This window comes from Cupressus sempervirens, chromosome 3 (assembly GCF_028749045.1).
Source record: "Cupressus sempervirens isolate cs-2001-9-10 chromosome 3, ASM2874904v1, whole genome shotgun sequence".
Lineage (NCBI taxonomy): Eukaryota > Viridiplantae > Streptophyta > Pinopsida > Cupressales > Cupressaceae > Cupressus > Cupressus sempervirens.
The window spans coordinates 945,206,823-945,278,911 of NC_143120.1; the positions used below are offsets into that span (position 1 = coordinate 945,206,823).

Genomic DNA, 72,089 nt, shown 5'->3' on the forward strand with positions numbered 1-72,089 from the left:
TCATCATCTTCTTGAACAAGGTTAGTTCTTCTTTCTCCTTGGTCTTTCTGCTTCTCAAGACATTTGTTTTTATAGTGACCCATCTGGTTACAAGTGTAGCACTTGATATGTCAATTGTTTCTTCCATCATTTTTGCCTCTGCCATTTCCTCTCCTTCCTTTGTATCCACCTCTTGAACTATTATCATCCTGGGTATTCTCCTTAAGATTTGTTACCTTGTGTTCCTCTGCCCCCAAAGTTTCCTTTTCCTCTAATATTATTTCCCTTATTTCTACCACTTTGTTAATTTATCCTCTTGAACTTTTCTTCAACATTGAGTGCCAACTAATAGCACTACTTTATAGTGGTATCACTTATCAAACTTAATTCATCTTGAATGGAAAGCCTTAGTCATTTCATATACGTTACAAGTTTCACACTTTCAGGTTCAACAAGTTTGGATTTCATCAAAAACTTCTAAAATTTATCAATGTAGGTAGGGATTTCCATCTCTTTCTACCTCAAACTCATTCTTTTCTTATGAAGTTGAACTTCATAATCCTCAGGGAAATAGGTCTCTTTGAGTAGAGCCACCATCTTCTTCCATGTGGTGACTGGATTCTTTTCATTCTTCACCCTATCATCTTGAGTGAAGTTCCACCATGTGAGTGCAAATCCCTTGAGGCTAGACTTGGAAATATTCAACCTTTGGTTCCAAGGGATGTCTTTACAATCAAAGAAATTGGTTAGGGCATCTACCCAATCCATTGCAGCCTCTGGGTCCATCTTCCCATTCTATGTGGGAAAGTCAAGATTACCATCCATGGTTCTCCTCTCCATAGATTTCAGAGTCCTCGCAAGTAGCCTCTGGTTAGTAGGACATTCTTCTTCCTCCTACTCAAGGGATTCTTCGTCACTCCCTTTTCTGACTTCTTTAGAGTTTTTTGACTTTTGTAGAGTTTTCACTACTTCTATTATGAAGCTCTTCCTTAAGCTTATCCATCTCTTACCTCATCAACTGCATCTCTTTGTCTCTTTTTTCATCTTACCTTAGTTTTTTGTGTCTCAAGTACTTTATAATCTCTATGTTGACCATCCTTGAAGATAACCCTCCTCCATGTCCTCCTTCCATGGTGTTGTCAATTTTCTTATCCTAAGGGATCTTAGGTTTCTTTGATACCACTTGATGAAGAGATCTCCCTTAAGAAAGTAAAAATGTTGTGGTGTAGCCTTGAACTACTTCAAAAACCCCAAAATAGAGTCAAGAGAGGTCTCTAAACCTTTGAAACAAAGTTACCCAAAAGCATAGCCTAGGCACCCAAAAGAGCATAACTAAGTCTTAAGCACAAAATCTCCAAATACTAGGTTTATGCCTTGAATGGGAACCTATGAGTTTATAAGGGAGTGGAAAGGTTACAAAATATGTATCCAAATCAAACTAGTGGGTTTGAGTTGCCTATCTTGTTCCCAAGGTTCACAGACAACAAAATTGCCTTTTAGGCCTAAACCCTACTTAGCCCTATCAACAAGCTAATTAGGTTTTAGTTTGAAATTAATCCAAATGATATAGATAAAAAAATTTAGATATGGATACCCTTTTGGAAGAAGTGTAAGATTCAAAAATTTCAAACTCTAGACTAGTCAAATGACCCCCTTACCAAAAATGCATCAATTTCCCTTATTAGGCCAAGTTGCTTGGGTTTGTGAAGGAAGTACTGAAAAGATGTTTGACCTTGTTAAGAAACCAACTAGGAAACATGTGGGGAAATAAAATACATATTAATCCACCCTCTTATTGGTTTCATCCATCCCTCAAGTTCCTATAGCACTTCAATACCTACTGTCCTGCACAAAACACGTAGAGATATATGGCCTAGGGTTTGCTAGAAAAATTGGTTGCCTTGATTTCCATCTCCCATCCTTTAGTGATCTTATTGTACAACCTCCTAAATTTCATTTTACCAAGTGGCATGGAATTCCCAAGGTGGGAATGCAAGTTAGGGCATCAATCCTAAAACTAGTCACTAAATGGAGGGTTTTGGTGCATCCAAGAAAGAACTTCAAATAACTTCAGTTAAAGAGCACTTAAAATCCTTTTTAAAAAAATTATTCTCCTATGATGTTTAGGATTCCAAAAAAAATGGTCATTCACATGTGCCAATCCATACCACTCTATACACTAAGAAAATGCATCGATTTACAATGAAAAATGGGATCTTTTATTGATTCAAATGGAAAAATTACATTTTCTGTCTACCACCCACTTGAAAAGGATATTTGAAGACTTCCCCTAATTATCCCAACCAATATTCAAATGTTTTGACTGTTTTAGAGTGTTTTAGCAAAATTTGAGAACTTTTTGCAAAATTTGACAACTTTTTGCAGAAGTTGTCTAGAAGCTCTTGTTGCATTATGCAACTTTTGGCAATTTTTGCAAATTGTGCAATCTGACCCATCTAGGACTTTTTCCTTGTGCCCTAGGGGCCTAAAACATATAAGAAAATCTTTTGAACACTTATAACTAATGTTAGGTCTAGAATGTGCCCTTTAACCATAGTCAAAACCCATAGTTTATAAAGCACCAAATGTGGACTAGGTCTTACAAGTAGGCTCAATTTATTAGGAAACTATAACTACCTATTACATTTGTCCCTTAGGCACAAATTCCCTCGAGTAGAACTCATGTAGAGTTAAAATGATAGATGCTATGGAGAATGGAGGGTTAGGTGCTCCTGCACCAAGATCAAAACCATAAAAGGGAAATGATAAGAGGTAAATATCATTTAATAATTACTAATTAATTATTAAATAGAAATGCAAGGTTATAAAGTGAAATCTTATGAAGGGAGAAAAGTTAATTTAATAAATGAAATGAAATTAACCCTTTTCTCTAACATCATACTCATCTCGAATTCATTCTTCATCTCATCAACAAATTTATCACTTGCTTCATCATTACCTCAAAAGATTATATCATCAAAAAATATCAAAAATATCAAAAAACCATTATCAATTTCTTTCAAATACAAATTACTCTCCACCATACCATTAGTAAATTCAAGTTTTGCCAAATACTTATCCAATCTTCCATACAAGGTTCTAGGTGTTGTCTTTAGTCCATACAATGCTTTCTTCAATGTGCATACCATATAATTTTCTTCTATTAAAGGAATTCCTTTAGGTTGCTCAATGTAGACCCCTTCTTCAAGTTCTCCATTCAAAAATATTGTCTTTGCATCCATCTTATACACTTTAAAATTCTTACTTTTTTCATAAGCTAAGAACATTCTTACTACTTCCATTTTGATAAGAGGTGCAAAATTCTCTTCATAGTCTATGCCTTCTTGTTGTGAATATCCTTTCCATACCAGTCTAGCTTTATTCCTCACAACTTCACCTTGTTGATTCATCTTGTTTTTGAATACTCATTTTTTTCCCTATAACATTCTTATCTTAATGTCTAGGAACCAATCCCCATGTTTCATTCTCCACAACCTTATCTAGTTCTTCCTTCATTGCTTGAATCTAATGATCATCCTTGCATGCCTCATCTACGTTCTTTGGTTCAGCTTGAGAAATCAAACATAATTCCTCACGAATATTTTTTTCTTTATCTTTGATTCTAATAATCTCCTTAGTAGGGTGATTCTCTTCCAAATTCCTATTAGATGTTGGAGTTTCTATCTCAACTATTATTTCCTCTCTTGGTTTTTATTAAGCTATCATTTTGGATGATGCTTAATGATAGGAATCCTTTCGAACTCCTCTCCTGAAAAGCCAATATAGGACCAACTCCAAGGTTTTGGGAAATCTAGCGACCTATTGGAATCCACTCAATAGAAGATAAATATGATTTTTCACAAGGAGGCCTTTTCTAGTTTCGACCAATTTAAGATAAGATGTTGAATTTTCTTGCTATCTCGAAAAAAGTAATCACAAAAAATATATATATTTTTACATTTTATGGTTTATGATGAATGCAATTTAACAATGCAACTATATAAATTCTTAAGTTAACCAAGTTTTTGTAGAAGCAAATAACAAAGATAAGTTAATGAGAGGTTTACAGAAAATGACTTGAAAAATAAACACTTGACGGATATAAGCCACAAAAACAACATGTTTGTGAGTTAAGTCTTTGAAAATATTAGTAGGTAACTAATAAAAATAGGAGTAGGGCTTCCTTAATTCCACTGATGTAATCGTCGATGGGAATTTAGTAACCATAAGATGTTTCACTTCTCATCAGATTACAAGGCCATGAAAAGTGCACTAATGTGAGACAAAATGCTATGTATGAGGGTAAAAGCACAAACCTATGTCACCCTTTTGTAAAGGAAATGGCTAACAAAAGTATAACTATTCAACTTCAATGACATAAATTTGGTATTATTATTTCAAATTTTTAAATGAAGTAAACTAATGAAGTGTGTAGAAATGGGTGAAGTTTAGGATTATAATTTTTAATAATTATTATGAATAAAAATTAATATATTTTCCTAATTTTTAAAGATATTTTTTTAGTTGGTAAAAAATGCTAAGAATTAGGGGTCTAGTTCCCACAACAAAACTATATGGAAATAAACTTATTTCCCTTTGATCTTAGACCATGTTATAGATAACATATATATCTAGAACAATCAAAAATAAAAATTACCTTTAGACCTATATTCTCTCTTTTATAATGATTCAAATTTTAACTCACCTAAAAGCGATAGTTTTCTTCTCCCACCACATTTCTCAAAATAAATCTATTCTAACCAAAAGAAAAATTATACATTCTAAAGAAGACTCTCTCCTCTAGAACATCATTTAAATATTAAATTTTTCTTTCTTCTCAAAATCAACATCTTTTCGAGTGTTAAAATGTGTGCTTGTAGAATTTTTTAATTACAATTTACTATATCCAATCAAAACACTATAAGCTCTATATGAGAATATTGTTGACTTTGAGCTCTATAAAATGGTGTTTATATGTTATTAAAAAGGTATCATTAAAAATAGTAAGAGTTATTAAAATGCTAGTTTTCTAAAATAATTTTATTTCTTTAGTAATTGGATACAAACTAGTATAAAATATGCATTTAATAGAAATTTCCAATTGGAAAAGTGTAAGACCATATATAACTTAGCTATAATGAATTTATCTAGATCATATGTTTAGAAAAAAATAATTTTTTGATAGAAATAATCAAATTCAATCGTTCTGATAAGTCAGCCTGAAAGGTGACACAACTTTGTACTTTTACCTATGAACAATAGGTGATCTCTTCTCCAACTAAGTATATCAACAAAATCTTTAAACACATAGCAAACATCAAAAATTAAAAGATCACTCAATCAAAATAACACAATAAAACTATTGGCTCCATTACACTCTATGAACATACATTCATAAAATATAACACACTCCGACAAGAATTACTACACTCAGAATGAAAGCACCAATAGCATTTATTATTGCATCAAAATAACGGTCCAAAATACATATTTAATTCCTCAATTTATAGGCATTTGTCTCCTCAATTTGTGTTTAGAGTGAGAGATTCCTTCATGCAAATATATTCTTAAGACTAATAAAATAAATCTAATTATGTACAAATTGACTCTCTAAATGGTGCTAAGTAGGATTCCACCCTTGTTTATATTAATTAATAGGTGCATGAGCCTTTACATGACTTTAAAAAAAAATTGTTGGTGTAAATAATTATTCACTATTTACACTTACTTAAGTTTACTTAGGTTAATGCATTATTTTAATATTTATTTATTAGTCACCTAGGAGTATGCACACTTTTGTGAGTTGTCATGTTGACAACATAGGAGTTTGCACCTCTTTTATGCACATGGTGTCTACAACACAGGAGTTAGCACACTAATTAAGCACATGGTGTCTACAACATCTCTACTTGAGATACACCTTGTCATTCTTATCCTTTCATCTAGAATGATAGATAAGATGTGTGCTTAGTTGTCATGCTTATCTATCCTGGCTCTTTCTAGAGACATTCTAGGTGCTTCCTAAGAGGCCTTTATATGCAAGTACTCCTAGTGTTTACATTCATTACATACAATACAGAGAAATGTATGAGGACATACTCTGATATATTGATCATACTCCTTTTTGGTCTACAATTGTGCTTGTGTTCAAGTTCTACGATATTGGGTGAATTTTTTCCTAAGAAAAATTCTCACATAGTATCAAAGCTATACCGAATTCTTACATGGTATCAGAGCTATACCAAATTTTTACATGGTGTTAGAGCTCTTGGAGAATTTCTCTTAACATAGCCGTTCAAGACCATCTTCTTGCTTCAACACCTTGACTCAGATCTAGAGTATCATAGTCATTGGGAGTGTCTAGAGCCAAAGTAGACCTCACCATTATGTCTGGTGCATTGATTTGGTGAATTTTGACTATAATTTTGCCTACCCTAGGCATAGTCAAAATTGAGACAATTTTTATTTGCAAACTGGCACCCGAAGGACCGATTTGCAAAATTGGTATGATCATTTCAAATCTCTATATTTAATTTTTAGATCTACATTTTTTTCATCTACATCTCTGCTATTTTTTTCAGATTTGCATTATTTTTCAAAAAAATTTTGGCCATCGGGCCATAAGAGAGATTTTTTGCAAGTGAAGGTTGGTGCTTGCTCGTGCAAATCAGATATTTGCATCACATTCAGAAGGTCAAAAAACCCCCAAATTAGATTTTTTTCCATCCAAATTGGACATCTGAAGCAAAATCTAGAGCCATTTGATTTGTGGAGTCGCAACAGTGATTTGGAAAAAATAAAAGTAACAATGATTTTCAAACAATGATATCTCCCTCATACATAATCCTTTTTGCAAGCAATTTTTTTTTGTTTTGAGGTAGAATTTCATGATCTACACATTGGTGTGGGTGGTTTGAGATCTTTGTTTCTAAATTTTTCTGCAACTCACAAATCTCAATTTTTGCCACTTAAAATGCTTAGTACAGGCTCATCTAGACTCCAAATTAAGTTCCATTTTTTTGAAAGTGTGTATTTTTTGTCTACTTTCTAGATCTATAATCATATTATAGGTTTTGTGGACAAAAATACTACTTTTAGAAATAGGCCCTAAATTGGCAAGTGGTTACCAAGTGCCTAAATCATTCATTAGGGGGGTTCTTTGATTCTTTGGGGGTTCATTGATTGATCTCATGAAATTTTGTTTCACATGTAGGCATGGACTTAGACCCAGGTTGACAAATAGAAATTATCACAAATGGAGTGATACACTCCTTGATCATCTAAGAAGAGAGCATAAGGAAGTATTTCCTTATTTATGTTCCAACTAATTGATCTCTGGCATTGAAGAACAACCACTTGATAACAAATTTTTGGATATCATTTATTATAGTCTCTCTTCTTCTATTTTTTATAAGTTCATTACCAAGTTATGGTATCCATATGACCTTTGGATCTATCTTTGGGAGTTGTATGGAGACCCACACATTCCACAATTCCCAAAAGATCTTTTACCTCCAATTGCAGTTACATCCTCTCCAGATGAGATCACACCTCCAGATGCTCCTATTGCTCCTACTAATCCTATTCTAGCTACAGATGCTTCAGAGTTAGTGCAGTTGGACCCTTTATGTCTTCCTACTTTACCTTCATGTGACGACTTCCTTCCTGCTATTGTAGGCCTACTTATGGAGTCTCAAATTGAAGATGTGGGAGATACTATTGATGATATTCATGTTCTCTTTGAGGTGAATTCTTCATCTATTGCTGTAGTGACAGATTCATGTACTTCAGCACAACAGGGTACACTTTATCTTCCAGTTCCAACCTCAGGTGATGACTTCTTGACTGACATTTCAAGTTTGTTTGTTGAGTCACATACAAAAAATTTGGAATAATTCTTTGATGATATACCACTTCTCTTTGATGAGGATGATCCTTCTCCAATTGTTGTGAGGGCTCACTCTGACCCTCAAATCCGTTCTCTACATGATCAGTCTTTACAGGTTGAAGTGATTGTGGATCCTTATGTACAGTGGTTGTAGGAGGTCTCTTTTTCATTTGAGGAGATTGTTGGTTCTTTGAAATAGGTTCTATAGCAATCCTTGCTAGATATGCACTTCTTAGCAATTTTGGAAGGAGCCACCATCAGTATCAACACAGGGACACTTAAACAGAGTTTAGAGACACCATACATTATTGAGATTCTTTCTATGCAAAGGGGAAGTGTCTCACTAGTACCTCTGCCATTGTTTCTTCCAAAGGGGAGGAACATCATTCAGTGGTCATGGATCAACTTCTACATTGGAGCATTTCTCACTGATCAGCACGCTACCATTAGGCGGGGACTACCTCGTCTCCTTCTCCTTTTTGGGGCAAACTTTTACCTCTTAGGGGGTTTTTTCCTTCTCCCATTTCTCTTTTGTATATACTTGATGTATGTCGTAATGGGGGGTCTTGATTACTCCATGCATCCTATTTTCATCTCTCTTTTTGGTGGAGGGTTTTTCCCATGAGGTTTTCCCTCTTTCTTTGCTTTATGAGAGACTGCATTTTCATTATGTACATGGGTACCTAACATAGCATAGTAGCTAGGACCCATCATGCATTTCATCCTAGTTTTCGTAAGCTTAAGGGCATTCCCCTAAGTTGCACTTAAGGGGGGGGTTGTTGGTGTAAATAATTATTCACTATTTACACTTACTTAAGTTTAGTTAGGTTAATGCATTATTTTAATATTTATTTATTAGTCACCTAGGAGTATGTGCACTCCTAGTGTGTACATTCATCACGTACAATATAGAGCAATGTATGAGGACATACTTTGATATATTGATCATACTCCTTTTTGGTCTACAATTGTGCTTGTGTTCGAGTTCTATGATCTTGGGTGAATTTTACCTTAAGGAAAATTCTCACATGGTATCAGAGCTATACCAAATTCTTACATGGTATCAAAACTATACCAAATTCTTACAAAAACAAATAAAGAAGCAGATAAGACGAAGGAAGATGCAAGAGGGTTTGATGTAGGGAGCTCCCCTTAATACCATAACTCATAACAAAAACATGGAAACAACAAAAAATATGAGAACAAAATATGGACTTCTTATTTGCACCACAAATGCATAATTATAGAATTCATAAGTACAATATGCTAATCCACTTGGGTGCCTTCAGTACATTAATTTGCAAGACAAGCTGCGAACTATCACCCAGAGCTATCCTAGACAATGTTTGAGCCTTTCTTAAATAGGCAATTGTATGCCGCCTAGGAAGGTTCTAGATGCTCAAACTTAATACCTAGGGCTAATAGACCCTAACAATACACATAGAGTCAGCCAGATACATCTTTGACAAATTATTTTAGAAATTTTGGTAGCCCAACTTCCAAAGACCATAACTCACGAACCGTTGCTCTGATTGGCTATTATAACCACTTTCCAGAAATGCTAGCTCCTAATCTACAAACTTGGAACTGCATTAGCATCCTTCCATCAAGTTTTCAAACCTCATTCAGGCACTTTAAGGCCTCTAATGGTGAGCTTGAAAATTTTTCTACAAATTTTCCCACCGAAAATCTGCAACAACTTCTTTGATACTAATGCTCAAGCAATGAGATTTTTATGGTAGGCTTGCAACTCTAAAATGAACCTTCTTGTAGAAAATGAGAACATTTTGAGCTCATATGACAAACTGAAAATAGCAAGTTCCCATAAATAGTAACCACCCTATCTACTAGTCCTTACTAAAATAGAAAAGACTAAAATACAATATGACAAACTTACTAAAAATAGAAAGTTCCCATAAATAGTAACCAACCTATCTACTAGTCCTTATTAAAATAGAAAAGATTGAAATACAAATATTTTTGGGTGATGCAAGATTGCTCTTACACCCAAGATGCTCCTACATCAGACACTCGGGGTAATTTGAGAAGTTACCCCGTCACATCTCAGGTGTTTAGAGGAAAACCAAGATGGTTAACCTCCTCCTTTGCTAGCCATGATGAATCCTTGACTGATCTACCTTTCCATTTGACCAGATATTCCTCATAAGTTATGTTTCTGGTACTTTTTCTAACACAACTATCTAGTATCTCCTCAATCTCCTTTGTAGTCGAACTAGCTGTTGGAATGCTCCACTGCACTTCTACAACTTCATCTCAATCACCTCCTTCATAATACTCTATCAATTTGAAATATTCAATTTAGCATGCAACTCTACTTCATACGCATTTTCAGAATCATGCCTCTTCACTATCTTGCACAGTCCAAACTTCTTTATCTTCAACTTATTATATGTATCCACTAGAAAACACTCCTTTCTCAAACGAACCATGACTTCATCTCCAATCTGAAATTTCTTATATGTCCTTTTCACATCTACCTTTTCCTTATACTATGTATTCATCTTTATGATGTGCTTCCTCACCTCCTCATGGATGTTCTTCACGTGTTTAGCAAATTTGTTTGCTTTAGCACTACTTATCTCTCCTTTATCCAACTGCCTCAATTCAAAAGCATTTTTGGGACTACTCTCAAATACAATCTAGAATGGTGATTTACTAGTACTCTTATTGATAGAATTATTATATGCAAATTCTACCTGTGGTAAAATCATATCTCATCCTTTTGGTTTATCTCCAACCATCCATCTCAACAAGTTTCCCAAACTACAATTCGCAACTTCTGTCTTTCCATTAGTCTGTGGATGATATGATGAACTAAACTTCAAATTTGTCTTCAACTTCTTCCATAATGTACGCTAGAAATACCCAACAAATTTTGGTATCTTGATATGAAACTATACTCTTTGGCAGATGATGTAATCTCGCCACTTCTCTGAAAAACAACTATACTACGTGAACAACATCACTAGTCTTCTTGCAAGGAATAAAATGTGTCATCTTTGAAAACTTTTCAACCACCACAAAAATAGAATCATGCCCACACTCTATCCTTAGTAATCTAAGAACAAAATCCATGCTGATATCCTCCCACGGCTTCTCTGGTATAGGCAATGGCTGGTAGAACCCTGTAGTCTACTTCACTCTATTTTCCATCTGACGTACTCTACAACTTTGTACAAACTTCATCACATCTTGATGCAACTATGGTCAGTACTAATTTTTAGCAACCAAAGCTATAGTTTTATCTCTGCCAAAATGTCCAGCCAATCCTCCACTATGCTTCTCCTTGATAACATTTTCTCTCATTGGACTTCTAGGAATGCACAACTAGCTTCCTTTGAACAATATATTATCCTAGATCATGAAATCCAACCACTTTGTCCTATCAAGTGTAACAAGTTCTGTATAAGCCTACGCTTCAAAAAAATTAGGATCATCTGGATACAATATACTGAGTTCCTTGAACCCAACCACCTCTATCTACATTTCTATCAGCAAAAATTGTCTTCTACTAAGAGCATTTGCAACTTTGTTAGACATCCCACTCCTACGTTTCAAAATAAATATATAACTCTGCAAAAACTCAACCCACTTTAAATGCCTTTGGTTCAATTTTCCTTGACTATTCAAATATTGCAAAGCTTGATGATCAATATACAAAACAAACTCCTTTGGAAGAAAATAGTGTCTCCACTTCTTCAATGCTTGAATTGTAGCATAAAATTTTTGATCATAAACAAAATATTTTCTTTTTGCATCATTGAACTTCTCACTAAAATAAGCAATAGGTCTACCTTCCTAGCTCAAAACAACTCCTATTACAGTACCACTAGCATCATAGTCTACTTGAAATGCCTTGTTAAAATCAGGAAGTGCTAAAATAGGTTGCTCAAAAACTTTCTATTTCAACAAATTAAAACTCTTATATGCTCCTACAGTCCACTTAAACTCTTTCCTATCCCCTCTCATTGTTTCAGTCGAGGGTCCACAAATACTGCTAAAACTTCTTATGAACTTTTTGTAAGATGTAGCCAGTCCATGAAAAGATCTTACCTCTGTCACACTCCAAGGAGTAGGCCATTCAAGGATAGCCTTCACTTTCTCTGGGTCCATTTTTAGACCTTCTCCTAAGACTACAAATCCCACGTACACCAACTCTTTCCTTACAAAACTACACTTCTTCAGGTTTATCAACAAATTTTCTTCCCTCAACTTATCAAACACCTTGCAAATATAAATCAAATGCTCCTCTAATGTCTTACTAAAGATCAATATATCATCTAGGTAAACAATGACAAACTTACCTAGAAACTCCTTCAATACCTCATTCATGAGCCTCATGAAAGTGCTTGTTGCATTGGTTAACCCAAAAGGCATGACTAACCACTCATATAGTCCTTCCCTTGTCTTGAAAGTAGTCTTCCACTCATCACCTTCTCTGATATGAATATGATGGTACCCACTCTTCAGATCTATCTTTGTGCAATACTTAGCTCCACTCAAAAAATGCATAATATCATCCATCCTTGGCAATGGAAATCTATACTTTATTGTGATCTTGTTGATAGCATGAGAATCTATGCAGATCCTCCATTCTCCATTCTTCTTTAGTGCTAATACTGCTGGTACAACACATGGACTTAGACTCTCTCAAATCAACCCCTTCTACAATAACTCATGAACTTGCCTGGTCAACTCTTCACATTTTGCTGGTGTCATTATGTCTATTGCTTTGTTTGGAAAATTGGCTCCTGGAACCAGATCTATCTAGTGACTGATCTTCCTCACTGGGGGCAATACTTTAGGTACATTATCTGATACTATATCAAAAAACTCTCTCAACATATCTGTAACTTCTACAGATACCTCCTCAACTTCTTCTCTACTATCTTTAGGAATTATAACAAAACATGTATGCTTATGCTTCGTACCTTTAAGAAACTCTTTTCCATCAAGAAAACATATTCTGGCAGCAGTACATACCTTTTCTTCTTTATCATTTAATGAATTCAACTTATGTTTCACTCCATCCTTAGAGTGTAGGTATTTGCTCACCCATCATATACAACATGCCTGTCAAACTACCATGGCCTACCCAAAAATATATGACATATGTCCATAAGTATGATATCACATAGTACCTCATCTTGGTAGCTTCTAATATTGAACTTTGTTGAGCACTGCTCATTGACCATGACCTTGTGGTCATCTTGAACCCAAGCAATACGGTATGGACGTGGGTGTTTTTGCCTCTTTAGCTTCAACTTGCTGAGCATCATTTCTAACACTAGATTATCAGTACTTCCACCATTAATGATCACATCACAACACTTATCTTCACATCTGTACCTTTTGTGAAACAAGCTCCTTCTTTGCTCAAGTTCATTCTCACCACTCAACAAGACTCTTCAGTTAACTAAGACTTCTCCTCTTTCAGAATCTTCAGAATGTGAGGATCTAGCATCTTCATCAACATGTGCAACTCTTTCCTGACCTTGTGTTCTTTGATCTATCCTTCCTTGGCACTAGGTACTTTCAAATGCTCTATGCCCTTCTTCTCTGTAGCGAAAACATTTTCCACAAAAGCCTCCTCTTTCAGATCCTTGTCCTCTGCCTCTTCTTCTTTGATCTCTATTGTTTTGATTTCTCCTTCTAGCCTCATCCTTGTTCTTTTGATTATCATTATGACCACCATAAGATCATCCACCAGATCTTCCACCACGACCTCTTCCACTGTCCTTATTATAAAACTTCTTGCTCAGTTTCTCCTCAACTCTTAGGGAAAACTGGTATACCTCCTCAATACTGCTCATTTGAACCAGACTTAGCTCATCCTGAATGCTTGGCCTTAAACCATTAAGATAATGAGTGAATTTCTCCTTATCAGCTTCTACATGACCAATTCTAATGAGAATTTGGTAGAACTCTTTGGTATACTCTTGAATACATTTTCTTGCTTGCTTCAACCCTTGCATTTTCTTCAACATATCAAGCTCATAATCCACGGGAATGAATTTTCGCTTCAATTTATCTTTCATCCGATCCCATCTAGTGATTTTTTCCTTTCCCTTTCTATTTTACTCCAATTGAACCTCCTACCACCAGATCTTTGCATGTCCCTTTAGTTTTGCCTTCACAAACTTGACCCTATCAAGATCATCAGTATCTTCATACTCAAAGTACTCCTCTAGTTCATTGATCCAATCAATCAGCTCCTCTAGGTTAAGATTTCCTAAAATTGTAGGAACCTCAAACTTAGGAATTTTTCCAATCTTGGAGATGGCCCTAGAAAGCCTCTCTTCCTTTGAATTTAGAACTGCCTCTACTTTAGCATTTTCTTTTATTTCATCCTCATCCTCACTTTCATCTCTTATGGTAAGATTCATTCCTCTATGCATTTGTTCTTCCAATACTTGCATTTGTCTTTGGAGGGCTCGAAAACCCTTAGGTGTAACACCTGCAGCTCTTTTGCCATGCTCTCTTCGTGGAGGCATTTTTGCACTTCCACTAAAACCCTAGTACAAACTGCCTCACAATTGGCAATCTATCTACACACTCAGCCCAAACCACGGTCTTGGTGCAAACTGCCTCACAGTTGGCGATCTGTCCACACACTCAAGAACTCTAGCTCTGATACCACCTGATGCAGGGAGCTCCCCTTAATACCATAACTCATAACAGAAACATAGAAACAAAAAAAAATACGAGAACAAAATATGGACTTCTTATTTGCACCACAAATATGAAATTATAGAATTCATAAGTACAATATGCTAACCCACTTGGGCACCTTCAGTACATTAATTTGCAAGACAAGTTGTGAACTATCACCCAAAGTTGGTTAGACAATGTTCAGGCCTTTCTTAAATAGGTAAGTGTATGCCACTCAAGAAGGTTCTAGATGTTCAAACTTAATACCTAGGGCTGACAAACCCTAACAATACATATAGAGTTGGCCAAATACATCTTTGACAAATTATTTTAGAAATTTTGATAGCCCAACTTCTAAAGACCATAACTCACAAACTGTTGTTCTGATTGGCTAATATAACCACTTTTTGGCAATGTGAGCTCTTGATCTACATGCTCAAAATGGTGCTAATGCCCTTTCATGGAGTTTTCAAACCTCATCTAGCCACTCTAAGGCCTCCAACAGTGAGCCTAAAGTTTTTTTTGCAAATTTTTCTACTAAAAATTCACAATAATTTCTTTGATACTAATGCTTGAGCAATGAGATTTTTATGGTAGGCTTACAACTCTAAAATGAACCTTCCTATAGAAAATGAGAACATTCCAAGCTCATATGACAAACTTACTAAAGATAGCAAGTTCCCATAAATAGTAACCACCCTATCTACTAGTCCTTCTTAAAATAGAAAAGACTGAAATACAAATATGTTTGGGTGATGCAAGATTTCTCTTATACCCAGGATGCTCCTGCATCAGGCTCTAGAGCCTTTGGAGATGCCAAAAATAGAAGTTCAACCTTCTCTAGGTGTTTCTAGGAGTTAAAATGATGTCAAAATGCATTTTCAATGTATGAAATGGTCCAAATTTAGAACAAGCAATTAACTGTCAGTGCATCTCTAACTTCTTCAAAAAATTCTAGTGCACCTTTGGAGAAGCACACCTTAGTGAGAGGTCCAAGATATCCAAAATTTTCCCAAGTGTCAAAATAAAAATTCTAGCTTCTATGTTTTCTTCCCCTTTATACTAGAGGTATGTCTAGATACTTGCTATTAAATTTCCCTATGATCTCTATCACTTGGGCCACATCTAGAAAATCCAAAGCATTGTACTTATTCTTTACTATTTGTTAGTATTTGCTAACTTCTATGGGAGTCTCTAAGAAGTCTTCTAGTTTTACATCTAATTCTAGCAACACCTCCTCTATCTTAAATGCTTGTCTAATGTCTTCATCAATTGAAGCTTCTTCAAAGGTCTTCTAAAACTGTTCAACAACTTCTTGCATAGTTTATCCCTTGACTCATCTTCAAAAATGTCAAGGCAAGCATCACTGTAATACTTCTCAAATTCCAAAATTTGTTGTTGGGTTTCATCCTTGAGCTTATGAATATCCACATGTAATGTCTCCATTACTTTATTACCAGCAACAATCTTCTTGATCCAATTATCTATCTTATCCAATTCTTCCCCTATATATACATCCATAAGAATATGATACCTTTGACCCTTTATTGACTATAATGCTTGAAGGTCTTTACCCCAGGTATGTACTACATCCATCAATCCAAAATCTTATTGGAAGCATGAATGTTGATGATATTCCTATGGGGGAGTATTGTGGAAACATGATTAGATCATTATCATGATGATATGTTACATTCATGATTGTATTTTTCATTCATGTCAACACAATAGTTCTCTATGGTATCCTGATATAAGAACAACGGAAAGATCAAGTTGGTACAAATATACAATTGAGCATTTTCACTAAGCGAGGTTAAAGAGAGATCATACTATGTGTCTAGTATATGTAGCTAACCTCAAAAGCATAAGATATGAACTTTGGAAGAAGTTATGGAAGTTTTGGTGTTGACTATTTTAAGATAGAGTTTATAAAGGCATGTTCTGCTAAACTTGTTATATCTATTAGTAGATTTATTATTTAGAGAAGATGAAGTTACAGATGTGAAGAAGACATGTTGGTGATGATGTGGCTAAGTTCTCTCATCATAATGACATGTGTACGAAAAGTTATTTAAGTTGCAAGGAAGAAGATTAATGTTATCGCTAAGTGTAACATGTTCTTAATATGGTGCTATAATGATTAATTGAGAAGGTTTAACAAAATACTTGAGGAATTGTTTTATGGATTCAATATAAAGGAAGGACATTTTCCTTTATCATGAGCATGGATGTGAAGTAATTGTTAGCGGCACAATGTCATGCCCTAGATTTTACAATGCAAAACACAACCAACAAATTTTTTTTTTGAAAGGTAAACTGAAGGGTAATATATATAGATCTATACTTTGTTATGAATATTCTATCGAACTATGGATTGTCAGGAATATAGCAATACATTGTTTCATTGAGAATATTAGAATGTTACTTATTCAATCATCAAGTTAGAGGCAATACTTTATACCATTCAGGAATGCTTCAACCTTGTTTTAAGATACGTGAGTAAAATAGTAAATTTTCAGGATAAGGTTTGAAGATCATTAATTCTATTTGGTGTAGGAAGATCCGTTTCATTTGGAATTCTTACACCTCAAGTTTCTAAGAGAGGGCAATTAGTTTTCCTAACATCCGTTGAAATCCAAGCCATAACATAAGGGCCCTATGATGTTATATTTTCGATTCTACATCCTACCCTTGAAATGGGATGATAAGGTACAATTATAATTCAAGAGTCTTAATACATCGAGGATGTGTAGGTATACATATTTGTTTTGGGTATTCTGCTAGCAATTCATCCTTCAACATATATGTATAATTTTGCACTTATAAAGTGATCTTGATCCCTTACATTTTCAAGCCAATTCCATTCCATTTTATTTAATTATTTAATTATTATTATTAATTATTTATTTTTTATTATTCTTATTTTTTCTTCTCTTTATATATAGGAGTACCAATTTTAATGAACTCTTGCACATTGTTATTTCATTAACTCTAATTTAGTTACCAATCTATATACCATAATTTTGAATACACACACACACACGCGCGCGCGCGCGCGCACACTATTTATTTTAATTCTAATACTACTTAAAATCTCATTATTAGTGATCAACTAATTAATGTTGATTAATATCCAAATTTGATTATTTCTCATATGAAAATTAATTAATTAAAGTTTCTATACTGACTAAGTGTCATTACCTATCTTAACAACCAATAAACTACTAACTAGTCTATACTTAATCTAATAGCCAATTTCTCCACTCAATTTAACCATGTAATTTACTTCACTAATTTAATTTTCTTAATTACAATTTAATTATTACACACCCTAATTCTCTCCCATACTACCTACCCGTCCAATAACATGATAAAATAATTACAATCATAATTATTTGGTTTAGCTACTTAAAATTTTGCATATCTAATCCCAACCTTGGCTATCATTTAAACCTCTACATTCTCCCAGGTGAATTCCCATGTCTTAGGGTCACGTGCCCTATTTTCCTCCTTCTAAGTGATGTGACATTAGTCCCATCACTCCCCCCCTTAGGTGCCTAAGTCAAAGGCTTGGGAAACATTTAGACCAAGGTGGCTTAACCCTTTTATTAAGGATGGAGGTGTCTTATTCCAAATGTTACTAACATATGTTAGTGGAGGGTCTTTCTCCCAAGTGCTTAAATATTTTTCAAGAAGGGGGAGGCACCTAGGAGAGTGGGGGCCACTATCCCCCTCTCTTGTATGATTAACTTTTCTATACCATTAGTCAATGGTGCTTAGGTTTTTTTTTTGTTTAAGTTTTGATTATTGTTCATTTTATTTTTTTTGTTTTGTCTTATATTAATTTGGAGGAACATTATATGTACACGTGCCTACACTCAAAGGAGTTTTATTTTATCATAGTTTTGATGTGAGTTTGACATGTTTTAGGTACCTAGGTAGGTACTTGGGTTAGTATATTAATATGTTATTTTCTTTTGCTCTAAAGTGGTTATTTTAATTATATCTTATAAAGAAGATTCTGGGTATATTATCTCTGAATAAAATATTGGTCTGTAATAGGTATCAACATTTTTTTTTCATCCTCATGCAAATTCTAGTGAATAAATGGGCACCTACAACAAACTTTTTCCCATAGATTTTTAAACTATGTCATATAAGGAGTTATTTTCCTCCACTTCAACTATGAAGATAAGATGTTTTATTGGTGATAAAATTGATGTTATCATTTGATCTATATAATCTACAGATTTTATGATACAAGACAACTCAAAGTTTAACACTTTGATGTATACGTTCTATTTTAAATATTTCTCAAGGACGATTATTATCACATATGAAAAATAACTACTCATAGAACAATGAATTCAAGGATGATTTGTATCATATATGAAAACAATTACTCCTAGAAACAATGAATTCTTTCCATGCATACTTATGTACAAATACAATATTGAAACTTTTATTCATATTTCACCAATCACAAAACAAGAAGCTTTGCAATAATCTCACTCCTCCTACCTTGGAAATAAAATATTAACACTAACTTTCTCACATGAAACTTCCACAAGTTTTAGCTATGGATTGATTACTTAAATCTACATGTGTACAATAAATCAATCTCCTATCTGCAACATGAATTCTAGATTGATGAATATTTCTTCACTTGATAATTTCCAAACAAATATGTTCATCCCCTTTTTTTAACAATACATTATCTATTTTCCTTCCTACACAACTATGATAATATCACATACTTTCTTTTGCAAGGACAACTATATACAAAGTCTTGGATTTCACTTTGCACACTAACAACAAGATACAATAGGAGATGAATCCCTCTCATAGAACAAAGAAACAAAAATGGAAGTTAATTTCACAACACAAGATTCTTAAAAAATTCCAAGATTGTAACCCCAATCTCCTCAAGGAATCCATTCTCACAAAACCTACAAAACAACACAAAAACTAGGAACCATGGAGGCTCACCTCCCATCCTAGGCTTCTATGATGCCACCCATTGAGCAAGGGGAACACATCCCAAATGGGATACACACAGCATTTATTAATGCATGAAATCACACAACACAACACATACGATCCCTCTCATGGCTTGCACATTGATTCGCCATTGGAATCATAATTACAATGGGTGAAGGTGGGCTCTTCAAGGAGGAGAATGCCATATCCAAAATTTCAAGATATAATTGCATTATTGCCTCTCAAGGCTATCAAAAGAGTCTCCTCCTTCTTACACATGCACTTATACCTCCAAAACAACAAAAGGCATATGACTTCAATGGAGCCCATACTCCACAAAAGAAAGAACAACTCCTCATCATGAGGTAGATTTTCTCAACTACAATATTGAGCCCAACTAACCCCTTCACCCAAGGCTTCTCTTTCCTCTCAAGGGTGAGTGAAGCCTTCACACCCATGAAAAAATTCAACATTAAAAAAAAAAAAGGAAATCAAGGAAGAAAACCAAGAAAATGCATGAAAAACAATGCACACTCACAACACAAAAAAAAGATTACAATAAAAATACATGATCCCATAACAACAATCCATAGTTGCAAATTCATTATGCAATGTTAAAACAAAATTGTCATGGTTTGAGCACCAACCTTGGTACAAGCTTAAGACAATGATAGTTGATGAAGAGCTCCCTTAGCCTCCCTCTAAAACCCTAACTATCTCTAAACTTAGAGAGTGGGTGAATACCCCACTAGTTTGTCCAAGACTCTCTAAAAAGGCTTTCCCACTAACTATTTTGGCAAAAACACCAAGCCACTCCCTCTTACAAACTTGTCTCACCCTAAGTTTGCTAAGTTTTCCCTCTTACATGGGGAGAACTCATGTGACAACTCCATTTTCGAATTGGTGGAAGAATGCATGGGTAAAGGGGCCCCCCTAGGCTACCTAGGCATTAACATGGTCAAAATTAGGTCCCTAACATGTTATACTATCATATGGGTAGCTCATTTTCACATAAAAGACAATTTGGGACCACCTAATGGCCCTTCGAAACCCTAGCCAAGTCTAAATTCTAATTTCCTTTTGATAATGACTCATCCTATCCCTTGTTAAGTGGGTTTACATAAGCATTAACAAGGTAATTAGTTTTAGGGTAAAATGTTGCCATGACCAAAACCCTAGGTGACATGTCATTAACACACAAAAATCCACAAGTGTCAAATGACACATAAAAGCACATTACACATCATCATGACATGTCCCAAATGCATCCTTGAGATTAAAATTTTCACACACAAGAAAACTTATGTTTATGAAATAAAATACATCACAATGAGGCTTTTGAATCTTCCAAAGATTTGCCTTGGCTAAACCGTGTTCACATAAGTTTGGACCTTGTTTCCCTCAAAATTTTCCATGGTTCCACTTCCTACACACTAAACTCAAGCATGAGTAGTCCAAGAAGGTCATATAAAATACATATCATAAATGCATGTAATTCAAATGTTACGTAATACATATTAACATAATTCAATTAAATTTATTTTCCTAATCATTTCAAATACATCATTCAAAATGTTAAAATATCAAAAGTTGTATATCACATTAAATCATAAACCATCATAATCAAATAAACATTTCACATCACATCATAATCTAATTTCTATCTTGCCATGTGTAAAGTTGCATCCATATTTGTTTGATCATCCCATTCACAATATTAGGTTCTTAATACATATCATAGATGCAAAACACCACTGTAAATGTCAAAATCAATAGATAAAACAAGCCACTATCCATCTAAGTCTTGAATTGATGTCAAAATATCCAAGTCTTGAATATCAAAATGCAAGAAAAAATATCTATGCTATGACAGGTTGGGGTGAGACCTCACACACAATGAGTAGAATGCAAAGTTGAGTAGAGCAGAGCGAAGGTGAAGGAATCTTCATTGCCGATGTTTTATTGTGTGATCTGGAGTTGGATACTTGGATCCAAAGTTCATGACCTAGTGTATAAGGTCTGATAGTGATTGGTCTGGTTAATAGGACAAAGGAAAGGAGTTAAAGTACAGTACATAAAATTATTCCGCAAGGAATAGTTGAGAGATCAGTTGGATAGTGAGTTTGGTGATCTTGACTTGGAAGTTGTTTGGAGAGTGGGTCCTTCTATCTTCTCACTGTAGACACCTAAAAACCTTTAGAAAATAAAGTATTTTTATTTTCTAAAAAAGTCTTGATGACATCATCATTTATTAATTAATTAATTAATTAATTTTTATGCCATTAAATCCTTTTATCTTAATTAAAAATATTTAATTAAGGAATCCCTCCCAAAAATGTTTAAATCTTATTTAAACATTATTTCCTTATTTATTAATTATTTAATTAATAAATTGACCAAAAAACCCAAAATAAATATTAAAATTTTTTTTTGCCCAAAACTTGGCCAATTTCCTTAAGACCACTAACCTCTTCCAAAATCTTCTAATCCTTCTTTAATTTTAATTAAAGGCTAATCCCATCATTTCCTACCCCTAATTCCAACTCAAAATATTTAATTAAGATTAAATATTAATCCTCATGTTTATTAAAAAAGTTTTAATAAATATCTCCTCAACCCAAACCCTTGAAATAAATAAAACTTTATTTATTTCCTAAAAATCTAATTTATCCTCATCCTAAGAAGTTCTAGACTCTTCTAAAAAGTCTTCATCCTCATCCTAGGAAATTCTAGACTATTCTAGAAAGTCTTTATCCTCATCCAAAGTCTAGACTCTTCTAGAAGATGTCTTTAAACCTAATCCTAATCCCTTCCTAACCTTGTCACATTCCCTAAACATGGGTTAAGAATTACTAACCCAAGCCAAAGTTAACAAATATCTCCTCCTTCACCCACCCTCATTAAATGCCATCCACTTGCCTATCCCTAAGCTAATCCTAAACCATCCTAATCCATCCTCTAATCATTTGCACAAGCCTAAGCAAGCTTAAAACCCTCCTAATCAAGCCCAAGTCGAAATTGCTCTCATCTCCCTCAAAATATCTCAACCATAAAACTTTATGAAGTCCACTAGGCCATAAATGACTCTTCCAAGCCCTTTTATTGCTCTTACAAGTCATTATGAGGGTCTTTATGAAGATTTTATCCCTTGAGCCTCCTTTGTTGACTCATCCTTCCCCTTTCCTCCATCCTCTCACCATGTGACATGTGTCACTCCTTGGTTGGTTGTAAGGAAGCACAATCCATGTGCTCTCCTCTCATGCAATCTGAGCCCTCCATGAGCTTTTTCCCATCCTTGCATCTTAGCCCTCAATCCCTCAAGCCTCTTGCCTATAAATTGGATCCTTCCCCTTTGCAAAATAACACAATCCATGAAATAAAGTCATAATGCCATTTTGAGAATCCATTTTACATCAAAACCATACACTCACACCCAAATCCACAATCATCCATTGAAGCCTTTGGAAGCATATTGAGCATACATCCTATCTATTTAGAGAAAGCCACTCAACAAGAGAGCTTCTCATTGAGAGAGCCCATTAATGGCTCATATTTTCAATTGAGAGCTCATCTTAGTCTATCTTGAAGTTTATGAATTTTGTTTAGTTTGTAGAAACTTTATTTAAATTTGGTTTCTATTAGCATACTAACATTACTCATATACACTCACAACTCCTAATAGGGTTGGCACAAATCCTAAAAGGGTTGGAATCTCCTAACATGGATTCAAAGTCTCCTAACAAGGACTCGTATGTAATAAATGTTGTAATAGACTCTTAACAGGGTCCATCCTTTAACAAGGAATATTCATAGTAGTACATCATCTTGTGGGCATTATTCCCACTGAGGTTTTCCCTTTGATCAAGGATTTACCTAGTTAACATATCTAGTGTAAAGAACAGAGGACACCCCCTCTTAGTTATCTTGGTGATTTATCAGATTTGTGTAAAGAACAGAGTATTGAGTTTTCCAATCCAGCATCCTTCTGTTGTATACAAAAGAATAGAAGTACAAACAAAGATAGATCCAGATCTAAAAAAGAAATAAAGATAAAAGATAGTATTAATATACTTACAAAGAGAGAACCAAAAGGTATGAAAATTTTTGTTTGTTGGACATGTAAAGAATTTTGTCACTTTTCAACTAGATGTCCTAAGAGGATAAGAAAAACTAGAAAGAGCTTATGTTTTGATAAAGTTGAAGAATTTAGAGCAAGTATAGAAAGATCCTTGAAAGACTATGATAATAAGTCTAGATTGGTTAATGAAGAACAAGTAATAGAAAATAGTTTTGGAGTCCATTATGGAAAGTGCTAATGTGAGAGTTGATGAGAAATTTAGGATACAAGAAAGAATAGTTGATTACAATTCAGATGATGAGAATGTTGTTACTAAACCAAGGAATGATGAAGTATTTTTTGAGACTAACATTGATTTGTAGAATAAAAGAGAGCCAAGGCAAGAACATATCTTAGAACCTTTAATAATAGAGCTAAGAGTTGAGATAGCAACTCCTACTTTGGGTAAGAATATGACAAAGAATCATCCACCCAGGTAGATCATCAAAAGTAGAGATAAAGGTGTGATGATAAGAAGTAGAAACAACGAAGAACTATGTTTGATATCTCAAGTTGAACCTAAGAATGCAAATGAAACATGTAAAGATGACTATTGGAAATAAGCTATTAAAGAGGAAGTAGATTGAATAGTAAAGAATGAGACTTGGGAATTAGTTCCCAAACTATCAAACAAGAATATAATAGGAACTAAATGGGTATTCAGAAACAAGATGAATGAGTAGGGTTAGTTGTAAGGAACAAATAAAGACTGGTATGTAAAGGTTACTCACAGCAAGAAGGAATAGACTATGCTGAAACCTATGCTCCTGTGGCAAGAATAGAAGTAGTAAGGTTATTTTTAGCATATGTAGCACATAATAAATTCAAAGTATATCAAATGGACATCAAGTCAACATTTCTAAATGGAGAACATGAAGAAGAGGTGTACATAGAACAGCCTAAAGGCTATCCTTTGATAGATGACAAGGAAATAGTATGCAAACTGAAGAAAGCATTTTATGGCTTGAAGTAAGCACCCAGGACCTAGTATGCAAGGTTGGACAAGCATTTGACAAAGCTTGGATATAAAAAAGTTATGGTAGATAGTAATCTCTATTGGAAAGAAATTGATGATGGATTGATGATTTTGGTAATATTCGTTGATGATATCATATTTTGAGGAAATGATGATGAAAGTGATAAATTTATAGGAGAAATAAAGAAGGAATTTGAAATGAGCATGATAGGAGAGATGAAATATTTTCTAGGATTACAAATTGTGCAAGATAAAGAAAGAATCTTTATTTCTCAGACTAAATATTTGAAAGACTTACTAAAAAGGTTTGGTTTGGAAACATGTAAACCCATTGGAAAACCTATGGTAACTGGACACAAGTTATCTAAAGAGGATGAGATACCTAATATTGAGTAGAAGAAGTACATATCTATGATTGGAGGATTGCAATATATGACTCACACAAGGCCAAATATAGAAAATGCAGTTGGAATTATTATAAGATTTCAAGCTAATCCCAGAGAAGCGCATTATGTAGTAGTCAAAAGGATATTTAGATACCTAAAAGGAACATTTGGGTTTGGATTGTAGTATGTTATATCTAATGATTTCACTTTATGTGCTTATACTGATGTTGATTGGACAAGTAGTATGGATGACAAAAATAGCACCAGTGGTGGAGCCTTCTTTCTTGGAAGAAGATTAGTTTCTTGGCTAAGTAAGAAGCAAAATTGTACCTCACAAAGTATAGTGGAAACAAAATATGTTGCAACAACAAACAATTTTAATCAAATTGTTTGGATGAAGCAGATGTTGAAGGATATAAGGATAGAATTCTGTGAACCCGTTGTCATACATTGTGACAACACAAGCATAGTAAATATGTCTAAGAATTTAGTGTTGCATTCTAAGACTAAGCACATTTCTATCAAGTATCACATGTTGAGAGAAAAAATTGCAAAAAAAGAAATTAGATTGGAGTATGTGAGCACTAAATAACAAATTGTAGATATCTTCATTAAACCTCTTCCCAAAGAGACTTTTGAGTATTTGCGAGGTATGCTAGGGGTTATGCCCCTTCCTACATCAGAGAAGATGATTCAAGAGTGAATCAGTCTAGTGTAACAAAGTACTATTATTGTCTAGACTAAATGTTGATGCTTCCTATATGGGGGAGTATCTGTGATGGAAAAATTTATCTAGGATACTTGTTGGATGTTGTTTTTGAAATAGTTTCTTTGGACACTTGAGCTAGTTAGAAATAGTTGTAGAGACCGTTGGTTGCTAAAACCTTTGACATTAATGTCAATAGGGGAGAAGTTCAGCATGAAAAACAATTTGAGTGCATTGAAGGGAGAAGTTTAGCATAAAAAACAATTTGATGCAAGCACATTGAGGTATATCAATGGGGCAGAATGATTGATGGAGAGGATTTGAAAAGAAAGATTAACAATCTTGATATTAGAGTTCTTTGGCCAAGATATAACTTTGTCCTCTTGAAAGGTGACTCTGAATCCTTGATCAACAAGACTAGAAATAGAGACCAAATTCCTTTTTATTCTAAGTACATATAAAACATTTTTGAGTTAGAGAGTAATTCCTGAATTTAGGTGAATTGAGCAACAGTCAATACCTTTGATTGGATGAGCAAAATTATCTCCAATGGTGAATTCTTCTAAGGAGTATTCCAAAAAGCTATCAAATTTGTCTCTAAAACCTGGTATATGTCAAGATTCTCCACTGTCTATAATCCAAGTGTTTTTGTTTGGGTTTGATTCACTTGAAAGAGCTAAATAAAATGCATAGTTTTCTTTTTCCTCTTTCTCTACTTTCTCTTCCTTGATTTCTGCTAGGGCTGCTTGAATTCTCTTTTGTTTAGGGTAAAATTTGTGTGAGTGGCCAAATTTGTTCACATTTGAAACATTTTATTTTAGACCAATCACATTTTTTATATGGTTTGTCAAATTCCTTCTTATTATGTTTGAATTTTCTTTTCTTGTTATAATTTGCATGAAGAGCTTGAATGTCTCCCTCTTGATTTATACTTAGTCCTCTTGAGACTAATCTTGATTCTTTTTGTGTGCATTCATTTTTTAGTAATTCAAATTTAGGAAGCTCAGATCGGGAGCTTAGACCTCAAATAAATATTTCCCAAGATAGAGGAAGTCCTTTTAATGCTATCATGCTAAGTTCTTTGCCATCAACTCGATTTCCAATTGCTGCAAGTTAATCTTTTAATTCATAAATTCTTAGAAAATAGGACGTAATTGACTCCCCAATATTCATTTTTATGTATAGTAGATCTTGTTTTAGTGTTAGTAGTTTACTAGTATTGTTGATTTCAAATGTGTATTTAATAGTAGAGAACATCTCAAATGCAGTCTTAAGACTGGATATAGAAGGAAGAATATGATCCTTCATAAAGTCTATAATAATTTTTATGGCCTTGTTGTTATGTCTTTTCCATGTCATTTTATCTGGATCATTTCCAGGCATGAATTTGTTTGATTTTATGTACTCTTCTAATTCCATTTCTCTTAATATTATCATGACTCATATTTTCCATGATGAAAAGTTTGATGCTCCCTTAAGTCTACCCTTTAATCTTATGTGATTAACCATTTTGTTTTTGAGGAGAAAAATTTAAAATTTTGAGATTATAGATTTAATTTTGAATAATAGAGTTTCTTATCATAATGGATCTGATACCATGCTAATTTTAAGGATCTTAGATAGATAAAACTATTATATCATAATTGAACAATAATAAATATTCTTACTTATTATCTTAGATTGTAGAAACAGAGATGCAGATCTTTGTCTTTGAACGACAATCAATGTATAATGATCTTTAGTTTATTGCACCAATAGAGGATCACCGAAACTGAATGCATTTAACCTATAGTGAATAGTAAGTAGATCACTCAGACTTGTATGTCATGGATTGATATTAGTCTTAGCAATTTACTTGGCGCATATATATAAATGCAAAGGGTCACATCTCTGTAGAGACATGACTGACCAAAGGTCACGTAGAGTCATGCCTCTATGTAGGCATGACTTAACTATTACTAACCATAATTGATTATTACACAATGCATTCCGGTAGTATACATAACAAGTTGTATTGTAATCGGTGGCAGATACAAAGTCCCAATAATCTCTAGGACATAAGCCCAGTACAAATTAAGTTTGTTTTGTGAATGTTTGAAGATGGACATACACACACACACACACACACACACACATTTTCCATTAGTCAATGAACAAATTTTAGTATACAATATTACCTTAATTGTTGCTATACATTAACATTGATAACATAGTGGATCAATTGAAAATTTAATTGTGATAATTGACAACACACTAGGGCTTGTTTAGGGGACTTTAAAGGATAGTAGATCATATTGAGATGGTAGATGGTATTGGAGATGGATATTTAAAGGTTAATTTTGACAGGGTCTCCTAAGGAAATCTAGGGAAAAGTGGTGCAGGACATGTAAGTAAAGATTCAATGAAAAGTTATATAATCCTAGGTGCAAAACATCTTCCAGATGACACCAATAATATAGAAAAATGCATGGACTATATCTTAGCTCTCTAGTTAGCAAGGAAGTGTGAAGAAAACAAAATTCTTTTGCAGGGGGACTCTTAGCTAGTGATAAATGAGATCACAAAAGGAAAGATGGACTCACGACATTCTGACAAATTTATTAGAAGAAGAAGAAGAATAAGAAGAAGAAGCAGGTTATGAGGAGATTTTGAAGAGTTTAAAGTCACTCATAATCTAAGAGAAGGAAATGATTTGGTAGACTACATGGCCAGTGTGGATGTTGGTTTAAATGATTGATCAAAGATGGTAGAAGATTTTAAAAAGTTATATTCTTCAACATAGGGGAAGTTTATTAGAATTATCAAATTGTTTAGAGGTTGTATCTAATAATGATGAAAAAATCATGTCCTTTAATGGTGTGAGGTGATGAGCTTGTTGGCACATGATATGATGAAGGTGATTATGAGAAAATCAATAGGAGATTGAGCGATGTTACACTATATACTGAAAGGAAAGGAAATTTCTAGATTGGGTTAGATTTTTAAAGCCATACAACATAGAGCCTCTGTCAAGAAACAACAATAGAGTAACCAAAATAGAAGGAACAAAATGGAGGCCAATCTCTTTTTGTAGACCCCAAAGTGGAAGAAAAGTCTAGGATGCAATGGTGAAATCTCACTTCAATATTTTGCTAAGGTCTTCAGGATAAATGAGGACAGTTTCTTCTAAATTCTTGGGAGACTGGTTGGGGTAGAGTCTACTGCGTTGGTAACAATTATTCAATTATATATTTTCATGAATGTTACACAAATGTTATACTCTAATCGAGCATTGCTAGTTGGAACTAAGTTCAGAAGACTCTAGTATCAGCTCAGCATAAGTTCAGAAGAAGCAAAGTTCAAAATTCCTGTGTAAACTGAGTCAAGTTGATTACCAAAGGAGTTTAGCATAAACCAAGATAAGTCAATTTTTAAGGAACTTAGTGGTAACCGAATGACCCAGTTTTCAGTTTTAATAGACCTATAACAAATTAGTTTTGGTTATTAGTTGGTTTATGCAAGCCGACTTAGTGGATGTTATTTGTTTATTTGAAATGGTATTCAAGCCGACTTGACATTGGATTTCATATATATGAAAGGTCAAGATGTGGATTGAAATATGAGAAAGTGGAGAAGAAGATAAGATGCAAAAAAAGAAGGATATCTGATTTGGAGTAGAGTATGCAAGGAGTTGCAAAGAATATTCTAATAAAGGAGGATCTAGAGGATAAGTTAGAATAGTGATCTAAATCTGCAATTCAATTACTTTGTCAATTAGGTCAATCATTGTTACTCTCTAACAATTGGAGCAATGAAGAAATCTATTAACAGAGTTGAGTTAACAACCATTTTGTAAATCCTCTAGCTAGGTGACATTTCTAGATTGAAGTGTCTTAAGACCTCTAACAAGGTCACTCCTAATAGGATCACACCTAACAGTGTATTTTATAACCTGTAACAGGGTTGGCTCCTAACAGGGCTCACTTCAAGAGAGTAAAAAAGTTGTAACTAGTTGCATTGGTGGTTTCCCCAAATTGGGTTTTGCATGGTAAATCTTGGTGTCTCATGTAATTTTATTTTCTTATTGTTTTATCTTTTTGCAACTAAGTCATTAAAGGTTAATACACATCATTATCTTAAGATTGCTTTGTTAACCAAGTTATAGTGAATATCTAGTTCTAACTAAGCTATGAGTTAAAAGGAGGTTTGTATTGACATCTAAGGGATTTGGAATTTTTTTAGTGGTAACTAATTCACCCCTCCCTTCTTAGTTACTCCTCTTATATTTCCAACATATTGAAGAGGAGTTTTATCCTCACACAAATGTGGACATCTCTTCCCTTCTCTATGGGTGGGCCTTTCTTCTATTTGCAAGCAAGTAGGAGGCTAGGAGAGTGATAGAAGTGTATGTTAATACAATTTGATGTGTGTGAGAGTGTGGGATTGGCTTGAGGAGGCAAAAATAGGTGACAACTTTCACACCAATGAAGGTTGCTGGTAGAGGATTGAGGGAACAAGGGATGTATTTGATCCATTCATTGTGTTTTGTACCTTAGAACTAGTGGTTAAGTGAGTGAGGGAAGTTTGAACTATGTAGATGGAATTCATCCATTTCATTAAGCAATAGGAGAGGGACATGCACATGATGAAAAAAGAGTGGAGGAGAAAATGAAATATACATGAAGCAAGATCAAGGGTCCATCACATGTTAGGGACATTAAGGCAAAGTGACCAGAGCCTATGTTGGGAAGGAAAATTGACAAGGTGGACATAATGGGTGGTGTCATGCTGAATGAATCTTGGGAAGAAATGATGAAGCATTGGAAGTCCAATAAGCGATCCATAGTCTATGCTAGTAGATGCTCAAAGTGCCCTTTTTAAGTAGTAGGGTTTAAATGTCTAAACTTTTACCATGTACTCAACAATTTAGGATGTGATCTAGTTTGGGGGTTTTGGTTTGTGGGATTTTTGATTCAAATGTATGGGAATGTCTTAATCTAGAAAATGACCATTTTAGAATGTAATATGAAATCTTTGAAAATTAATGAAAATACAAAATATTGCTTATAAACAAATTATAATAAACTAGAGAAGTAAAATAAGATTGATAGATCCTTATTGACACAATGGTAACACAAAAAAAATGATTGAACTATCAAAATATTATATTCCAACAGAAAAACCACAATTTTAAAATAACAAGCAACCTAAAAACATAAGTAAAAATAAAGATTCAAGAACCCAATTAACTACAATTTGAATATATCTAACATATTGAACATTAGCTAACCCTCAATGCTTGATGCATGATGCAAAGGGAAAACATAGGCACCATTTCTATTGCCATCACCCACACTCATCCCTTTCACAAGGTTGCAAACATTTTCAAGATTATGATCACATGTTGTTGTAAATTTATATGATTTTCAAGGTAACTGCCATGATCATAGTTTATAGATAAAAAAAATAAAAAATATTATTTCTAATAAAATACAACAATTTTAGTAATCAATAATTAATTTTTGTTTAATAAAGAAGTTGATTTTTTTTATAAGAAGATAATTAATAACTATAATAATCAAGATTTACTTTTTTTTTATAATCATCACTTTTGACCGGATTGATGAACGAATGAGACCATGTACTACATTAATGGTGGCAGGCCAAATACCAACATATTAGTTGCAAGCATAATGCTCCAACAACCCAACCATACATAAATGCAAGAACTATGAGTGCATTGCCCAAGCAAGTGTTTCAACCTTTTTGATAATATAACAATAACACAATACATAAATAATGGAGTACATCATAGGCATACAAGCTCAAACATAATACAATTAGAACAACATCTTAAAAAAGAGATTCCTATATGGCAGTTGATAACCTAAATATTAACAGTTTTTGCAATCATTACTATGAAATTGAAGCAGTTAAAACTTTATTCTATCCAAGCAATTCTTGGGCTTTAGTTGGTCTTTAGAACCTTCCTACGATTGAGAGCACCAAGAATGTTAAATATGAGTTCAAAGTAAAAACTAGCATTTCACCTCCTAAATGAATATCAAGATTAAAAAATACATCATGCATCTACTTTTCCATATATTAAATATAATAATTTGGTGCATAGATTTAGCTCAATAAGTTTTAAAATACAAACTCTCAAACATAAAAAGGTTCATATTTCATTACTATGATTATTTTTAGATTATAGAAATCGGGCATGAAACCCCTATAAATTGTAGTATGTCAGATTTTTTTTTAAAATGTGAATCGTGATGCTTGTGGGATACGTCCTCCTACAATACATCGACTAGGGGAAGACTAGATCTTGTGATCTTGTGCTTCACCACAAGAAGCTCTTGCCAATTGAGCCAAGCCTCCAACCCTAAGGTTCACACTTTCTGGCTAAAAACTTTAGAAGAAGAGTTAGAGCTTGAACAAAAACACTTTACATTAGCCAAGATTGTTCTTGTTTAGAAATTTGTTAATCCATGAAAATCACATTTTTCTTGGATACTTCTTGATGTTACAAAATAAAAAACTAATATAATATAAAAATGCATAAAGAAAGATGTAAACAACAATAAAATCAGTAGGGCTATAACAACAAAAAGACTTCATTATATTATTCATTAACATGCTACAAATATATAGGTGTAGAAGACTCAACAATCTTCCTACAAAATATAAACTTCTTTTGATGGTAAATTGAATGATTGAAATTGATTTGTGACTATTGATAAATAGCTGGAATAATCGAAACTAAATTGTGACTAGCGATAAATAGCTGAAATGATTGAGACTAAACTGTGACTATCGATAAATCATTGAAATGATTGAAATTGAATTGTGACTATTGATAACAAACTTGAATTATTGAACTAAGCTATAATCATTAACAATAAAATTAAATGATTGAAATCAAACCGTGACTATTGGCAATAGATTAGAATGTTTGGAATTGAATTGTGCCCACTGACAATAGACTAATTGAAGTTAAATTGTGATTATTGGTTGAAATTGAACCATGACTATTGGCAATAAACTAAAATAATTAAAAATAAATTGCAACTATTGACAATAAACTAGAATAACTAAAACTAAATTGCAACTATCGACAAAAGATGGAATGGTTGAAATTGAACCATGACTAATAACAACAAAAAAGAATGACTGGAATCAAACTATGACCATTGGCAACATACTAGAATGATTGAAACTAAATTGTGACTATTGACAACATAATGAAACAATTGAAATCAAAGTGCCACCATTGACAACAATTTGTAATTACTGAAACTGAACCGCTAATATTGACAACAAACTAGAATGGTTAAGACTAGACTGTGATTATTGACAACATTACTAAGTAGGGAATATTTTCATAGGAAGTCAAATTGTGATATTGCTATCAAAATTCAACAGTGTAGTTTTTTGAGTCAAACACATTTACCCACGTTATTGAGTAGTGGTTCACATGAACCCATCTCTCATTAAAAAAAATAGAACACTTAACACTCATTGCATCTAGGTGATGCTTACAACATACTCGGACAATTGAAACTAAATTGTGAAAATTGACAACAAACTAGAGAAGCAAAATAAGATTGATAGATCCTTATTAACATAATGATAACACACATAATTCAATTAAACTATTATATTCCAATGAACTACAATTTTGAATATATCAAGCACATTGAAAATTGGCCAACTCTCATGCTTGATGAATGAAAAAAGGACAATGTAGGCACCATTTTTATCATTGTCACTCAAATTAACAACAATGAACTATAATATCGAATATACTATTTATAACAAACTTGAATAATTAAAATTGAACCATGAGTATTGTCAAAAACTCAAGTGATTCAAACCGAACCATGACCAACGACAACCCCAACACAACTGTGTTCATTCCCCCGCCTTCTCTTGCATAGAAAGTTGCGAAGGTCCTAGGAGAGTATGAGGGCATGATGACAACTTGCATCTTCTGAGAACAGGGGTAACCTCCGAACATTTTCTACAAAGGAAACTAACATAGACCAAAATAAATTGCAAAAATTCAAGCATGCTATTGGCTGGAGGGGATAACATTAATCGAAGTTTAGGCTCCTACCCTTGCCAATAGTTTCCTACTGAACTAACAAAGAAGAATGAGTGAAATCGAACAATGACTATTAATAACATACTAGTGTAATTGAAATTAAATCATGACAACAAATTGTTTGAAATTAAATTGTGACTATTGACAACAAATTGGAACAATTCATATTAAATGAGAATTATGTTTAAAAAAAAAAAAAAAAAAGAAAGAAAGATTCAACTATTACATTCCAATGAAATGCATCCAAAATATTGAACATTGGCCAACCCTCATGCTGGATGAATGAGGCAAAAAAGGACAGCGTAGGCACCATATTCATCACCATCACCCGAACTTATCCAAGAAAACAACGTGCCACTAGTCACGAAATTAAGGCACATCCAACGATACAAGCCAAAGATTCCCCTCCCTTTCACATGGTCATACCAGATACGAAGTTAGCCACAAATTTGAACATTAGGGTTTACGTCCAATGCACATAATAATATAATACACAAATATTAGTGGTGATTAAAACATTAAGCTTTGCACATACCAACGGCCAAATATTTTAACAGTTTAACACGCTGTCGAAAACTGAGTCAAACTTTCTATCCGACAAGAGACGGACCGTCAACTCACGTCAATCAGCAGGAAGCGACATCTCATTCAATCCAAGCCGCTCGTGCGGGTCCCACTCTCAGCAACTACCTTACGTCGGGGCCGGTTTTCCTTCTCCGACCAACACGTAGCCACCTTCATGTGACCAGCCGCTCCAGGCCGGCAGGAGGACTCGCCCGAGTAATAGTTCAAGCGGCGCCGGCAGAGCTTCCGCCGGCACTGCAGTTTCACGGCAACCAGCCGGCGATACGGTTAACCGTACGGGAACGAGACGCAGGACACGTGTCGTAACACTAACTCGCCACGTTTACAGAGATCCTTCTCTGATCGGAGCTCGGGGGGTCGTTTTGGATCGTGCGGTGCGGGGCGTTCCACGTCGAGGGGTCGTTTTGGATCGGACGGCTGGCGTTGGAGTTTCTGGAGAGTTCGACAGCGGGGAAGAGATTGTCGGCGAAGCGTCCCGGCATTGAAGCTGTCGTGTATGTGTTTACTGCAACCGCGGCAGTAAAAACTGGAGTGACGGTTAAGCGAAATTAAGATGGGAGAAATTAAATGCTGGGGAAAGAGAGTACTTAAGGTGTTGGAGGGAGAGGGTGTTGTTTGTTTGAGGGAAAGTGAAGACGGAGAACATCTTGTTGCTGAGAACATCCTCAATACCACCACCGAGAGCTCTAGTTACCCGCTTCATCTGGCGCTGTCGGATCGTTTAGCGACGACTCGGATTCGCTGACAGAGTGCCCGCCGGTCCAAGGTTCGAATCCTTGCAGCTTGATCTGTGGATAGCCGGGCTGTTGTTTGCTTGGAAGAAGCGTTGGAGGTTGTGGAGAGAGATCCATGGCTCGGGAAAATGTAGGCATTGTGGCGACCGTTTAGTTGTTTGATTTTGGTGTACTGTTTTCAGGTGTGGTTTGTTGCAGAATGTGGTGGAGTGTATGGTGGACTTGAGGGTTTGGTTACAGTGATTTTTGTTTTCTAATGGGAGTTTCTTTATTGGCGGACTTTTTGCAGTGATCTGCTGGTGAGATGGTGTCCGGACGGTCTGCCCCTTGAGTTCAGAGGTGAGTTGCTTCTGTAGCTTTCAATGAGTCTTTAATTTGTTGTATTTATTTAACTGCTCTGCGGGCGGGAATTCTGGAAATAAATTGCCTAGGTTGTATTTATTTGTCGGCCTGATTCTTGAAATGTTCATCGGTGGAGATGCCCGAGAACCTGAAGTTTAGATTGTAGGATTTAAACTAAGATCACACTGAGTATGACTAAGAGATCAGATTGACGGGGGTTAGATTGTCATTTTTACTTCAAAATAGCCAACTATATGTATTATTTCAATTTGAATTTGAGATAGACTGGAGTGTGGCTATAGGCGATTTCAATGTAGCTTGGATCAAACTATATAGTAAGTAGGTGAAGTTTAGGTTTGTTCGGCATACTATTCTGTCTATCTATTGATTAATACCATCTTTACAGTGAAATTTATACCGAATCTTGACATGTTAGTCTTTAGTATAGTTTCCTACTTGTTTCTGTTAGCTCTTAATTGTAGATCACACCTACTTGTTGAAGTTATTGATAGAGAAACTTGGAAATGCACCTGGGCCTTCCTGGCTTTGAGTTGTGTAGCCCCTTCATAGTTTTTGTCATTCATTAGACTTATCATGTAACACTACTAGTGTCCTGCCAGATTAATTACCAATCAAAATATGGTCAAGTAAACTGTAGTTTTTTCCACCTTCAAGTAACAAAGGAAAATTCCAGCAATGAAGAAGAGGGGTCAATCTAATTTCAAACAAATTGGATCATTTCCAGTTGCTTTATCAGAGTTGTGGTCTGATGGAGGGGGTGAACTTTTTTGTTTGGTCTGCATAAGTATCCTGTGGAACTTTGAGCTGTGGATAAGGGCTCTGATTTTTAGCGAGCTTTTTGTCAAAAATGGAAGACTGCATATTGACATATTATGTGTCCTTCGTAATAATTTACTAGTTGTAGTAATATTAGAAAGGATCCTGAAAAAAATGCAATATAGATGGAAATATAATCTTGCGTGGGACCAAGCCATGACAACTGTTTTAACATTTCACACGAGCATTTTCTTGAAAAGCCACAGGGCTGCCCTCTTCCATCACCCCACCATACAGAACCATAACTGAAGTCCCCAAATAAGAATGTCTCATTCATGTTCAAGTTTTAAGATGTATGCTGATTAAAACTTCTTGTCATTGAGTCACCTCTGCTTCACTTCCAGTCTGGTATAGCTATTTGATCTAATAATTAAAATTATTCTCTGCTAGTTATAAAATTGATTCATGGTAAATGGTGTACGCCTGTTATATGTGCCTGCTTTAAAATTTAATAATAGTTTTTATGAGACTGGGGTTTGAAGAAATCCAATGCCAACACACAAAGCTACGATATAGAGCTCTGAAGCTATCCTATTTTTATTTATGGGAATGTATTTAGATCCTATACTGCATAAATGAAGGCCAAAGGCTGGCTGCAGGTGTTGGCTTTACAGTTGCTCCCAGAGAATGGTGTTGATTGCGTACAGATTTTTATAATTAATAGAATGTTGTCACTTTATAATAGGCTTGTACTACTGGCTTGGTGAGCCTTTCTTCGTATTTGTTGAAGGTAAAGGAAATGGCTGTGAGCTCCACATTATTAATTGATTAACTTGTTTTATTTGCCAACTGGGGCTGGTTGAATTTTGCTTGATTTTGGTCTTTCTAGTCTTCTAGCTGCGTTTCACCGTGATTTGTTGTTCTCTTTGCTGCAACTGCAATGCATATCTGGAATAAGTGAATCTTTTACAGTGTTGTATTTCCAGGTTCACAGGCAATTCCAGGTTAAACTGAAATCATAAATTTGGCATTCTTTACTCTCGGAAATTGAGACTAGCAGCATGGCATTTTTGTTCTGAGAGTGGGTGTTTACTTGAAGGGAGGTTTTCTCGAATGCTCCCTTGAACGCTCTTTGAAATTTTCTTTGACAGTGGATCTGAAGCCAATTATATGAATGGTTTTTTCTCACTGGCGCCTGACATGTATCAGATCTTTCTTGGAGAATTTCTTTCATGAATATTGTGAATAGCCTAAAAAACCCTAAATTGATGTTTACAGTTTCATGATCCTTCTGGTGGTAAAGGTCCCCTGCCCCACAGCCAGCAGGTTGGAGACCATATCTTTTTGGAGTTGAGTGCTGACATTGAGTTTAAGTTTTATAAACACTACACTTTCTCTTGTATACTGGATAGTCCGATAGAAACAGAAATGGCTGTTGCTATTGTAGAAAGAGGTGTAAATAGACAATACAATGGTTTCAATAAGTTGGATAGCAGGCAAACAGTGAGGCGGCGTGTGTTTGTGCAGACAGACACAGGCAGTGTTTTGGGCATTGAATTAGACAGAGCTGACAATGCACATACTGTGAAAAAGAAGATGCAGATAGCCTTGAATGTACCCACTGATGAAAGCTCTCTTACATTTGGAGATACAGTGCTGAAAAATGATTTGAGTGCAGTATGCAACGGTGCTCCCCTTCGTTTAACAAGAGGATCTTTCCATCGTAGTTCGTCTACACCATGCCTTTCTCCAACTGTTGATGGACAGCTTCAAAGAGATAGAAGTGGGCCTGTTGAGATTGTTGGAGGTTCAAGCAGCTCTGGGGAAATCAAGAAGTTGGTTAAGGATGTAGTTAAGGCTGTTGAGCGTGGTGTAGAGCCAATTCCTGTTTGTGGTGGCCTTGGTGGTGCCTATTTTTTCCGGAATAGGAGAGGCGAGTATGTTGCTATTGTAAAGCCAACAGATGAGGAACCGTTTGCTCCAAACAATCCCAAGGGTTTTGTGGGCAAAGTTCTGGGGCAACCAGGGTTGAAGCGATCAGTGAGAGTGGGCGAGACAGGAATCAGGGAAGTGGCAGCTTATCTTTTAGACCATGATCATTTTGCAAAGGTGCCCCTTACTGCACTCGTTAAAATCACACACTCAATTTTTAATGTTAACAAAGCCATGACTAAAAGCAAATTTCAAAATGAAAGACAGAATGTAAGCAAGATAGCTTCCTTTCAGCAGTTCGTCCCGCATGATTTTGATGCCAGTGATCACGGAACTTCTAGTTTTCCAGTGGCTTCTGTACATAGGATTGGCATATTAGATATTAGGATACTTAACACTGATAGACACGCAGGCAACCTTCTTGTGAAGAATATGGAAAGAGTAGGAAGATACCCTCAAGTTAGATGTGAACCTGTGGAGCTCATACCTATAGATCATGGTCTGTGCCTTCCAGAAAATCTGGAAGATCCTTATTTTGAGTGGCTTCATTGGCCTCAGGCATCAATACCTTTCTCAGAGGATGAACTGGAATATATATACAAACTTGATCCCATCAAGGATGCAGAGATGTTGAGAGTGAAATTACCTATGGTTCGAGAGGCTTGTTTAAGGATTCTAGTTCTGTGCACTATTTTCTTGAAAAAAGCTGCTGAATCTGGACTTTGTCTTGCAGAAATTGGAGCTATGATGAGCCGTGAATTTCAGGGGATGGAAGAGGCACCAAGTGAACTGGAAGTTGTTTGTATGCAGGCAAAGTTGGAGGTTGATCGTGAAATGTCAGCCATTAGGTCTGAGGGAGAGGCGGGGGAGGATATTATTTCGGAAATTTCATTGGAAGAAGATTATATGGCTGAACAGATTCAGTTTGACATGGACAATGAGGATGATGAGGAAAATTACATAAACTCCGCTCATAATGTTTGGATGAAGAAAGCATGTTACAATCATGACAATCAATGTGACTCTGTGGAAGTAAATGGCTTTAATAAAGTTGAAACCATTAGAGTTCCCTATTTGTTTTACCGATCCTTGTCATCCCCTTCCCAAAAAACTGATTTGCACATTAATCCTGTTTCAAATGGTACACCCAGAAGTTCATGTGGAGGGAAGTTTCCCTTTGAATCGAATTGTTCTTCACCTAGACATGTCTCTGAGGAAGTAAATGAAGTTAACAAATTTGAAATTGGTAGAGTTCCCAATTTGTTTCCTCAATTCATGTCATCCCCTTCGCAAAAAACTGATTTGTTCATTAATTCTAATTCAAATGGCACTCCCAGAAGTTCACGTGGAGGTAAGTTTCCCTTTGGAGCAAATTGCCCTTCACCTAGAACTCCAAAGGGAGGATGCTGGAGTACACTTTCAAAGCTGGAAGAAATTTCATCTTTAGAGGAAAACGAAATGCAAGAACCAGTTCTGGAAATGCAAAATCCAGGTCTATTGAGGGATTCAGGGAAGCCTTCACTCAATCATCAAGGAAGCCCTTTTTCTTCAGGGTTGTCTGTGTCACTGAGGTGTACTAGTTTCTCAGACAGGAACCAGAGTGGTTCTCATCATGTAGGATTTCAGAGAGGGCGCAGTAGCAAGCAAGGAATATCAGCTGCTGGAGCCATGCAAAGTGGACATGAGACTGGTGCAGTGACTGGAAATGGTATTAAGTTCTCAGATATGACTGAGGAAGAGTGGATTTTGTTTGTTGAATATTTTAAGGATCTTTTGCCAGATGCTTTTGCTTCAAGGAAAAGCATGAGCTCAAGCAACAGACAGAGGCTTGGCACGTCGTGCCAGTTTTGAGTATTAGCATTCGAGTCACAAGGCTTTAATTTTCTTTTCTCATGGAGAGTTATGAGAACGTTATGATGGTCACTGGGTACTTCCTGTAGCATATTGTACATTATGTGTATAGATCTTGGATCAGAATTTGACCAATCTCTCTTTGCCTTCTGCATATACTTGCACACGTACCGACCACTGAGTCATTTAATGTCTGGCTCTCTCTTGTGACTTTGTAAATATTTCACAGGACTTCAGGATTGTGCCTTCTATGACTGGTGGGTGATTGAAGTGTACATTGTAAGATAGGGGTTGTGAACAGTCCATTTTTAAAGCTTGACTGAAACCGCCATTTGCTTTAATCAGACATGCAATTGGGCGCTGATCCAAAAAAAATATCTTCATGAGGCAAGTGAGATCTTGTTGACTTCCTCTGGGATCTTGTTTGAAGTGCTTTCGACTTCCAGCAAAGAAAAACACTAATTTTCAATTTGTTTGAGATCTTAAGGTTTCAGGTTTGATGACTTGGTACTTGGAGACCGAATATTATAGGCTTTGCTTTCATGAAATCCTTATCTGGTGTATCTGAAGAGCAATTGATGCCTTTGTTCTTCAAGTAGCTCTAGCTTTAAGGGAATAGCTAATAATAGAGATGCAAAGAGCAGATGACAAGCTGCATTTTTAAGTTCATGTTCTTCTATTTGTATAAAAAAGTTTACCTAATGCAGTTCAGCTAAATATCTACAAGGGCAAATCCATACTGTGCTAGATAGATGAGTTGGGGAACCTGAAGCAATATTTTGCTCTGTAGCTTGCACCTTGAAAGGCTGAAAATTTGTCAATGGTATGGTGGAAACTAGGATACTGCGCTGGAGTAGCAGATTTGACTCTATGACTCCTTGCAGAATCAATGACGCTGTTTCTGATGTGGGAAGATGGATACCAGATACATAGTTGCGGTTGTAAGAAGGCTGGTCAATTTTTCAATTTTGTTTGCAGTCCTAGATAGTGAGTTCTTAAGCATAAAGCTTTTAGATGTTGCTGAGTACATGTTTGTACATTGCAGAATCAATGAAGCTGTTTCTCAGGGAAGTGCATTTCAGACGCAAAGTTGCTGTTGTAAGAAGGCTAGTCAATTTTACAATTTTGTTTGCAATCCTAGATAACAAGTTCTGAAGTATAAAGCTTTTAGATGTTGCTGAATACATGTTTGCACACGGGATCATTTTGGTGTGCTGCTCGTTGAAGGTATTATTGTGAATTTGGTAGTAAATTTGATTTAGTTAGTTGTGTCTTTGCATCTTTGAGAACAAATTATGTTATGCAGAATATGTACCTTTTGTTTTAGTAAATATAATTTTCTTACTTGATCAAAAAAGAAAGCACAGATTTTCTGTGCAAATTATCTAACAGAGATATGGTAGGATATACAGTGATTTGATGACATGGCTCGGCTGTTGGGGGCTTTACACATGTAATGTAGCGCTTCATACTTGTGTTCTATAAAATTTAATAGAGAAGGTAAATTCGAGTAATTGGTGAGAACTAAGTCATACAAGTTTAATAGAGACATTATAAATTAAGTTTCACAAATTTGTTTGCAATCCTAGATAACAAGTTCTAAAGTATAAAGCTTTCAGATGTTGCTGAATACATGTTTGCATACGGGATCATTTTGTTGTGCTGCTCGATGAAGGTATTATTGTGAATTTGGTAGTAAATTTGATTTAGTTAGTTGTGTCTTTGCATCTTTGAGAACAAATTATGTTCTGCAGAATATGTACTTTTTGTTTTAGGAAATATAATTTTCTTACTTCATAAAAATAGAAAGCACAGATTTTCTCTCAAATTATTTAACAGAGATATGCTAGGATATACAGTGATTTGATGACATGGCTCGGCTGTTGGGGGCTCTTTACACATGTAATGTAGAGCTTCATACTTGAGTTGTGTAAAATTTAATAGAGAAGGTAAATTCGAGTAATTGGTGAGAACTAACTCATACAAATTTAATAAAGACATCATAAATTAATTTCTCTGGTCAGAATTAGGAATTGTAAATTTAATAAAGATTAAATAAATAATATTCACTACTTCTTGGGATGAAGCAAACAATTGTACAATATCAAAAAAAAATCATATGCTTCAAATTAAAACTGTCACAAATTTGATCATTCATTATGTAAACCCTATTCACAACAGCAATGCTTATAATGTTTAATCAACTACAAATGTAAGTGTTGATGTATTATAGCTTCAGTCCGATAAAGTTATATGTAGATATATATTATTGAGGCCAATATACTATCTTTAAGAAATGTCAAATGCATTTGAATGGATATCTATGAGAATATACAGTAGAGACATTCACGAATGAACGTCTTCACGTGGACACGTTCATTCGTGTGCATGTCTCCACAACCACTCATTCACCTGTGTGCGCGCGCGTATTGAGCGTACTTTCAAGACATGGTGAGCACATAATTTCCAATCTTGTAAGTGCTTTCTAAGCGGAGGCTAAAACAAATATATTGCAAGTCCTGTCCGTAGATTGGAGAATAATTAATATAAACAAAATTTAAAGTATTATTGTTCAAACAATTATCATCAGCACCACATTACACTATGATTTGCCATGCATAAATTTGATCTAAATTCCTTAACATGTTAACAGAGCGGCTTTTTGGAATTTGACCGAATAGAGAATTATTTAACAGGTTCAGATCAGATAGGGGTATGAGATGATGAGATAAATAATTGATTTGATGATGCCATGATAAGGATTGTCAAAATAGATAATAGAATTATTGCAGTGGACACAACCATACTTGCTTTATTTGTTCGGTCTCTTATGTCAAAGGATCATCAATGAAAATATGTTGCCGAAGATCAATGTGTATGCAACTGTATATCACCGTACTCTGAAGAGTATCATCGTAGGTAATATCGCAGAGTATGTCGTCGATAATATGCTCCAAATTAGTGTCGTGAGCGACCAAGAACGGAACTATTGTGTAGTGTCATAATAATAAGAAAAGAAGACAACAAATAAAGAAGGGCGAGTCATCAAACATTGCAGAGGAGACTTGGAGACTATTTGGGAGGAACAAATAACTACTCTGCCCAAATTGAGGCACATATGATCGACATCCACGAGAAGTCCAGAGTGGAGAAGAGAACGCTAAGGATTGTGCAAGCAATCTTATGAAGTAACAGTAAGATGAACATGAAGCATCAAGTGTTCGCATAGAAAAAGAAATAACATGTTAGTCCAAGCGTAGGCGCAGACCACCTAGAAATGGAAAAGACTAACTCATGGGAAGTCGACCTCCTTAATAGCTCGATTACATGATAGGCAAAGATAGATAAACTGTGAGAGATCGTTAATCTTCAAATATTGTATAAGACAGATACACCATTTTTTTATATTCAAAATTTCGACAGTTGCCAGACCAAGATTAAAGTCAGCAGAATAGAGGGATTGGCATACACGGATGAAACCCAGTTGGCAGTCAACATTCGATCAGAATGTATTTTTTGATCTAATTAGCCATGGAAAGAGGAATACATTGAGGAGACTTGCACAAGCCGTCAACGCACACTCAACACCATATGTCGCATCGACTCAGAATTTTTAAGCCTAGTTGGACAAAAGAATACCGAATGATGATCATAGAACAAATAGAAAAGAATTATATGGAGTAATAACCAGCAAATAGTCAACATAATTCATAGCCAACGATAAAAAGATACAAGAGAATGGTTAGACCCCGAACAATTATGGATCAAACAAAGGAATGATTCTCAGTCACCCAACAATAGAAAGTGTTCTTTTGCAGTCGGGAGCTCTAAAGGTTTACTGTGAAATCTTAGTATATGATGAGGGATATTACAGTGGTATAATAAGGATTTCTATGAAATTCCGTTGTTAAGCCGATAGGCTTATTCCCCAAAGACTTCCCACCGGATTGTTCTGACTTCCCGGCATTGTCGGACGCTGTAAAATCCTGAAATCAGCAAAATTCACGATTTCAAGTTTCTGACTCGTCAGTCAAACGAAAGAGACGGATCGGAGTGACTCGGCAGCAACAGGAATTGAGTTATTATCGGCTGAATCAGAACTCGTTCCCCAGTACCACCCGCATTTCAAGATTGAGATATCGATCCCACTGTAGATGCACAGCTTTTTTAATCTTACTTTTGAATGTTAAAAATACAACTCAAGCCTAAAAGTCCAGATTGAAATATTCGATAGTGGAAGCGACTATGCTGATTTTTCCTACTTGGAGGTTGCTTCGGCCAACGGTTGGGGGCAGATGTTACATGTTTTCTTTCCTTTTGGGCGGATATTCTCGGTACATGCTCCTTTGATTGTTTCGTCTTCCCCAACATGCTTTCCGTTGTATGTTTGATTGTTTTGGGGGTGCACACGAAAGTAAGAAACTATAATAGTTTACTGTAGAAGCATCAAATATTATATTTATTATTTTTAAAATAAATTTATATTAGATGCATTAATATATATATTATTTTGATGTTAAACTTGTAATTATCTCATAAAGAATTGAAAATAATTGATTAATCATTATTGATAGTTGCATCTATTACAAGAAGATTGATATATTACTATTATTTTGTATTTGAGTAATATGCTAAAGAGAGGGGATAAAATAACACTTCTCACTCTACTAACCAACCTAATCGAGAACGTATTCACTTATTCTTGAAATTGTTCAATTAATAAACAAGATCAAATGTAGATTAACATTGAGTGGGTTTTTATTATAATAGATATTAGCATATTCTCTCTTATAAAGAAAGTACATATTGAAATTGTTCAATTAATAAATAAGAGGGAATAAAATAACACTTCTCACTCTACTAACCAACCTAAATGAGAACGTATTCACTTATTCTTGAAATTGTTCAATTAATAAACAAGATCAAATGTAGATTAACATTGAGTGGGTTTTTATTATAATAGATATTAACATATTCTCTCTTATCAAGAAAGTACATATTGAAATTGTTCAATTAATAAATAAGAGGGGATAAAATAACACTTCTCACTCTACTAACCAACCCAAACGAGAACGTATTCACTTATTCTTGAAATTGTTCAATTAATAAACAAGATCAAATGTAGATTAACATTGAGTGGGTTTTTATTATAATACATATTAACATATTCTCTCTTATCAAGAAAGTACATATTGAAATTGTTCAATTAATAAATTAGATGGAACATTGATTAATATTGAGTAGGCCTTAATTATAATGCATATTGATTTAATTTGAATAGAATATTGATTTTTCTAAGCCAAACAATTCAAGACAATAAATTTGTTTGCTTACTTTATTTTTCATGAATTAGTTAAAATTGTTGGAGGGGTAAATACAAAGAGATATTAAGATACAAAGGTAGATATGGAGTTGAAAGGATAAAAAGATAGAGATATATAGAGATGAGATATGGAGAAAAGTGATAATTAAATCTGCAAATATGGAGGAATATGGAGCGGAAGAGATTGAGATGATGAAAGATTCAATTTTACAACTACTTTTTTGAAAGGACATGTCCATTCATACAAGGAATGTGTGTGTGTGTGTGTGAGAGAGAGAGAGAGAGAGAGAGAGAGAGAGAGAGAGAGATTCAACGTTGTTGACAACACAAAATTTGATAGATCTACACAATAAAAAGATGTTAAAATAATTGAATCACATGTTTGTAAACAATATAGAAATAAATTATGCAAGCAAAGACAACAATCAAATGCATCAAGAGTAACTAGAAAGAATGTACTTTGCAAAGAATATTGCACTATGCTTACAGTAAACATTTGAACAAATTATATGCTATATCTAGAGTAAAATTAGTATGCAAGTTTTGCATTTGACCCACTTTCACCTTTGATAGATACTCTAGAATGCAAAGTAATCCATTTATAGTTATATAAAAAAATGAGAAGGGTCGCCTAAATTTTATTGCACTTCAAACAAAATGTCTTTATTTTGAGTAAAAATAGAAATATTCTATCAAATATGTTATAGTAATTGTAAAACTTAATTATAACTAGAAACATGATATCAATTATTTAAGAACGTCATTAAAATTATACAAGACTATTAGCTTAATCCTTGCACCTTTCAAATGTACAAGTGCTAGTTTTATATATAAAAGAACTTGGTCAGGATGTTATGACCCTCAAAGGCCTTGTTACATCTAATGATAAACTTCTTGTCACAATTAGTGAAAGATTAAGGGGGCACGTGGGTTAAACAATATTGACTACTTGATGAGGGCAACAATTTCACTATGTTTACAACATGGAAGCAGATAGTGATTTCTAGACAAGGTCATTGTGATATTTGTTGTGCAATATGTTTTGAGCTGACAACCTTTGATTGCAGAAGCTTGAAAAGTTTTGATTGTTTAAACAAGATAATATTTTTTATTTTGTGAGATTGTTATGTGTAAGCTTGCTGTTGCTCCATCTCCAAAACACATTACTTTGAGTGTTAAATTTGCAGCTTCAGTCAAATTGAAGCACATAATAAATTAGTGTAAGATTAAGAAGGCACATGGGTTAAACAATAGTGACTACTTGATGAGTGCAACAATTTTAGTATGTTTACAACATGGAAGCAGATAGTGATTTCTAGACAAGGTCATTGTAATATTTGTTATGCAATATGTTTTGAGGTGACAGCCTTTGGTTGCAGAAGCTTGAAAAGTTTTGATTGTTTAAACAAGATAATATTTTTATTTTGTGAGATTGTTGTGTAAGCTGGCTGTTGCTCCATCTCCAAAACACATTACTTTGAGTGTTAAATTTGTAGTCAAATTGAAGTATATATCAAGTGCACACACACACACACACACACACACACACACACACACACACACACACACACACACACACACACACACACACACGTACATGTACATATACATATTTACATGTACATGTCTCTACACAGACATGGCCCTTGATTCCCTATTTATATCAAATGTTGCCCAAGAGAAATATCATTAATCACATGCTATCAGAGCTAAACTGATAGAGCATTTATACTATGTTATCATCAAAACTTTAGATTAAAATCATGGTGAACCATGTAAGACTGGAAGACAAACTTGAAGATGCTTCTGATTTTGTTTCTTGGAAAATTTGAATTATGATTATTTTATGAGAACTTGAATCAAAAGGGTATGTGGAAGAAGATAAGAAAATGCCTGAAAACAATTTGAAAAAGACATAATAATAAAGCTATGAAGATCATCATAATTTTGTTAAAGATAACATACTGCCATCCATATCAAATCTCAAAATTGCCTATGACTATTAAAAACACATTCAAATCAATAATACTAGCAAATCGCTCACCTTGAAATAACAACTATTATATATCAAAATAAACAATGGAGAGACTATTACATCTTATTTTCTAAGAATTGTAGAATTAAAAGACCAACTTGCAACCATTAAAAATCTAGTAGATAACAAAGAACTATCTTTAATAGCCCTTTAAGGGTTACTCATGTCTTGAGAAACTTTTATCTATGGAATGAGCTCTAGACCTAAACTATCAAAATTTGACCAACTTAAGAATGACAACTGCACATAAGAAGAGTCAAGACTGATTCCAAGAGGGAGAATTTCAAGCCCTTTAAAAAAATACAATAATAAAGGGAAGAAGGGTCAATTCAAAAGGAAAAGAGGAAAAGGAACTCAAACATATAAGAAAAGAGATTGATCCAAAGTACAGTGCTACAAATATGAAAAATTTGGTCATACTCACAAAGTCTGTCTGGAAGGGAAGAAAATTCAAGATGCCTTAGCATAAGTAAATGATGAAAATCTAGAATTCTATTTAGCCCTATGAAGTGAACTAAATATCAACACAAATACATGGATAATAGACAGTGGAGCATCTCGCCATATAACTAAATTCAAAAACAAATTCAAAACTTTTGAAGATTACTCCACAGAAGAAGTAATAATAGGAGATAACTCTACATATCCAGTAAAGGGAATGGGAACATGTTGAATACAACTAAAAACTAGAGTCACTCTTCAACTAAAGGATTTATTATTTGTAGTTGGCATCAAATTAAATTTGGTTTCAATCTCAAGCCTTGCAGATCAAGGGTATCATATCACATTTCAAGAAGATAAAGTTTTATCCTAGCCCAAGAGCTCCAATATTAAGTTCATAATCACCATTGATTTCAAAGATGGAAGCTTTTATAAACTTTCTAACCATCAAAACCTACCTCTACACCTTGAAGTTTCAAACTCAAATAAAATCTGGCACAAAAGAATTGGCCATCTTCATTTTTGTGCTCTGTCATCTATAGAAAAGATTGTAACATGTTTATCTAGTCCAAAATCTGATCGTATGAGAACATGCAAGGGATGTGCCTTAGGAAAAACTATCAAAGGATCTTTTCCAAAAAGTGACCATAAATCTAAAATCGTACTTGAACTTATTCACACTGACTTGTGTAGTCCTATGACAGTCTCTCTTCTAAATGAGTGCTTGTACTATGTAATTTTTATAGATGATTTCTCTAAGAAATCCTGGATTTACTTCCTAAGACTTAAGAAATTAAATGACGTGTTATCCAAATTTAAAGAGTTTAAAGCTTTAGTCAAAAATCAAACAGGGAAGAAAATCAAAACCCTAAGATATTCTTTGGATGTCCTATGTATATTCATGTTCCAAAAGAGAAAAGTACTAAGCTAGAACCCTTTGGAAAGAAAGGCTTATTTATAGGGTATAGTGAATCATTCAAAGGTTATAGGGTTTTCATTTTAGGATAGAGAACTATTGAGTTCAACAAAGGTGTAAAGTTTGAAGAAGACACTGCTTATAATCTTTCTAGAAACATTGAAGAATCAAACAAAGAATCAACTATAGAATTAAATGAGAACCTCATAGTTGAAAATGAGAGGGAGAATAATTCAGAAGACCTTGTACTCCCTTCTTCAAACATAGAAAACACTGAAAAACCTAATAGCAAGAAAATGCCACTATGGGCAAGAAAGATGATTGAAGAAAACAATGTAGAACCAGATGAAATATTTAGAGAAAACAAGAAAACCATAAGTCAGTTATGCTATGTTGCTCTAATCTCTAAACTCATCAAATTTGAACCTTCAAGTACTGAAGAGGCATTATCATGTGAACCTTGTAAAGATGCAATGATTGAAGAATATCAATCTATATTAAAAAATGATATTTGGGATATCATACCTAGACCTAAGGACAAGTTAGTTGTCTCCTCTAAAAGGTTATTCCACATCAAACATGCACTAGATGGTAGCATTGAAAACTAAGAAGCTAGATTTGTTGCTTTAGAATTTTTCTATAATGTTGGAATTGATTATGAAAAGACATTTTCTCTTGTTGCTCGATACACCTATGTTAGAACCATTATATCCATGCAACATCTAGAGGATGGAAGATACATCAGATGGAGGTCAAGACTGCCTTTCTAAATGGAGTTATTGAAGAAGTATATAGAACAACAAGAAGGATTTTTCACTCACAACAAAATTCATATGTGTGCAAATTAAAGAAGACACTCTATGGCCATAAACAAGCCCCAAGGGCATGGTACAAAGGGATAGATAGTTACCTCTCTAAATTAGGATACTCCAAAAATGAAGGTGATCCAAATATCTATTTCAAAGTATTAGATGCTGATATGATTATTCTTGCATTATATGTTGATGACTTGCTAATAACATGTGAAGACCATCTTATAGTAAAATGCAAATGGGATTTGATAGCTGAATTCAAAATGAAAGATCTTGGACTTCTACACTACTTCTTGGGTCCAAAAGTATGACAAAAAAAAAACTACATTTTCTTAAACCAAGGAAAATATATGGTTGAGATCTTGGTCAAATTTGGAATGATGGACTGTAAGCCTTTGACTACACTAATGGAAACAAATCTTCACAAGCTTAAAAATGATGAAGTCAAATCTAAACCTACCAAGCCTACTTACTATAGACAGATAATTAGATCACTAATGTACCTGGTGAATACTCATCCTGATATTTGTTACGCAACCAATACTTTAAGTCAATTCATGTGCAAACCTAAGAAGATCCACCTCATGGAAACAAAGCACATCCTAGGATACTTGCGTGGTACAATTGGACTTGGTCTTAAATATGATCAAATTGAGATTCAACTTCATGGGTACTTAGATTCTGATTGGGCTGACAACTCCATTGACCACAAAATTACTATTGGATGTTGTTTTAGTCTTGGTTCAACAATGATTTCTTGGTTTCATAGAAAGAAGTCATCAGTTGTGCTAAGTCCATTGAAGGAGAATATATAGCTACCTTTATGGGAGCCAACAAAGCAGTATGGTTAAGTAAGTTGTTAGTTGGATGATTTGGGAAGCCTTTACAACTGACAATTATGCACTATGACTATTAGAGCTGCATTAAGTTGTCAGTAAATCTAGTTTTCCACAACCAATCAAATCATATTAAATTTCCTTACCGTTATGTAAAAGATATGGTGGACAAAGATGTTCTCGAGCTAGAATACATCAACACTAATGAACAAACTGCCGATAGCCTAAATTGGAGTATTTCAAAGATGAACTTGGGATGGTTCAAATATGATTGTAACTATTGAGAATGGATCTTGATTTTATAGTTGTAATATATGTGTACCTTCATATAAATTCTAATGAAAAGTTACCATATCACATGTGTGTAATATGCCATGAAAGGTGACAATCTTTCATTGATGTATTTATTCAAAAGGTAGCTATTGAAGTCTGACGACATTATCAATAGCTTGAATTGTTGTCATGACATACTTCATTAATTTGTTGTCCTGGAGTGCCAGAAGTCATGATAACAAACATGCCATGATCAAACTTCATTAAGTTGTTGTCTCAAAGTGTTGAAGATCATGATACTTGTTGTGCCCAAAGTGTTAGCGATCATGATGTTGTCCCAGAGTGTTGGAAATCAAATGACCTATTCTCTTGATAGGCATCAATGAGGTTGATGCCAATACACATATCTAGAGAACATTAATGATTCAATTCTCCATTGCAAAGAGAGTGAAATTTGTAGCTTCGGTCGAATTGGAGCACATAATAAATCAAATGTACATACACACATAGACATATTTAGTCAAATTGAAGCACATAATAAATCAAGTGTATATCTAAAATGTATTTATACATTTACACACACACAAACACACACACACACACACACACACACACACACACACAATTAGTGATTGAAATATTAACAATAAATTATTCATGATTATCCTTACCATCAAGCATCTCCTTATTATAGCTAATACCATCGGGTGCTTTTTATGTTGACAAGGATTCTTGTCATAGACGTTATTTAAGTAATCACAAGTTATATTACTTGTGTCCATATAGGGACATGACCCTACATGGCCACAACCACATAGAGTCATGTCTCTATGTAGAAATGGTTCTTGATTCCCTACTTATATCAATCGTTGCCCAAGAGAAATATCATCAATCACAAGGTAATACTAAGTATCTTCTTCAGTGGTGGTATAAGTTTAGTTTGCATAATAATTAAAACAACTGCATACTATGCAATATATATATATAGCTTCAGTTGAATTGAAGCGCATAATAAATCAAGTGGATATTTGAAATGTATTTATACATTAACACACACACAAGTAGTGATTGAAATATCAACAATAAATTATTCATGATTTTCCTTACCATTAGGCATGCCCTTATTACATGCTAATACCATCAAGCACTTGTTATATTGATAGGGATTCTTTTTATAAACTTTGTTTAAGTAATCACAAGTTATATTACTTGTGCCCATGTAGGGACATAACCCTACGTGGCCACAACCATGTAGAGTCGTGTCTCTATGTAAACATGGCTCTTGATTCCCTACTTATATCAATTGCCACCCAAGAGAAATATCATCAATCATAAGATAATGCTAAATATCTTCTTCAATGGTGGTATAAGTTCAGTTTGCATCAAAATTAAAACACACACACACACACACACACACACACACACACACACACACACACACACACACATAAACAAAAACATCAAAGTCTGTACTTAAATTCCAAATTCCTCCTCTTCAAGAATTCTATGAAAACATTATTATAGTAATGAGTCACTACTCTATCAAAGATCCTATTACATTTACATTGAGCACTTAACAATTATTGCTTGGTGAAGTGCTACAGTTTATTATCTCCAAGTTAAATTGCAAACTATCATAGCTATTGTAGACACCTAAAATTGTCCAAATCCCCTTTTTCTAGCCAATTAAATAAATAAATATTATTTATTTAATTCCCCTACCTTTAATTAAATAAATTTACATTTATTTAATTATATTCGACCTTCCTTGATTTAAATAAACTAAGGTTTATTTAAATCCTAGCCTTTCCACTTGCATTCTAACCCATTCACTTTAATTAAACCCTAGTCACATGTGACATGTGACTCTTACACACTTGTCCCCCTTCACATGTGAACCAAATGTGTCTCACACTTGTGTGAGGAAACATGATCTTCCACATGTCATTGACCCATCACTTTCAAAGGTGTCTTACACGTGTGAGAAACTTTGAGCCTCCAACCCTCTTACACCTATCATTGACCTATCACATTAAAGGTTGCTCACACATGTGTGAGCATCTTTCCCCCTTTGAATGGTCAAAAACCCTAATCCACATGGAGTCTACTTGGCCTCCACCTCATGGACACCTCATTGATCTAGAGAGATCCTAGCCCTCCATCTTGCATTCAATCTTAGCCGTCCATTGCATCTCTTTTCCTATAAAAGGAAAGCCCTCTCCTCATTTTCATGAAGCTACCATCTACCTCATTGTTATGCTGCTCGATTGTGAGAAACCACATCCCATAATGTGAAATCTTCACTTGGTGATTTCATGAGGTTTGCATTAGTAGTTTGAGTTATTGTGATTTCATGTTATCTTTATTTTACTTGTTCTCTTGCATTATTTTGAGGTTTGCATAATCAAGTAGGAATATGCATTAGTTGTTCAGTGTTAATTCTATTATTACATTTTTATGCAATACATTTTGGCACACTCGGTGGGACCCACTTCATGGGTTCGAACTAATGATCTAATGTTTTTGAGTGTTTTGTGAGCTTGGAGGTTAAGGAAGCATTTGGAGATCAAGTTTCATGAGGAGCCTCTAATCGAGCCATAAAGCCCATCATCACGTTTGAAGTGCATAAGGGAAGTTTTTTGACATTAAACACTATATATTTTACTTATTGCTCTATTTTTAAGTTGTGGAGGTACATACATGTTGAATATACTCCTCGTTATTAGGAAAAAAAAACTCCTTTTTTGGTATATAAATAGGTCAAAAAAAATGGGGGGACGGTAGTCTAAATAAAAATAAAAAATAAAATATTAAAAAAACGTTATTTCTTATCATTTGTTGTTAAAAGTCCAAATCTTAAAATTAAAAAAAATAAATTCAAAAAAATAAATTCAAAAAAATTCAAAAAGATTTTAACTTTGTTTCCTTTTTTGGTGACTACAGGCCACCGCCACGGCGTCTGCAAGTGGCGCAACCACCGCCGCGGCCCCCCACCCGCAGCCGTCGGTGACTTCTCTCTTGGTGCCACTGCCCATGGCCTCTCTGCTGCTGCGCTCCTCCTCTCTCCTCGCGCTACTTTCCTTCCCTACACTTCTCGCCGACCGAACCCTCATCCCCGGTGGTGCAACCTCCTCGCAGCCTCCTCAAAATCGTCGCTTTCGTGGCTACAACCATATCTTAGCCCGTGGAAACCCGCCACTGCTGTGTCCGCCGTAATCACCACCGCCGACGTCGCTTCCGTAGCCCTGCGAGCACCATTGCCATTGCCGCCGACGCCTCGGCTCTGAGTTTCTGCCGCCATCCGCCCGCTTCACTACCTCCACTGTTAATCCAATCCCCACCACCATTGCTTCCACCTCCCTCGGCCCTCCCTGCGACCTTTCATTCCTTTCCTATCACCTAACACCTTCGCTCAACCAAGCTGCAACCCGAAACCCTCCTCGCGTGGCTCCTTTGCCGCCTCGCTTCAAACCCCTTCCCTTGGATTTTCCCTCCTCTCCAGTAGCCGCCCTGCACTTTCGAGCTTCCCTCGCCAATTTCAAAGAAACACATAAAAAAAAAACAAAAACTTTATTTTATTTCTTTTTGGATATTTAGAATAAAGTTACAAGTTTTTGTTTTTTTATCTCACCTTTAGTTTTTCAAAATAATTTTTTTTCTTTTTCTTTTTTGATAAATCATCTCATGATTGTTTTTTAAAGCAAAAATGTCAAAAAAAAAACAAAAAAAAATTTGCCTGACGTGCTCCTAACCGTCAAATTTTTGCTTGCAGGTCGCTAATGTCAGCACTGCATCAACATTCCATGCCCTTCTAGGCCATAAGGAGTAACCTTCCATTTTTTGCTCATAACTTGAGCATACAGACTCCATTTTGCAAAATAAAATATCACCGAAAAGCTGATTCTGAGCCCGTCATCATAGTGCTAGTTTTATGAAATTTTGATGATGTTTAGATCTCTGTTTTCTCTATCAAAGACCAAATTTTGTGCTAACTTTTTCATTGCAGGGTTGTTTCATGTTTTTCCTACATTTTCGCTGCCCTAACTTGTGGTTTTGCAGGGATATTTTCTCACTAACCATATTGCTTGCAGGTTTTTGCCTTAATTTTATTTTGGAATGAACTTGTATGGTTAAACACTTGTCTTTGAATGCATGGTTAAACGCTAAAACAATCAAATTCAATCTTGAATGCCTTAAGGGAATGGACATGTATGCTTAGGCTAGCAAACATCTAGAATTGGTGCTTAAAATGAACACTCACTCACTCTTGAATGCCTAAAGGGAATTTGATTCTTTCCTTGTCGAATTTGCTTATGCACATGCTCGATTTACTTTCTTGTTGAAGAATCCACGCTTTTCATCTATGTTGACAATAATTTCAAGTTGGTAAGAACATTGTATGGTTTAATCACGTGTGTCTTCAACATAGATTACAAAACCTAAAGCTTCATTGGGAAAGAATGCGTGTCTGTTAAACCCTGAGGCCACTTACATATTCTCTCCCCTCGCGCCTTCGAGTGATCTTGGGTGCACAAGAAATAAGTGGTCTTATTTTTCTTTTTGAGGAGGCCTGCTTGGGGATTTCATCACCCCTTGGGACGACCTCAACTCCAGTGTTCTGGCAGAGTATAAATAGCGGGAGGTGAATCGAAAGACACCTCTCTTGGAAGCAAAATATTGTCACTCTTGGCTAAGCCCCAAAGAACTTTATACCTTTGGGAAGTGAAGGAGGAGATTTGGGTTACTATCTCCCCCCAACTGTGTGACAGTATTTTCTTTCATCTACAGATTTGGGTCTCACGTACCTTGCGTATATCGAGGATGCCCTCTAGTTGATCCTTGTATATCCTAGTTGCAACCTCATAGGATTGTTGGTGTGTTTGACGTGCTTGAGTGTTTGAAACCTCCCCATTTGAAGGGGACACACTGACTACCTTTTCCTTGTATATATTTTGCATCTCAAATTTGAAAAATCCAAAAACAACATAAAACATAAAAATTCCAAAAAATCGTAAAACTTCAAAAATCCAAAAAAATCCAAAAAAAATCTCAAAAACAACAAAAACAAGTCTTGGTTTAGGTCCTCTTAGTCAAGCTATCCACATCAATTTCATGTCACATCTTCTTTCTATCAAAGTCATCACCCTCATACATCTCATCTTCATCATTTAAATCATCCCTTGACTCTTAATCATCTCTACTTGTCCAAATCATTTCCTCGTCATTCAATCTCATTCATAATCTTCATCCTAGTCATGCTTCATCATCATCCAGCTTCAATTTCCTCCGCCAATCTCATAATGCATTCTTAATTCAATTCTTCACACCATCATTCTTCTAATCCAATCCCTTGTCAAATTCAATCATTTCTAATCAATTCATAATTCGATCCATTTACATCTTTCTCCATAATCAATCTTTCTAATTTCATTCACGTCTTCTTCTAATTCAACTTTTCATCAATCTTCTACTTTGGACATAGGAGCATTCTCACGAACATTGGACTTTAATTCAAATCCCACATTCACTTGTTTGGAATATCATAGGGTTTTTATCACATCAAATAAAACCCTAGTCAATCTCAATATCAATATCCAATCAAATCAAATTCAATAAAATTAATAGCAAGTCCAAACCATTTCAAATCAAATTAGCACAAAGCTCCTAGTCCTAGTTTCATATTCCATCGATCATCAAATCTTTCATCACCCTTCATCTAACATCTATGGATCCGAGTTGGCTTGATCAAATGGTTCACGATCTTCAAAGGCAATATGGAGTTCTACCTCCTGTTCAACCTGCATATCAAATTCATCCTCAACATTTCATACCCAACTCTCATCCATCTCATGTTCATTATTCTTCTACCTTTGACAAGGGAAATCCATCTCATTATCCTTCAACTCCATACAAGTCCATTCATAACCCACAAAATTCCTCAAACACAAATGACCTTGCTAGAGAAATGGAGCAACTAAAGAATTATCTTTTAGCAAGTCAACAAAAAGAGGCCACCTTCCATGCCATGTGTCCTCTTCCCCATGTTTCGAAGATCCTAGTCCTCATGTCCCATCCAACCCCAACCCTCCATGTAATCCCCTACCCATAGTTCCACCTTCACACAATCCTAATCCTCCACAAACATCATCCCCACCTCATAATGGGTTTTTCTCACGTAAATTCTTGGCTAAGTGTACAATTCAAAATGAAGAGAGCCAATCACCCAAAGTTCTTCCTCCAAAGCATGTCACTATAGATTCCTCTTCTCCTCTAGATCCAAGCATTTCTCCATCCCATCATTGCTTTATCCCTCAAGATCCATTTATCCCTCTTAGTCCACCTCATGATTACCTTCCTAATCAAGATCAAGGCATTTCATGTACTGCACCCCTTACCGATTCCATTCCATCTCATGAGATAGCCTCCATAGATCCTCCACTTCATGAAGAGATTCCTTTCACTCCATCCACTAACATTCCTCCATGTCAAGATCAAATCACACCATCTCATGATTCCCTTCCCTCCATTCCATTATATGATTCTAGTCCATCTCCTGATCCACTCATTTCGCTACATGATCCACTCATTTCGCTACATGATCCTCTTTTAAGTCAAGATCAAAGCACCCCTTCATTTGCCTTTCATGATGCCACTCCATCTCTAGATCCTATTATCCTTCATAATCCCCCTTGTGATCCTATCACACCTATCCAATGCACTCATGAATCCCATCTAGCTAGACTCACATCTTGTGTTGAAAATGATAAGCATCCCATTGAAGAAATAATGTCTCAAGATGTTGGTATCCCTTCCACTTCTTCCAATGCCACAATTACTCCATCCAAACCTAAAGCTTCCCATTATTCATCTTCCAAGTCCATTCTAGGTCCTTATATTCCATCCATTCTAGGTCCCTATATTCCACTGCCAAACCCTTCATGCCTTCCTTCCATTTTAGGTCCTTACATACATTCATCCACCATATCCATGTCTTCCACTTCATTCGCTCATGCCCCTACTAAAGATCAACAAAGGCACATGTCCTTGAATTCCTTCCAATGTCCACCATCCATACGCTCTCCTTCATGCACCCTTACCATAGCCCATGGAAGTAAATTGGATGCCAAAGAAAAATCGAATAAAGCCAAAAATCCACAAAAGTCCAAGGATCAACATGTCCCCTCTAAACGACATGTCCAAGAAAAGAAAAATCTAATCCAAAACAAAATCAAAAGGCTGCAAAGGCTGAAAATACAAAATGCAAAAATTTTGTGGATCCCAAAGCTACTTAATGTAGCAATGAATCTCAAAGAAAGATTCCAAATGACATCCAATTTAGCTAATCCAAAGGCTTCCACATCTGTTTTGGGTCCTTATATACCCAAATCCACCATCCCCAATCCATTGTCGCCTTCTTGCATTTTGGGTCCCTATATCCCAAAATCCAAACTTACATATCCTCTGTAATTTCCTCCTTTCCATCACCCTTCAAGGTGTGTACCAATGAAGATCTTTTCACTTCCTTCACAAGTCTTCCAACCTCGCATCCATCAACCATGTCTTCCTCCTACCCACTCCACCACCTTACTCCAAACCTTTTCATAGGCCATTGTCCTCCATTCCTCAACTCACTTCATCCTTCTTTTCCCTATCCTACCAACATCTATGAGCAAATAGTAAAAATTCCTTGAAAATAAAAAAGAAAAAGAAAAAGAAAAAGAATTTTTTTTTTATAAAAAACAAGAAAAAAATTTAAAAAAAAAAAAAATTTAAAAAAAAAAAAAAAAAAAAAAAAAAAAAAATATATATATATATATATATATATATATATATCAAGGAATACTCTCCATGTATCTAGATGCTTGAGTCCTCCTTTCATTCTCCTATCATGTGTTCCACTTCCACTTATCCATCCATTCACTTTTCCTCTTCCACTTGCACTCTACACTAGGGGCAAGCTCCAGCCATATAATACTGCTTTACATCTCTTCCATCCTTCCATCTACCATTCATATTCCACTTCCATCTTTGATCTTGAATTTCACTTTCCTTTCATCCATCCATATGCTCACTTGACATATCCCTTGTGCATTATCCACACATTTCCTACATACTTCCATACTTCTTTCATATATTTGATCTTGACATGTTGTCCATATCTTGCATCCCATAGTCCTTTTCATGTTCATCCATTTTCCATCCATACTCCTAGATACTTCCATCCTTCTTTGCTATTTCCTTGATCTAGGTTATCCCTTCCATTTCATCCACTTACATATCCCACATTGCATCCATACCCTTCATATCATTATCCCTTTTTCATTTCCCTTTCATGCCCATGCTCGTGATCACTACTAGAGGCACAACGATAATAAATGTTTATACATGCTTTAGAAGAACACATGCCTTCTCTTCCTCCATACGCTCGCCTTCATTCCATCTTTCCATTTTCGCACATCCTTTCCCACCATATTCCTATCCTTGGTATGGGGCATATGGATTCCTTTGAAACATGGTCCTTGGCTCCACACTTTCTGACACCATATCATTTGGCCCCTCATATCCTTTCACCATCCCTTTTGTCCACCAACTCTTGTTGCTTTTCCTCCATTTACCATGCCTTGACTCTCCCTTGTCATTGGTCCCATTCTATTCATTCAATCAATTCATTTCTATCCATTCTATGCATTCATTCATACCACATTCATTCAATCTACTTCTTCCACTTACTTCAATTGAATTCATGCATTCTCTAATTCAATCAATTTTTCCTTCTTCTAATCCTTTCACATCAAATCAATTTCTATTCTACTCTCATCATTCTTCATCCTATCAACATCATTCTTCTAATCTCATCCATGTTCATTCTTCTATCTGCCATAACATCAAAAAATCTCAATAACTTGTGCAATCAATACTAATCCAATCAATCTAATCTTGCAATCTTGTACATCAATCCTCAATCAATTCATTAATTTGACCCAATCAGTTGATAATCCATTAACTACATTCAAACATTATCATGGGATGAATCCTTCCCAATCCTTGGATGTGCATTATGCTTATCGTTAGCTTTGCCATCCTTAATCAATCATTATCAATTAGTCCATTCATGGGTTTTTAGCTTGACTAGGGGCAAAATGTTGGTTTGCTTTTGGTTTTTTGTGCATGATTGCTTGTTAATTGTATGCACTAGTATTTTTTGCATTTATCATGGTCTTTGAATCCTACTGTCCCAGGAATCATGGTCTTCCATATCATGGTTTCATAAGGCATATGGTTGTATTAGACCATTTTTATCACATACTTGACACATTTTCATCTTGGTTCCTCATACCTTGGTGCATAGTGTTGAATACAATATCAAACTTAGGTTGTTCACACCATTGCAACATAACTTTATCACTCTTATCATTTTTCCACTCCCTTCCAGCCTTTTGTCCATTTCAAGAGAACATTCATGTTCTCCTAACCCGCATGTCCTCTCGAGGGGGCATACCTTTCCCCCTCTCATCCTTCCTCATCCTTCCATGACTGGGGCATCATGCTACTAGTCTTATCCTCTGAACCACTATATTTTATTCTTCTTTGATATAACATTACTAATGCTATATCAAAGAGGGGCAAAATGTAGACACCTAAAATTGTCCAAATCCCCTTTTCCTAGCCAATTAAATAAATATTTATTATTTATTTAATTCCCCTACCTTTAATTAAATAAATTTACATTTATTTAATTATATTCGCCCTTCCTTGATTTAAATAAACTAAGGTTTATTTAAATCCTAGCCTTTCCACTTGCATTCTAACCCATTCACTTTAATTAAGTACTTTGTTTACTTAATTAATCCCTTTCCTAATCCCACTTGGAATTAAATATTAAATTTAATCCTATTTGAGCACATGGCTCCTAACTTTAACCCTCACCTAACCTTACTTTCCTAACCTAACTCATCCTTCTAACCTAGGTCAAACCACTTATCCACTAATTAATCCTAGTTTCTCATCTAATCACATCTTTAATCATTTGCACAATCCTAATCAAAGGATTAGCAAACCCTAGTCCCATGTGACATGTGACTCTTACACACTTGTCCCCCTTCACATGCGAACCAAATGTGTCTCACACATGTGTGAGGAAACATGATCTTCCACATGTCATTGAACCATCACTTTCAAAGGTGTCTGACACATGTGTGAGAAACCTTGAGCCTCCAACCCTCTTACACCTGTCATTGACCTATCACATCAAAGGTTGCTCACACATGTGTGAGCATATTTCTCCCTTTGAATGGTCAAAAACCCTAATCCACATGGAGTCTACTTGGCCTCCACCTCATGGACACCTCATTGATTCTGAGAGATCCTAGCCCTTCATCTTGCATTCAATCTTAGGCGTCCATTGCATCTCTTTTCCTATAAAAGGAGAGCCCTCTCCTCATTTTCATGATGCTACCATCTACCTCATTGTTATGCTGTTGGATTGTGAGCAACCACATCCCATAATGTGAAATCATCTTCACTTGGTGATTTCATGAGGTTTGCATTAGTAGTTTGAGTTATTGTGATTTCATGTTATCTTTATTTTACTTGTTCTCTTGCATTATTTTGAGGTTTGCATAATCAAGTAGGAATATGCATTAGTTGTTTAGTGTCAATTCTATTATTACATTTTTATGCAATACAACTATTAAAGGTGATGATCAATAATACTAGTATCAAACTTTCCCTCCTTGTGTAGCTTGGAGAGGGAGATAATTTGTACATTTAAAACATAAATGGTCGAAGTGATGGTCAACAACATGGCCTGTGAAATCCTCATAATCTATCATATAAAAGAATGAAGCAAGAAGTATAAGAGATTGCATTCAAGGAAGACAGATCTTAATATGTGTAGTCTTGGGATTAAATAGTGATTGAAAACTGTATATAATGGAGTTAAATGGGAATTTTACATTATTTGGGGGGGGGGGAGGGGGGGTGTGAATAAGTAACCAACGTCCCATTCCCATTGTTTGAAAAATGCTTATATCAAGATGTTTTCTTATTTGTTGCATATGGACCCTCATTGGAGCAACTTGTATGAAGGATGTTGATGTACATATAAGTATTCATTATCCTTGAGTATTACATTTATCTACTCATTATAGTCTCTCTTAATTTTATTTTTATATATATACTATAAAAGATCTTTTTGACTTGATCTTTTCCTTCGTGTCCAAGAATGTTCTTGTAGGAAAAAAAGATTCATACATTAAGCCTACCACCAAATACTGTGCAAGACTCAATCTTATGATAGTATCTCCAAGAAAGTTTTGATCTAGGATTCATTAGTCAAGAGGATAGAATATATTTGATGATTTAGATTATGAGTATCCTTCTATATCAAGTGGGAGCTTGACATTTCATTAGAGGCAACCTTAGAAAGAGAGGGAGCAGATAGAGGATATGTTTTAGTTGACTTTTGAGGATCTTGATCACATTTATTCAGAGGGAGTATACCATGTCGAGATTGATTCTCTCATGATTAAGAAATGATAGTAGTTCAAGGACTATGATTCATGAGATGAAGCTCCACATGTGCAGACTAGAAGATCTTTATGGGAATACCTAAATTATAGATGAATACTTGTTATACTATTAATTCAAAGTACATTGCCACTAAAGATTTGACAATCTATATTTTCTACAAGCCTTCTTCCAAAGTGAAGTTTGTACATTATTGAAGAAAAGCTTGGAGTTATGGATCAAAGCCTTTAGTGTGAGGTAGCCTCAACATCATTGATTACTTGAGTTGTACTATAATGCATCCTTCTCTATGAGAAATAAGTTTTAGGTGAAAGCCTTTGTTCCACCCTCTAGAAATGTTCATGGTGGATGTCATGTGAGTTATTACATGACTTTGAGGAAACAATGTGAAAGGTGACGATCTTTCATTGATGTTTGTTTATGGTTACTATACTAAGGTGATGATCTTACAATAGTGTAACCATGTTTCATGATGGATATCATATGGTTGATATTTAAGAAGATCATCATAAATTATATCTTATAAATCAATAACAACTAAGAGAGAGGTATCTTCTTATAGATATCTATGAGTTGTATTATTTAGTTATATCATGGTGGATTAACATACGTAGATAAGCCATGATTATAATATCCCTATGGAAAGTATCATTGAGGATATGTGTGTTCATACCTTATAAACATTTAGAGTATTTGGTGAATATCATGTGATCTGATATTCTGAGACCATTACTGTAATGCCCTGCCCGGAGATCCTTACAACATAAGGATAAAACACGCATTGATTTTTCCTTTATAAAGATAAGTTACTTAACAACAACACAAACTAACCAAGTGCAAGAATGAAATATTAATCAAAATGATTAAACAGGGAACATGGCTAAACTCACATGTTCGCTTACACAAGTGGAAGTCTTACAAACACCTCCAAAGATCCCAAAGCACCAAATAGTAACTTAAACCAAAGGTCACATGAATCATGAGGATACCCAAAAGAGATCCAGATAACATCCATAGATCCAAACAGGGAAATACTAAACTATCAATCCTAAATAAGATGTTATTTTAGAGCCCAAAATAAAAATTTCTAACATGATTAAACATACAAGTCCATTTCTAACTAATCACAACATAATTAATAATAGTAATAAGAGACCTTCAAATGGTCATGCACAAGATGAGGGCTCAAGGTTACAAACACTCATGTACTGGATACCATACTGAAAGACAAATGTTTAGTCCTAAAATTTGGCTAAGTCTCAAATCCTAAAACCCTAAAATTAGACTAAGTTCAAAATTCTATCAACTGAATAAAACTATATTCTTTATCTAAACTCCTGGAGGGTTGGAACCCATCTCAAATTAATCATCGCATATATAAAATATATCTTAAGTATACAAATTCTTATACTTAAATGATTTATTTAATACACCCTGTAATTGATTTGTCTTGATCTACGGAGATGCAAGACCTTAAAGGCTATCCAATATTATAAGTTACATCTTCTCGAAGTGTGCAAAAATACTCACTATTTTCCATGCGACAAAACAACTTGAATGACATGCAAGTTAGGATTGACTATTAAGAAAATATTCTCCACGAACTAGGTGAGACACCCAACCAAGCTTACATGAGACTTTTCTTTGTCATGCGAGTAAATACATACTTGTGCGAGAGAATGCCTTCTCAGGTGACTATTGTCACTTAGGTTTGCACCCTTGTCCAGAGCCTATGCATGAGGACAACCTAGTGAAATATGGAAACAACCTCCAAGCTATGGGACTTGAACTGTAAGGTTGAGTCTTCGGAGAAGGCTAGCTCCCTCTTACTATCAGGGTGCACCTAACTACTCTTGGAGAGGAAAAGGGAGAAGGAGAGCATGAAAGCAAATCTACCTAATCTAATCTAAAGAGGTGATGCACCAAAATAGAGTGTTCAGACCAATCTCCACCCATATATGCACTATTGAACTAGAATGAAACTAAGGATATACACATCCAGAATTGCTTTAATCTAATAACCACATGTAGATCAGAAAACCAAGATGAATGACACAAGGAAAGAGAGATTCACTTATATATCATTCACAGGCTAGCAGAGATACAGTCATGCAGATCATAGACTTTCACAAAACAATGGCGAAGGCAAAGATTTCTTGCACTTTCATACCAATGGCTGAAGGAGATAAAATAGAGAATTATACAGTTCAGGGGCACAGGGGAATTTACATTGGAATTGCAGAGCAACAACAAAGAAAAGTTAGAGAAAGGTCGACCTTGAACAAAATCTACAAAATTTTCCTTTATAGTTCAGGCATAACTAAGATATTTTCCTAACTAAAATTACTCTACAACCACTGCCATTAAGGCTATGTCAGGAAAAATCATGGGGATCTGAGGAAATCTGATCTAAGTATAGCTCTAAGTACCATGAAATCTGATTGTCTGTGTCAAATAATGCCTTGAGAAGACAAAAAAAACACCATAACTGTGCTCTGACCAAGTAGATAGATCAACTGGGGCGGTGGAGTGCTCTTCCTTGTCTCGCATTCATTTTGGAGTGGTTGGAATCGATCGCAAAGATTAAATCCACAAGATAACCCAACTTTCTTCATTCTTGAGCACCTGAATCAGTGGAATTAGCAAGTCAACTAAACCTTGGCATCAGAAGGAGCCACATGGTCCAATAGCTTTTTATTTTTTTGCCACCCTGCAAAGTTTCCCCGAGTTGACCATGTTTTTTCATTACTAACCGTGCCACCTTGCAACCCCTGACCATGACGGTCACATTAACTGCCAGTCGCTAATTGTTACTACTTGCACTGAACCCACCGAGACACGTGTCCTCTAGGCGCTATGTCGCTATGGGTATCCTTTGAGCACTTTCCCATAGTGAGATAGCGCCTGCCGTGGATCTTCCCGAATCTGATGATCGTGGAGACTCATCGTATACTGCATTTTTCCCTTAAGACTTCTGGGCCCACAGACCATTGTTAGCACACCTAACACAACTTGGCATCTGAATGAACCCAAACTAATACTATCCCCGTAGCTTTATAACACTCGGCCCCACTGATCCACATGGCGAAAGGGCACTATGGCACTATGGTAAAAGACGAGCAACTTTTAATAGAGTGATAATGCCAACCATTGATCTTCCTAAAGTTTGACGATCGTGAAGACTCGTCATATTATCGTGCTTGTTCTTTCTCCAGGCCCATCATACTCAGTGTCACCTCAGCAATCTGTACCACATTGGGCAACACATGGCATCTAATTGGTGATTCACAAAGAAATTGGTCCCGCAGTGACATGTAGTGGCTACCTGCTTTCTCGCAATATTTAATCTCCTTGCATCTTGATAATGTGGGGAAGCGCCAGCCCTAGATTTGCCTGCATCAAATAGTGATCAAAATATGTGCAGGACTGCATAGTTAGTCAATTGGATGGGCCAATTAGATTTGCCTTTTTACTTTGACCTGCCTGACAGTTGCCATGGAAGACAAGCCACCTGTTGATACCTTATGAGAAAGTGGGCCCATGACATCAACTGTTCCATGTGTCACCGAGGCGTTATGTCACTATGGGTATATATCGTGCAACTCTCAATAGCACGATAACGCCTACCGTAGATGTTCCTTGATTTGGCGACGAGCAAGATGGGTCTGTCCTGTCAGTGTATCAACCAATAAGAACTGGCCACGTGCCAACTGTCTGAAAAATCCTCATTTGTGGTCTGTCGAGGGAAGTAGGACCCACATTTGCCTAATGTAGCTGCAGTATTATTTCCGACTGGGTGCTATGTCACTAACGACAAGAAGCATGGATTTTTTGATAGCGCCATAGCACCCACCGGGTGGAACAAAACTTGGCATTGGAGAAGTAATGAGGAAAAGGAAGGGCTCACTTGACATGTGGAAAAAGGGCACTATGTTGCCAATGAAAAACAATGTACAACTCTCAATGGAGACATAACACCATCCGTCGATATCCTCAGATCTGACGATGGAGAACTTGCAGGCCGCAGAAACATATCATAAGGTTTGATCATTTAATTTTTTTTGATATCCTTGGGATGTTTAAAATAATATTAAACTGGGGGAGTGACCGTTGACGGGGCAATATTTAAAATTCAATTATTGGTGGGGGCGTAAAAATGAGCAACAGTGACAAAAAAAAGGATAGCAATAAAACATGCAAGAAGGAATGCATAAAAAATAAAACCTCCACATTAAGGAGTACTAGATCCACATAAAATGATCACTCGAGAGCATAAAGGTAAATTGAAGAACTTAAATAAGATAAAATACTGTTGATACATGGTAGCTGCAGTTGGATAAACCTATATATAATTATCAATAAGATATAGTTATATATGTGTGTTTATTATTATATGAGATAAATTTATATAATAATAATATTATAATATTAATTATTAATTAATTAACAAAGAGACATGTCCCTTAAGGGGACATGTCTATTCATGGCTTGCACTTATTTATATGAGGAGAGATGCCTCTGGAACGCACATACCAAAAATTAAATCGTAGTGTTATTACATTTGCAGCAGATCCTCATGAATCTTAACATGGTATCAGAGCCAACTGCTAATGTAAGACAAGACACAAGAGACATGTATGACTATCCAATAACCAAAACAGAACACAAGAGAGATATATGTAGGGAGAAAAAATAATCCTCAAAGTAGATGTTTCTGTGGTGGAGGAGAGGACACTTCACATGTGATATGTATTTAAAATGAATTTGTATGACGATAGAGGCTAAAGGTTTATCGGTGTCACATAAACTCTTCTCAAATTACCATAGCTAAATCTATTTCATAAAAATGTATGCACACAAAAATAATGTGGTTGCTGGAAGAAGAAATGAGAACGTTTTGTGATTGGTAAAATATAGGATTTGATTTGGAATAAAAACTAACCAAGTCTATGTATGCAAGAAAATCTAACCTATCGGGAGCATGTGTAAACAAGAAAATGTTGGTCGTATATGTGCATATCAAAGAATTAAAATACAAATAATGTTAGACTTGAGTTTTAAAACTACGAGATTAAAAAAATAGAATCCTAATGCAACCTCAAAGTAGCTCAACCAAGGCGCCCATAAGAGGCCTTGTTGGTGTGCTCGAGAATGAGGGATGTGGATGTGCTCTCCCCAAGCACAACTATGATGAATCCCAAAGCGATTGAAATAAAAATACAATATGAAATATTAATCTAAACTAATATGAGTGTATAATACATCAAGAAATGGCTATGAGTAAGCCAACCTCAAAGGATTCTAAAGATGTGACTATGGAAATGAAGTAAAACAGTAATAAGCTATCATGAAATATGCACGCATAAATGCAAGAAATCTAACATCTACCAAAGGGTTAGTAATAAGCATGCCAATCTCTAAGAAAGCTCTAACACTATACTAGCATGATAACAATGCAAATGAGGGAGATGGAAAATGCTTGAGACAAGGGATCTATTTATAGGCTTGAGAAAGGCCTTGAGGAGGTGGCATCTATTTGACATCCACATAGGTGCCACAAGGGAGACACATGGGCTAAGGGGAAAAGCCATGCAAAGGTCAACATAAGCCTTTTTGGTGAAAGGGATGGCTCAAGGTTTGCTCACACATGTGAGAAACCTTGGAGAAAGGAAAGGGGGACAAGTTTGTAAGAGTTGTAAGAGGCTTTGAATAAAATAATAAAATGGAAGCTTTCTTGGATTTTGAGTTTCTCACACATGTGTGAGCAAAAACTTAGGGACTAAAATGTGTTTAGAAAGATATTTAGGATTAATTAAGTGGGATTAATTAATGGGCAATCTTAGAAGGATGAGAGTGATGGGTGTAGACTAGGTTTTTTTCTTGGATCTTGAGTTTCTCACACATGTGAGAAAACACTTAGGGACTAAAATGTGTTTAAAAAGATATTTAGGATTAATTAAGTGGGATTAATTAATGGGCAGTCTTAGAAGGATGAGAGTGATGAGTGTAAACTAGGTTTTAGGATGGAATTAGGATTAAATTAAATAGGATTTAACTTAATCATAGGATTAAAGAATTTAATAAAGTGAAGTGACTTAAATAAATTGAAATTTATTTAAAGGGGATTTTATGGAGCACTATGCATTAAATAAATTTAATACATTAGAGGGGATGTATTTAAATTAGATTTAAATATATTAGAGAAATGAACCTATTTAATTAAATAAGTAGAAAAATATGAAAAATATAATTAATTAATAAATAAATAATTATAATGTCAAAAGAAATATTAAATAAATTAATATAGTGTTTGGGATAATTTTAAGCATCTACATTTTGCCCCTCTTTGATGTGATGTTGGGACGATATTATATCAAAGAAAAGAAAATATAGGTTGCCCTAGAGAGGATAGGAGCCCTAGGAGTTGTGTCATAGTGACGACAGGGGAGGAGGGTGCCTCTCACAAAAATAGAATAAAAAAAATATTTTTGGGCAATTTTCGTGAAAAGGACCTTAGAAGAAAAGAAAGGGTAGGAAAAAGACATAGATAAACATTTTGCATGCTTTGGGGATAAACATGGGTAAACATGGCCAAGGAATAGGTACGAGCTTAAAAGGGGACCTTAGAGGGCCTATATAAGCCTCCAAGGGGCTCAAGGAAGAGTCATTTGCACACCTAGAGAGCATAGAACTAGAGCAAAGGATGGATCCAATCGAGAGACTATAGCTTAGAGAGCGCGATCAAGAGCACCACAGACCAACCAACATGGGACCATTGGTAAGTCGACTATCCTAACTTGTTAAATTTTCAATTACACTTTTGAAATTTGCATTTATTATGTGGGAAATAGGGAAAAAAAGGGAGTCAGGGGAGAGACAATAGTTCTCCGCTCTGTCATCTTCATAGACAATAAAATAGGGCAAACGTCTCTGTGGAGATGATAGGATACTTCTTGGCATCTTTGAAGATGATAGGGTTCATCCTATCATCTTCACAACTGATGAAAGGGGGAAAGAGTAGGGCAAAGATGGTATCAGACATGACGATCTTCGTGTCATCATCTCCGTAGACGATAGTAAAACAACCACCGATGGGAAAACCGACATTTGTGTAGCTGTCAGAGATACCAGATTGGTGTCTCCATGGTTTCTCATCTCCGCAAATCCACATTTATGTAGATTGGCATCTTCATCAATTTGGTTGAATCGACAGATTCAAGTGACAAAGATGATCAGGGAGGGGGGACAAAGTGTAATGCCCCATGCTTAGATAAGCAAAAAGAGTAGGAAACCAATGAAAAATTGACTATTTCATGTCTATGTTGTAGATGGAAATGGTGACATTTTGGTCGTGGGAGCACTGTCTAGTGACAATGGTGTTGGGAGAGAGACTGATAGAGGAAGAGTGGATTCACATACAATTATGTGGACTTAAGCATGTCCACCAGTGGATCGACCTGAGGGCACATTCAACATAGCTATCGTCATAGATAGAGTGGTGGCATACACTAACCTCTAGCTTCCATCTACCTATAGGAGAGGGAAAAGTTACCATATCAGATGTATGGGAGATTCTACAAGTACTGATCTGCGGGTGATATCCCAAGTATTTGCTAGAAGGTGCAGATCCTTATCTACAAGAGTGCTTTGGTTTGTGACAACAGAGGCTACTGATTTAGTGATCATGGCTGGCATGGAGGGACACATTAGACCAGAGGTTTCTATGAATTGCTCTATACTTGGCCTCACTCATATGGAGGATGGTACCAGACTATGTTGGGAATGGATTTCTGATTGGATGGGCACGAGTGCTGAGCACTCTTTTACAGGATGATAATGCGGTTTTTTGCTAGGGTTACACCATCTTGGCTTAGCTGTATTATGATCTTCATATGTGTGCTTACATGACATAGAAGACCATAGGTCTGGGGCTGACTCTACTAATGGTATGGTCATGGGAGCATATAGCCATTACATGGCCTATTATGAGATGAGAGACATGACAACCCAGTGAGCCATATGCATGTCAGTACATGCCACACTTATTCAGTACACATCTACTGAGTCAGTAGGATTCTGGAGGAGATGTCTAGATTATATCATTATCTTTGATTGGATACCATATGTAGGTAGTGAGTTTTGGGGAGCCATATTGCTAGTAGGGGGAGATGATGACATCAAGGATCAACTCTATTTCTAGTACACTCAGACAGATTGTTGGTTAATCGATTGAACACTTTATATAGTCATGCGATATATGCCCTTTAGGGTGTAGCAACAATTTGGGCAGATGTAGAATGCTATGCCAGATAAATTCCTATATCTAGTGGTGGGGACATGGGACCTCTTTGAGACTAGTGAGGGTCTCAAGGCATGACATGTGACCAGTGCCATGAGTACATATGCAACACTTGGGAGATGCAGGTATGACACTAGTATATACACAATGGTGGGCAGCACATCATCCATTGAGACTAACAGTGCCAACAAATCCTTCCCTAGTAGAGCATGCACAATGTGGGGGAGATGGGGCTAGAGGGGGAGATGGGGTTGAGGTAGTAGTAGGGCCACCACCAAGGTGGGGACCACAATAGGGGCCATAGGAACAATGAGTTTGTTAGTGGAGAGTGCTGACACCAATAGGGCCATGACTAGGGTAGGGATCACAGCTCGGTCTATAGGTATAGGGGCCACAAGTATAGGTATCATAGGGGCTACCTTAGTAAGGGGATGCAGATACCATGAGGGTTGAGTGGGATAGCCTCCAGATTGAGGTTTCCTGACTGTAGGGAGAGGTAGCAGTTGAGAGTACCTAAGCTACGAGTGCATATGCAGAGATTGGAAGGTTACATGTAGAGGTACATCTAGGGTAGATAGTACACAAGAGGCCCTAGCTACACTATCAACGAGAATCAATCCTAGTGATTTTAGTGACCTCATGATGCATCTAGATGCTATAGAGCTGGTAGAGCTAAAAATTCTGCGATGGGATGTGTCTCCCTTTGAGTTGACAAAGAGACACTTCAACATCAGGTGGATGAGTATTGTAGGCAGTGAGACATTTCTAGGTAGATGGTTCAAGGAGGAGGTATGGTTATAGTGATGTAGGAGGCCTTGACTACACACTAACATGAGGCACAAGCTGTGCAAGAGGCGACCTACTATAGATCCTTATATCTTGAGGCTATGCCAATAGAGTAGTGACAACCAGATTTTCAAGAGGCATCCAACTCATGGGCCACAAGGGGCCATCAGAGGTCAGATCCATTAGTGGGATAGGATAGGCCTCCATGAGAAGGGGGGTCAGGAGGGGTAAGGCCCTCACAGCTAGCCACATGAGCCCTAGAGCTTTCATTTTGACATAGGGATATAGATACAATGAGTTTTTGATGATACATTATGCATGATGCACTACATGATTCTTTTGTATATAGACTATATATATGGACACTTATTTTTTTGATAGATATGACATGATTTGATGGACCTATATGTATATGGATGATCGTCTCTTATGCATGTGATGTTAATGATGGTTTTACGAGTACTATATGTGATGCATGATGTTATGATATTGTTACTAACATTGTGATGCAAGATGTGTGTGATGTTATGTTTCCTATGATGCATATATGATGACTAATGTGTGGATGATGCAGGTCCTATGGTGATATATGAGATGTATGCATTTTATTATTACACATGTATGGATTTACTATATGCTTTGTGTTAGATGTATATGTCACTAAATGTGATGATTATGATATCTAATGGATTAATGTAATGAACAAATAATGTGACCTAATTATAAATAATGAATGAGATGCATAATGTAATATGTAATAGATGAAAAATGAATATATCCTAAATGAAAATGTTAATAACATACAAATCATGAATGAGATAAAAA

The 72,089-nt window shown here is 35.5% G+C and overlaps 1 pseudogene across 4 annotated transcripts; it reads left to right on the forward strand.

The window, feature by feature from the left end:
* Positions 1 to 34,995: 34,995 nt before the first annotated feature.
* Positions 34,996 to 41,528, forward strand: LOC149569862 (phosphatidylinositol 4-kinase gamma 6 pseudogene; annotated as a pseudogene). Of its 4 annotated transcripts, XR_016362822.1 has the most exons (5): positions 34,996 to 35,242; positions 35,402 to 35,451; positions 37,218 to 40,955; positions 41,060 to 41,241; positions 41,427 to 41,528. The product of XR_016362822.1 is annotated as a phosphatidylinositol 4-kinase gamma 6 pseudogene, transcript variant X2 (transcript). The 4 variants fall into 4 exon arrangements; XR_016362823.1 differs by having other exon boundaries at positions 37,204 to 40,955; positions 41,060 to 41,528; XR_016362821.1 differs by having other exon boundaries at positions 41,060 to 41,528.
* The last annotated feature ends 30,561 nt before the right edge of the window (positions 41,529 to 72,089 follow it).